Below are 72089 nucleotides of genomic sequence, written 5' to 3'. Positions count from 1 at the left end.
ACTTCACCAATAGCTGTAAGTTAGTTAAAAAGCGCATCAGATTGTATCTCTCTCTCTCTCTCTCTCTCTCTCTCTCTCTCTCTCTCTCTCTCTCTCTCTCTCTCTCTCTCTCTCTCTCTCTCTCTCTCTCTGTGTGTGTGTGTGTGTGTGTGTGTATATTTATATTCTTTTAGTGAAAATATCTGATTTGAATCAAGGGGAATTATCACATGCATTATGGTAATTACCATACGTTAGAACTGTGTGTGGCCCACCCTGTGATATGTGGAATCCAAACTGACCTGGTGCGCCCCCTCATGTTCACTATTCAGATCAGGAATCATCTCAATCCAAAACTCGGGTGGGACACGCCACAGCTAGCATTGTAAAATCAAACTAAAAACCTATATATTAATTCACTTGCTGTGGCCGAATGGATTGATTTTCAGAGATCCCCTTCATCCCTAGTGGGTCCCACTTGATGAACGGGGCGGATGGCGGATACATCACCATGTGAACATTTCTGTGGTCCCCGTCCTCCTCTTCAATGTTCCCCATTGTTCTTAAGTGTGGCCCTCCTGAATTGTGGGTCAGGCCGAATTTTGGAGTCTAAGGCTGGCATTGCATGATGCATGTAATGGACGGGTTGGATGGTACTCATATATCAGGTTTGGCCCAACATAGCTCCAACATGTGGTGATTACCACAGGCCTTTGACCATTTCCCTTGACTAAGCTGTTTAAGATGATGATGAATCGTATAGCTTAATCTCTAAAAGTACACGGTATTGCAGTAAAAAGATGTGCTACTCGCTCTTTCAAAAATGGTAAATGATCCTAACCGTTTGAATTGGTGGGCATTAAGTAGATGATCTGAAGGGGTGTTCTGTTGCTCGGGTGGTAGACTCTTAGGAGTTTCAACTCCCGGTCAAGGGTTCGAGTACCCATAGGTGGTGAAATTCCACTAGCGTGAGTGTGTGGGTTGTGTGAAAAAAAAAAAACGTAGATGATCTGAAGGAAAATAGACACTGATAAGATGTAATGGGCGAAATCAGATGGTTATGGTCATTTGCTCAGTAGGGTTTATGGGCTATGCACCATCCAGAATGGATCTCATAATTTAGATGGTCTGGATTGTTTTACATGTTTACCATATTATTAAATGGTGGCAAATGTGCCCGGTTGCCCTGCAAATTGCTTATTTCTTGTTGATAAAAAAATCAAATATCTGTGAATGCCATCGAAGGCGCTTTTGAGAGAAGAAACTATGTTTAATTATAAAATCAAGAGCTTTAGTTGACCACTTTATGGAAACATAATCCATTAAATTACTCATTCAAACGTTGCACCATTTGTTGTAGCCCCACTGTCGTGTGTCGATGAAATCCATCAGATATGCCTCGCTCATTCGAGTAGCCACAAAAAAACATAAATTTTTTTAAAAAAAAAATCCATCCATGAATCCAAAAAGACAAACAAAAGATCTTTTCTGTTGCTTTGGCGGCAAAATTTAATTGGAGTCCAAAATTTCACGAATAACTTAAGAAGAAGAAGTCCAATTAGCTACTGTCATGTGAGGTATGTCGCATATCTCATTTATGTGATAGAGTCAGCTACTCATTTTGATGATCCCATATAGAAAGGAGTTATAAATTAGCGTAAGAGAGTTTTCACCCACATAGTGGATTGAAAACATGTGGGCAACCAATGATCAACCCACAAAAATGATCTATACACATGATGATGCACGATAGGTGGGCCTAAACAATTATTTAGATGTCAACAAATGTGGAAAGTGGCCGCATAAATCTCTCTTTAACAACCGCTCAAAAATTCTGTAAATAATAGAAAAACCAAAGAGTTTCGTGCTCTTGCCAACCTAACATAACACAATTCTATAGTGGAATACTATTTATCTTAGTTATTCAATCCGTCTACGCTGGTCAGGTCAAACCATGATATTCGTGAGAAATCCATTCTGCGTATCAGCTTCATAAGTTGATACAATAGAACAGTGGGGATTTGAAAGCTTATAGAGGGAGATACAAGGCTCAGGTAGGCCACATGATTGGAAACAATGGGGATTGGAAACTTCGTGAGGACCACAAAATTTCTGATTGGGATGATATGTGTGTTTTTAGTTCATATTATTTTAGTGGGAATAACCTTATGTGGGTAGAGGGACACTCACAACTCACACTATAAATGGCTCCCTATGGAGGAATATATTAGGGAGGCATATCTACTGCTCCTAAGATTTGAACACAATACTTTTCACTTTGTTATCATGTTAAACAGCCACTTTCTTTAAAAGCTCAAACCCTCGTATCAATGTATATAAAAGGATTTAACACTCTTCAACAAGGGTTCTTGGGTGGATATAGGTTAGGTTGAGTGAAGTTCCAGAATTAGGACTCTATTAATTTTTACTCTACACCCATCCTATTAACTTCAAGATCAGGCTTGGGTCAGGCTCTTGTTAAAATAAATGGACCTATTAAATAAAGGTTAGGTATACCTGCAGGCCGTCTAGCATAAGTGGATTCAAATATACAAGCAGGTCAGATTTAAACTGAGTACAAAATGTATTACAGTACAAACCAATAAAGCCATGTACACGGAATTTTAATGGTTGGCTTTCAGCTAGTCTCAAGTTGGGTGTATGTCAAGTTCATTTTAGGTCAGTCCAAATCTAGTTTGATTGAGATTATAATGGGTCGCTGTTATAAGAGGATCCAAATGTAATATTGAGATGGAATTGAGTTTAAAATATATTAAGACCTGTTTGGATTGTGAATTACATCAATAATATATTATAAAAATATAATTATTACAAATTCATTTATTTATTTTGGGCAAACATTGCATTTGATCAACAATTTTTGTGTTCAGTTTATTATGGTAAACTCCTAATGATGATAATTTTCTATTACTTCAATGTCAAATCATATAAAAATACACTAATACATGTGTTTGGATTGAAGATTTTTCACTTCAATGCATTACAAAATTATGATGATTAGAAATTCCTTTATGTTTCTCATAATACATATGTATTTGACTGATGATTCACGTATTTAGTTGATCTTGATGAAATTATAATGATGACACTTTTATATATAGTGCATTATTAATATAATTGGCAATCCAAAACAAGTCGTAATATAGTCTAAAATGAACTAATCAACTAATAGAGTCATGTATGCACAATTGACGCAGGGAGCACCAGCCAATTATGCACCAAAAGTTCGAGAGCTGTTGGAAAAGCACCAAAATATCCCTTTATATCTAGACCCTCCCGAGCAAATAGACCAAGATCTCCTTGTGGGCTACCCCGCATCTCACGGATCCTATAGTGAGACTGACCCGTAGTCATCCTGCATCTCACAAACCTTACTTTGTGGGCCACCCCACCCTCATGTAGAGATGCACCTGCATCAACAACCCTCCTTTAAAAACAAAATTCGATAATATCTAAATGTTTTTGGAACTTGTTTGAGTCAACTTGGGTAAGTTTGTGCTTGGCTCAGCCAAGTCATCATTCCATAACCGAGCCCCAATTCACCTTAGTGGGTGTTACACTTACCGTGGAGCCCACCTTGATGCATGATTTGTCGTATATATATCCATGTTGTGCATTCGTTTTTCCAGCCAATATGAGGACATGGTCCAAGAAATTAAGCAAATCCATATCTCAGGTGGACCACACCACAGGAAATAGTGGTGATTGAATGCCCACCATTGAAAACTTCATAGGGCCCAATGTCTCCCGTTGGCATTTTATTGAACATCTGGTACTCATCACAATTCAAAAGCCTCAAATCCCATTTCGTCGAACATCCAGTACACAATTGCTCCAAATTGATAAGAGATCAAGCCAGATTAGTGCTTTGAATGTCTGCTTCTCAAACTAATTCGATCAAAAACCTTTAAAAAGGAGGAATCTGCCACGATCTGATGAAGATGAAGCCTCCGATGAGAAAATCAGTCTGCCATTTTAGCCTCGGTTGCTTACCAACCGAGTTTAAAGGGCAGACTTTTGGTCTCAGTTACTCACAAACCGAGGTAAAAAAGGTAGACTTTTGGCCTTAGTTGCTCACCAACCGAGGCAAGATGGCAGACTTTTTGCCTCAGCTACTCACCAATCGAGGCAAAAGGGCAAACTTTTAGCCTCAGTTGCTCACCAACCAAGGCAAAAGGGCAGACTTTTAGCCTCAGTTTTCAACAACCGAAGCAAAAGGGCAGACTTTTGGCCTCAGTTGCTCACCAACCGAGGCAAAAGGGCAGACTTTTGGCCTCAGTTTTCAACAACTGAGGCAAAAGGGCAAACTTTTAGCCTCAATTGCTCACCAACCGAGGCAAAAGGACAAACTTTTGGCCTCAGTTTTCAACAACTGAGGCAAAAGGGCAGGCTTTTGGCCTCAATTGCTGACCAACCGAGGCAAAGGGGCAAATTTTTTGCTTCAGTTTTCAACAACCGAGGCAAAATGACAGACTTTTGGCCTCAATTGCTCACCAACTGAGGCAAAAGGGCAAATTTTTTGCCTTAGTTGCTCACCAACCGAGGCAAAAGGGCAGACTTTTAGACTCAGTTGCTCACCAACCGAGGCAAAAGGGTAGACTTTTGGCCTCAATTCTCAACAACCGAGGCAAAATGGTAGACTTTTGGCCTCAATTTCTTACCAACTAAGGCAAAAAGGGTAAACTTTTAGCCTTAGTTGCTCACCAACCGAGGCAAAAGGGCCGACTTTTGGCCTCAGTTTCTCACCAACCGAGGCAAAAGGGCAAACTTTTTGCCTCAATTTCTCACAGAGGCAAAAGGGCAGACTTTTGGCCTCAGTTCTCAATAACCAAGGTAAAAAGGCAGACTTTTAGCCTCAGTTCTCAATAATTGAGGCAAAAGGGCAGACTTTTAGCCTCAGTTCTCAACAACTGAGGCAAAAGGGCAGACTTTTGGCCTCAGTTTCTCACCAACCGAGGCAAAAGTGTAGACTTTTGGCCTCAGTTCTCAACAACCGAGGCAAAAGGGCAAACTTTTAGCCTCAGTTGCTCACCAACCGAGGCAAAAGGGGAAACTTTTAAACTCAGTTTCTCACCAACCGAGGTAAAAAAATGAATTTTTAATCTCAGTTCCTTTACAACCGAGGCTAAAAACCACATTTAGCCTCCTTTTTTTGAACCGAAGCTAAAAAAATTAAGGCTAAAGGTCTACTTTCTTGTAATGTTACCATCCAACTTGTTGATAAGATCACAAGGACTTGGATGAAGAGACCACATAAATATTAGCTTAATCTAAACTTTTCTACTCACGGTAAGTTTTTAATGATTTATTACCATTGTTTCCTATATTATAGTCCGCCTGAAATTTGTATCTCTTCATTTTTAAGATCATGTCCTAAAATGAGTTTTCAAAACAGATGGACAACATGAATGTAAATCACATAAATCACTGTACTCAATGTTTCGGTGTGCATGCACCTACACTACTGTTACAAGTCATAGGTAAAAGACCACTCGAGATATTGGCCCACAATTCAAAAGACTGCCTTTAACTAGGAAGGGAGACTAGTGTCGACTTGCTCAGAAAGATATAGGCCATTTACTCTTCCTACGGCAGCAGACTCTCAGGAGTTTTAACACCTGGTCAAGGGTTCGAGTATCCATAGGTGTTGAAATCCCACTACGCGTGAGTGTGTGGGGGTGTGTGTGAGTGTGTTAAAAAAAGAAGAAAAAAAAGAAAAAAAGAAAAAAGAAAAGAGAGATATGGGCCATTGACCTTGTAATCTCACAATACAAGCTTTATAAACATATTATAAAACCTATATGCCTAAATAAAATAAAAAGTAGATATCCATTTCATAAAAGTTGTTGTACACGCATACATACATTTTGCAAAGGGAAATTGACCATACTCGCCTCAAAGTTTGGGTCAATTACCTCAAACGCTACGACACTCCATATATTCTCTAAAGGGCCTTCTGACAATTTTTGGACTTTATTTTAGACAAAAATGCCCCTGGCCTTAGTTCAGTAGTTGCACGGTTTTCTAGGGACTAAGAAGTTACGTAGTATTTAATGCCAGTAAAGTGATGTGTACGAAACCCTTTTTACGCGTGGCAAGGACTAAACTCGTGGGGCCCATATTGATGTATGCCTATAATCCATGCCGTCCATCCTTTTTACCGTGTCATTTTAGGGCTAGGGCCTAAATATCAGCCTGATCCAGAGCTCGTGTGGGTCACATAATAGAAAATAATGGTGACAATGGAACCTGTTGTTGAAACTTTTCAGGCTCACCGTGATGTTTGTTAGAAGTGGACACTGCCCAAGTTAGGACTTTTTGGGCCCACACCAAGCTGGCCGACAAGATGGACAGAACGGATCTCCCCATTGTTGGCCTCAGACTATTGTACCAATGGCTATCCTTTCATTTGGTAGTAAAGGAAGTAAACATGTAACAACTGCGACTAGAGAAAACTACGACCCATATAATATGAGAACTACGACCCTTACTACATTACAATCACGACCCTTACCACATTACAATCACGACCCAGGTATGGGTCATGGTTTTCATGAGGAAAGGGTCGTGGTTGTCATGAGGTAGGAGTGTGGTTAGCCCGTTTCTCTTTCTTTCCCAGTGTAAGTTGCGTGCGAGAGAGGAAATCGAATCGAGTACTCGGTTGGGCCCACCTTAAATGTATGTGGTCTATCCACGCCATCCATCCATTTTTTCATCTAATTTAAGGGGTTGATCCCAAAATTGAAGCATATCCAAAGATCAATTGGAGTATACCACGACCTTAATCTGTAGCCTTCGATCCATTTACACTATTAAAAATAGATCATAGTTGTCATGGGTCGTAGTTGTCATGTTATATGGGTTGTGATTGTTATGTTATATAGGTCGTAGTTATCATGGGTCGCGGTTGTCATGTTATATGGGTCATGGTTGTCATGGTTGTGGTTGTCATGTTATATGGGTCGTGGTTGTTATGTGGTAAGGGTCATAGTTGTCATGGGTTGTGGTTGTCATGTTATATGGGTCGTGATTGTCATGTTAAATGGGTCGTAGTTATCATATTATATGGGTCGTGGTTTCATGTGATATGGGTCGTGGTTGTCATGTTATATGTTAGATCTATCTTATTTTTCATATCAAGCCTTAAGACGAACTCACCAAATGGATGAACGGTTTGGATATAACATATTCCTTATGATCAGACACACATAACTTGCTGACTTCAATACAGCAGTTATATAGCTGGTGTGAGGTACACCAGCCAATCCGCTTCCTCTGATCTACGTTCGTATCCGGGATGGAAATGGATTGGCTACTCCACGCTGCTAACAACCCCGTGGCTGGTGGTCGGTGCTATGTGGGCCCACTATGATGTATGTGTTACATCCATTCCGTTCATCCATTTTTACAGATTATTTTAGAGTTTTATACCAAAAATGAGAGGGATATAAATCTCAAGTGGACCACATCACAGGAAAACAATGGTAATTAGATAACCACTACCCATGACAACCACGACCCATATAACAGGATAACTGCAACCCATATAATATGACAACTGCGATACATATAACCACGACCCATATAACAGGATAACTGCGACCCAAATAACAGGACAACTACGACCGCGACCCATATAACAGGATAACTGCGACCCATATAACAGGACAACTGCGATCCATACAACTGCAAACCATATAACAGGACAACTGCGACCTAAATAACAGGACAACCGCGACCGTGACCCATATAACAGGGTAATTGCGACCCATATAACAGGACAACTGCGATCCATATAACTGAGACCCATATAACATGAAAACTACGATCCATACAACTGCGGCCCATTTAGGTCGTAGTTTGCATGGGTCGTGGTTGTTATGTTATATAGGTCGTGGTTGTTATGTTGTATGGATCGTGGTTTTCAACGTGCTCAATTTCTTTTATATCAAACCATTGTTATCATAGCTTAAGGCCCACAATGGGGTGATCCGATCCATCCACCTTGACGGCCAGCTCGGCGTGGGCCCAAAAAGTCCTAACTTGGGCAATGTCCACTTCTAACAAACATCACAATGAGCCTAGACACTTTCAACGGTCACCATTATTTTTTGTCGTGAGGCCCACATTGATATATGTGTTTAATCCATGCCGCCCATCCTTCTTGTCGTGTCATTTTAGAACTAGAGCCCAATATCAGCCTGATCCAGAGCTAGTTTGGGTCACATAATAGAAAATAATGGTGACAATGGAACCCGTTGTTGAAACTTTTCAGGCTCATTGTGATGTTGGTTAGAAGTGGATACTACCAAAGTCAGGACTTTTTGGGCCCGCGACGAGCAGGCCGACAAGGTGGACGGAACAGATCACCCCATTGTGGGCCTTAGGCTATGATACCAATAGTTATCATTTTGTTTAGTAGTAAAGAAAGTGAACATATAACAACCGAGACCTATATCATATGAAAACCATAACTCATATAACATGATAACCACGACTCACAACAACCAGGACCCATATAACATGATAACCACGACCCTTACCATATTACAACCACGACCCATATAACATGACAACCATAACCCATATTACATGACAACCACGACCCATATAACATAACAACCACGACCCATGTAACTTGACAAACACGACTCATATAACATGACAACCTCGACCCTTACTACATGACACCCACGATCCATTCTTAAGGCCCACTGTAATGTTTACTTGACATCCAATCAGTTGATTAGGTCATAAAAACACAAATGAAGGTAAAAAAATAGAAATCAGCTTGATCCAAAACTTTTATGGCCCCCGTAAAGTTTTTAATGGTCTACGACGCTCATTCAACACTGTTTCCTATAGTGTGGTCCACTTGAGATTGAGATATACCTCATTTTTGGTCTCATATAATAAAATGATCTGAAAAAATATATGGACGACATGGATGAAACACAAACATGATGGTGGGGCCCACAAACCGCCAAGCGTTGTCGTCCATTTGCCCATTCGGGCTAGAGACGGGCGGGGGTCTAGGACGCAATCTGCGTCCATCCCGGAGACGGACGCGGGTTGGATGGAAGCGGATTGGCTGGTGTACCTCACACCGGCTATATAGCTACTGTAATGGCGTTGGCATATTCTGTGGGTCCCATCATAAGGTATGTGTTATATCCCAACCGTCCATTCATTTGACAAGCTCATTTTAAGAATTGGACTAAAATAAGAAATATTTAACTATCAAGTGGACCACACTGCAAAAAGCAGTAGGGGATTGAACTTCTACCATTGGAACTTTTTTGGGGTCACTGGAGTCTCGGATCAATATGAAATTTGTTTTTCCTCTTTATTCAGGTCTTTGTGACCTTATGAGTAAATTGCATTGAAAATAAACGTTATGGTGGGCATTACGAATTGTTTAACGGTGAAAATCATTATCTCTATTGTTATTTGTGGTGTGGTACGTATGATCTTTGGATATGATTTATTTTTTAGATAATGATCTAAAATGATCTCTAAAAATAGATGAACGGTGTAGATATAATAAATACATCACTGTGGGCCATGTACCTTTGATATACTTTGAACCGTTCGTACAACTCGGAGCTCGAGGAGCGTCACTGCGTCAGCGCTCGTCCTCGCACGGCACGTCTCTACTGCAGTAGCAGTAGAGACGGATTGGCTACTCCCCATACACGTTACTGTGGTTCGTCGCTGTGGGCCCCACTATGATGTATTTGTTTCATCCATGTCGTTCATCCATTTTTAAATATCATTTTATTGCTTGATACTAAAAATAAGATGGATATAAGTCTCAGGTGGACCACGTCACAGGAAAACAATAATGATTGGATATTCACCATTAAAATCCTCCTAAGGCCCACTGTACTGTTTATTTGACATCCAATCTGTTGATTGGATCATAAAGACCCAGATGAAGGGAAAAAATAAATATCATCTTGATCCAAAACTTTTATGGTCCGAAAACGCTTTTAATGGTCAAAATTCATTCAACACTGTTTCCTATAATGTGGTCCATTTGAGATAGAGATATAATTCATTTTTTTTATCATATCATAAAATAATATATAAAAATATATGGACGGAATGTATGACACATATACATCATGGTGGGCCCCACAGAGCACCGACCACCGGCCAATGGGTGGTGTCAAGGGGAGTAGCCAATCCGTTCCCGAGTTGGACGCGGATTAAATGGACGTGGATTTCCTGCGAAAGCCTTTCGCAGGTGGTTCCTGCGCTGGAAACCTAGGTTGGGACCTCTGTAATATTTGTGAGAAATCCACCCCGTCCATCAGTTTTGTGACATTATTTTAGGCCATGGGACTAAAAACTAACCGGATCCAATACTCAAGTGGGCCGAAAACGTGAGGATTAAACTTCCACAGTTGAAATATTCATGGAGCCACGGAAGTTTTGAATCAGTCTAATATTTATGTTTTCAGTACATTTCAGTATGAATGACGTTACGAACGGTATGGATGGCACGTAAACATCACTGTCGACCCAGGGAGTTTTCAACAGTAGGAATTTCCCTACCCACCTTTTCCTTCAGTGAGGCCCACTTGAGTCTTGAATCCCTCGAATTTTTTTATTTCAAGTCCTAAAATGAGTTCAAAAAACGGATGGACGTAGATTTCTCGCGACCATTACGGTGGGTCCCCACCTAGATTTCCAGCGGAGGAACCCTTTCGCAGGAAATCCGCGTCCGGATTGAATACTGACAGGTTGAGTGGCGAGACGGGCTACTGAAGTGACGTCACCACTTCTGTGGGGCCTACCATGATTCATGTTTTGTATCAACACTGTCCATACATTTGGAGAGATCATTTTAGAGCATGGTTCAAAGAACGAGTTAGATCCAAGGCTGGGTAGACCCACCACAGAAAACAGTGATGAGAGTGACGCCCGCCGTTGAAACCTTCCAAAGGTCCAGCATGATGTTTATTCGAGATCCCACCTGTTCATACGTTAAAGCAGACATGAAAGAAGGGAAAAAAACAAATATTAGCTTGATCGAAAACTTTGGTGGCCCTTAGAGCTTTTTAACGGTGGGCATCAATCTTCCCACTGTTTTTTGTGGTGTGGATCTCTCGAACTTTGGATCTTTTCATTTTTTGGATCATACCCTAATATGATATTTCCAAATGGATGGACAATGTAGATACAAAACATAAATCATAGTCTAGCCCACCTATCTTGGTGACGTCACTTCAGTGGCGAGTCTCACAACTTAACCTGTTAGTAGCTAATCCACGTCCGAAGGAGTCCTAGCAGGACACGTACCTGTAATGAGTTCTGGCATAACAGGTACCTGCAACAGCAATATAGCTGGTGTGTACACCAGCCAATCCATTTCGGCGTACATAAACTGGACCACACTACAGAAGTGTTGGATCAAGCATATATTTATTTTTTCCTTTCATCCATGTCCTTGTGATTGTATAAAAATGTTTCAACGGTTGAAATCATTATTTCAACTGTTTCCTATGGTAAGATCCACTTGATCTTTGGGTATGATTAAATTTTGGATTCAACTCCTAAAATAAGATGGAAAAACGGAAGGAAACATTCACAGTGTTACTCGACTTACGTGTAGCTGTAGGAGTCTTTGATCAGTCCATATTCCCAGGACATCAGAAAGATTATTTTAATAAGTCATGTTACTCGACTTACGCATCCCAATATATGTAGAGATGAATGGTCTTATTGGGCCCATTGTGATGTATATATTTTATCCATGCCGTCCATTCATTTTGAAAGATCATTTTAAAGAATGAGCCAAAACATGAGGCATATCAAAGGCTCATGTGGACCACACCATAAAAAGCTGTGAAATTGAAAACCTAATATTAAAATCCTTTTGAGGCATGACAACCACGACCTATATCAACTACGACTCATATAACATGACAACCACGACCCATATAATATGATAACTACGACTCGTGACAACCACGACACATAAAATATGACAACCACGACCCATAAAACATGACAACCACGACCCACAACCATGACCCATATAACTTGACAACTACGGCCCATATAAAATGACAACCACGACCCATATAACTTCACAACTACGACCCATATAATATGACAACTTCGAACCTTGCTACATTATAACCACGATCTATTCGAATGGTCGTGGTTCACATGTATAATGGATCGTGGTTGATATTTGACCCTACCACTAAAATGACACAACAAAAAAGGATGGGCGGCATGGATTATTCACATACATCAATGTGGGCTCATTTAGGTCGTGGTTTGCATGAGTTGTAGTTGTCATGTTATATGGGTCTTGGTTGTCATGTTTCATGGTTCGTGGTTTGCAACGTGTTCACTTTCTTTTCTACCAAACCATTGGTACCATAGCTTAAGGCTCACGATGAGGTGATCCGATCCATCTACCTTGTCGGCTAGCTCGTCGTGGGTCCAAAAAGTCCTAATTTGGGCAGCATCCACTTCTAACAAGCATCACTGTAAGCCTAGAAAGTTTCTATAGTCACTATTATTTTCTATTTTGTGGCCCACACGAGCATCGGATCAGGTTGATATTTGGGCCCTACCCCTAAAATGACACGACAAAAAAGATGGGCGGCATAAATTATATACATACATCAATGTGGGCCCATATGGGTCGTAATTTGCATGGGTCATAGTTGTCATATAACATGACAACCACGACCCATATAACATGACAACCGCGACCCAATAATATGATAACTACGATCCATTTAACATGACAATCACAACCCATATAACATGACAACCACAACCCATGACAATTACGACCCTTACCACATAACAACCACGACCCATATAACATAACAACCGAGACCATGACAACCATGACCCATATAACATAACAACCACGACCCATGATAACTACAACCTATATAATATAACAACCACGACCTATATAACATGACAACTACGACCCATAACAACCACGATTCATTTTTAGTAGTGTAAATGGATCGAAGGCTACAGATTAAGGTCGTGGTATACTCCAATTGATCTTTGGATATGCTTCAATTTTGGGCTCGACCCCTTAAATTAGATAAAAAAATGGATGGATAGCGTGGATAGACCACATACATTTAAGGTGGGCCCAACCGAGTACTCGATTCGATTTCCTCTCTCGCACACAACTTACACTAGGAAAGAAAGAAAAATGGGCCAACCACACTCCTACCTCATGAAAACCACGACCCTTTCCTCATGAAAACCACGACCCATACCTGGGTCGTGGTTGTAATGTGGTAAGGGTCATGATTGTAATGTAGTAAGGGTCGTAGTTTTCTCAAGTCGCGGTTGTTACATGTTCACTTCCTTTACTACCAACTGAAAGGATAGCCATTGGAACAATAGTCTGAGGCCAACAATGGGGAGATCCGTTCCGTCCATCTTGTCGGCCAGCTCGACATGGGCCCAAAAAGTCCAGACTTGGGCAGTGTCCACTTCTAACAAACATCACGGTGAGCCTGGAAAGTTTCAATAACAGGTTCCATTGTCACCATTATTTTTTATTATGTGACCCACACGAGCTCTGGATCAAGCTGATATTTAGGCTCTAGCCCTAAAATGACACGATAAAAAGGATGGACAACATGGATTATACACATACATCAATATGGGCCCCACAAGTTTAGTCCTTATCCACGCGCAAAAAGGGTTCTGTACATGTCACTTTACTGGCATTAAATACTACATAACTTCTTAGACCCTAGAAAACCATGCAACTACCGAACTAAGGTTAGGGGCATTTTCTTCCGAAACAAACTCCAAAAGCTGTCCGAAGGCCCTTTAGAGAATATATGGAGTGACGTAGTGTTACAGGTAATTTGCCTAAACTTCGAGACGAGTACCGTTAATTTCCCTTTTGCAAACCACATGCACATGCATTTTGCGAAAGTCATATGCAACCATGACATAGCATGGATGGCACCACATACAATACGAGCTGCAAGGAATAATACGTAAACTTCCAACTTATTGTAGGCATGCTTGCTAGCTCTGTTTATCTTGATTTTCTAATTGGGTGGTTTTTGAATCATGGCTCGAATTGCGTCAGGGCTAATTTGGTAATGGCGATCACCAGATGATCCTGCTGTAGAATCAGTAGCATTTTCTTTGGTGGGATCAACATAGGCCCCGTTGTCCCCACCACTTCTTGCAGCTATTGCACGGTTCACATCATCCCTGCTTACATGATTGTAGGTTTTGATCTTCTTTCCACCGTTGATCCCTCCATCCATTTTCCGACCGAGGTTCACAACGTTGTTTGGAAGCTGATGGCCCACCTTATCTCTCCAAGTGCGTGGTACATGGGCTTCTTCATCTGCATAAGTTTCTGGAATTCCAATGCTCAATCCCAGTATAACAAGTATAAACAGGGCCTTCATGGTCACAGTACTGTTTTAAGACAATGAAATTAGTACAAAAATAAATAAAAAGTTACTAGAAATTGCTATCAAGATATCTAATCATGGGTGCATTTGTAAGTAAGGATTGATGAATCATTTGAATCGACTCGGACTCTGATTCAGATCCTCACTATAAGCTGGCTCCGCTCGACTCAAACACACCTTGACTCAACTCAGGATCAAACAAGTTGGTTTGAGTGGAATCTAAAACCATGTTTGGCAGTCACTGCACTAACAGATTTAATGAATGATTGAATTGGGAGTACTTCCAAACACAACCAAAAGCTAATTCTAAGAGTAACCCAATTGAAGTAGAAGGGGGTTAGGAGATATACCGATGCTTTCACTGCGAAAAATTCAGTGGAGTTGAGTTTTGTGAAACTAAGCTTTGAAGACAGATATTTATAGAGAGGCTTTATCATTTTATCAAGCTTAGTGGAAGATAAACCATATGTAAATGGGCCCCACGACGGCGTGCACTTACTGGAAGCGCTCGATTGTTTGAGGGAATATTACCACCGGTGAGTGATCATGGGGCCCAAAGGTTTTGAAATCGTTGATAATGTGTAGCTGCCTGATTAAAGTATGATTATTTTATAGTAAGGTTTTGCTACAATACACCAGCATATTACAATAGGATACGTCGAGACTTAAGCCGTTGGATTTGGGTTCTCTTTAGTGACCCAATTCATTTATGTGATAGGACCCTTTTGGGTATGCAGTGACCAAAAACTTTCAAATTGAATATTTCAATCTTTTGATTATATAAAAGTTTCGACAATATATTGTTGATAGATGTCTTAAATCTGTAAAATCACCGGTACGTCGATGACATGTTCGATGCCATCGAGCAGGCTTCAATGTCATTGAGTATTTTTCGTATTTCTCCTATTAGTTACTGGACATAGAGTTGGGCAATCTTGACCCGATCCAGTGGATCCGACCCAATGCGACCAGATCTAACCTGATCCGATGGTCTGGATCGGTGCGGATCGAGTATGGCAATCCAGATCCAAAATCTTTTCAGGTCGAGTTCGGATCAATACCAATCCGGACCGATCCGATCCGATCCGGTTTTCCTACTTTCTGTCATCACAGTGAGATTGCTACAAACTCCCTTTTGAAGGTCGACTGATTGTTTTCTTCTTCCAATCTGTTAGATGGTGAAAGAGACAGTTTCTCCAATCATGTCGTCCTCCAACTTTGCTCATCTGATTAGTTAAAACCATGGCGATTGCACTTAAGATGCTTCCCATTCCTTCCACACTCCCTGGGAATGCGGGTCCACGCTTCCAAAACGTCTTTCGAACCTGACTAATGAACAAATCATCGATGCCATCGCCAACCAATCCTTCCATGACACCCAACAACAAAAAACTGTGAAATTAGCTAGAAGATCCTCATCCCCAATTTCATCTTCACCTTAACTTTCAACCTTCTCTTCTCTATCAAAGATGTGGTAAGGCAACACAATACAGACAGGAAGAACCCAGCTCCGATCCTTACCTTTGGTGGGATTCCATGATCCAGTCGTGTGAGCTTATTTAATAGTGGAAGACATGCTTTGGTGATGAGTAGCTTCGAGAAGCCACCAACAGCTAAGAGGAATGTAACAGGGATGCGAAAGTGAGAACCGAGGTTAGCCTTTAGAGTAGTACTAGCTTGCTCAATGAAGAAGGTTTTCCCCATAGACAAGACAATTTCGTACATGATGAAGGTAGCCCAAACGGGGAACATCCAGAAGAGATTTTTCCATCGGCTATTCTATCTGGAAGGAGATCTCACCAGAGAAGCTTCAACAGTAATAGAATCCTATGCGGACCGATCTGAATCGTGCCCAATCCAATCCGACTCGGTTTTCCTGATCGAGTCGGACTCGGATTGGATCAGGCAATGTACATTTTAGATCGGTCCGAGTCAAATGACCCGGACTAGGTCCCAGATTGGATCGAGTTCAGGTCAGGCCATTAAGATTTTGGATCGGATCGAGTTGGACCCAATCCGATCCGACTCGGTCCAATGCCCAGCTCTAACTGGACATATTGGTGTTTTTCAAAGACATCAAGGAGTGTTCGATGACATCAAAGATGTGTTCAATGCCATCGAAGTTGGGTCGAGCAATTGAAGACTTTCGGAAAATCCATGTTTTACCATTAGACAGTTTTGACAGTTGTTCGATATCATCAAAGGGTGTTCGATGTCATCAAACAGTTTCGCGCGGAATTTTGCGGATTAGCTGAATTTACAAAATTTGTTTCCGATTTCGTTTGTGATTATTTCCAAAGCTCTGTGTGTGTGTGTGTGTGTAGGCATAAACGGGATTGAAAGGGGTGTAGCAAGGATGAGATTCGAGGTTGTTCGAATCGGGTAAGCTTTCTCTCATTGTAAATTCTGCTTTCATATGTTCATCCATCGCTTTGTGCTGTGGTTTTGTCCCAAAGAGTTTTTCCGCATTAAATCACTGTGTTCTCTTTGTGTTTGCTTGGTGCTATTGGATTGCTATCATAGATTTATCTCTGTGTGCTTCCGCAGATCCCCCAACACAATCTTCCAAAAATCAAATTATAAAAGAGTTAGGAAAAAAAAACAATTTTACTGCCCTTATTTGTTGTCCGCAATCTATGTTAAGTGAGACTCATTATATAAATGGTTTAAATCATTAAAAAGATTAATACAGTCTACTTGCAATTGCATCTAGGTTAGCCATTAAATACAAGCAGATGTGACACATATTTATGGGGATCCAGACCGTTCATCTGACATGCCATTCTAAAAATAATCGTGCTGGGATGATCTTAGATCAGCATGTTGGGCCTATCTGTAGATCGGCATGCGATGTGTGTTCAGGTGGAGATGGGAGTTAGTTGATAATGTATGGCAAGAGTCTAATGATTGATAGTTTGTTACTTTGAAATTGTGCACAACTGAATTAATCAATCCTAACCTTTGATTAATAAGTATGATATTATTGCTTAGATAACTCTTATAAGATAAGATAACCAAGGATCGAATTTGGATTACTCACACACATGACACTATTTCTATCAGCTTAACCTCTTATTAATAAACATTTATTTGTTAATTTTGGACCATTGAATATTTACATTTTGATTGGGTTAAATATTCAATAATTAGCCAATTGAGGAGATAATGAACGTAGTTGTCTATTTAAGAGACTATAAGGGCAAATGGTTTCTACAATTTCAGGGCCCACCAACCAGTCCACTAAAACAATTTCTTTATACTATTTGCATCAACCATCATCCTCCACCAAGGTATCAAAGTGTGCATGCATTTGGCTTTCTTACATCTCATGTGCCACATGTTCAAGTGAAGGATGTGTAGAGGTCGAGCAGCATCTTCCTCTAAGATAACTACAAATCCACAGAGTTTGTCTGGACTCCTCACAGAGATTTCTTAAATTCACAAGAAAAGAAGCAATAAAATAGAAATAAATTCTAGAAAATTCATAATTTGATTGATGATTGAAATAAACGAGTTTACAATGCTTTAAATAGGGATATTAATCCATGTGAGAAGTTTCAGAATCAAACTACAACTAAAACTCCTAGAATCCGTGACTTACTATTTATAGATGGTCCTGATATCTATATCTACTAGTGCGCATGGTTTTCAGCCAAAAAAAGTGTCCTATTTGGTCAAATCATGATGTTCCCCTAATTATTCCAAGCACTTTTCATGTTGGACGCAACTCTTAAATCCCAATGGATGAAGAGTTATAACTAAACTAAATTTTACTATAATCAGTAAGAATGGAAATAAAATGGGAATTCGACTGTCGATCTGGCAGAATCTTGCAAATTCGGATTGCACAACCCCACTATGCCGGGTTTGGTGGCTAAAGTAGCTCGTCCTATCCCAAAATCATATATGTTACATTGAATAACTCATTCTGATTTGTGAAATATGCACAATTCAAGGTCCTGGCAGTTCGGATCACCTTCACTTACAATCGAGCCTCTTCTGGTCCATCTTGGTCATGAAATTATCCACAACCTACTCTACATCATCAAGATGATTGGTTCCATTTATCCAGTGGGCCACCATGCAAATGAGCAAGGATGCGAATTTCCAACAACCCCATTACATGGAGAATGTGTAACCAGAAGCTGTGGAGCCCGCCGCAATGTCTAACACACACTCCAGATAATGCATCTGGCTCCATGGCTCAGTGGCAGTGGCAGGCAGGCTTTTGTTTCAAGACTGAGAACATGGGATTGAGTGTCATATGGTGTGTGGGGTAGGTATGTCAGTTAAAAAAGATTTTTAAAAAAATTGAAAAAAAAAAAAAGAAAAAGTTCTGTCCACTCATACTAATACAGGCGTTAAAAAATAGATAGACTCAAAACTCAAATAGGCAGGAGACAAGAAAAGGTGAGGGTGAAAGTGCCCACCTTTGGAACTTTCGCAGTGATCGTCCCACCACGATGAAGAGGGATGCATGCGCAAATACCAGCCTTACTACTGCCCCGAGAAGGTCTCAATGCGGGCGTTCAATTCCCAAATTTTTATTTATCTTATGGTGTGGCTCACTTCACTTTTAGATCTGTCTGAATTTTGGGCTTACCTCCTGATATGAACTGGCACAATAGACTGATGGAATGGATGTCACACACGCATCACGGTGGGCCCCACAGAGCTTTTGGATATTGGGCTCTCATGAGTAAGGGTTGTAGGAATTTTGAGACCACTGAGCAATAACCCTAAATCATGACGATCTGATCTATCTTAATCAGCAAGAAAAAGGAGATAGTTCTATTTGGCAAATTCGCGTAGTGGAGAGCATGCTCTTCCAATCATACGTGGAGGTGATATAAATGGTGACCTGAGTTTGTGGGGTCCACTATGATGATGTGTTTTATCCACACCATCCTTCTATTTTGCCCCCTCAATTTAGGGCATGAGCCCAAAAATGTGGCGGATCCAAAGCTCAAGTGAACCACACCACAGGAAACAATGGAGATATTGACACCCACTCCATCGGTTCTTTTCATAAGATGACACAAGCCTAGACAACGAAAGCACAAATATGAGCTTGATCCCAAACTTCTGTGTCGCTAGGAAGCTTTCAACAATAGGCATGTAATCCCATTTATTTCTTGTGGTGCAGTTCACTTGAGCTCTGTATCTACTTCATTTTTGAGCTCACCTAAAACGAGCTATCAAAATGGACAGAAAACGTGGATAAAATACATGCATCATGGTGGATGGACGGCATGGGTAAAATACATGCATCATGGTGGCTACATGGAGTCTTAGGGATCATTTGGCACCATGGATTTGGGAGGATTTGAGGGGATTTAAAACCCCCTAGTATGTTTGGTATCATAAAATAATTGGGGATTTAAGAGATTTCAAATCCCCTCAAAAGGGACTTTGAAATCCAAGGTGGAAGCTTGGATTACATTTAAAAGCATTTTAAGAGTTGCATGTGTAACATGTCTGTCAATAGGCTAGTAATTTATTGGGTAATAGTCCATTGATGGTATCCCAAAACAATTAAATTATCAACTGCATCACTATAATTATTTTAATATAATAATTTGCATAGTCCAAACATTATCTATGTAAATAAATGGTTAAAATTTGTTGGTTAGTCACTCAGATGTAATCTCATGCTTGAGGCTCATTCCAGACTTGAAATTTCATCATTTTTGAGCTAATTAAGTATATATTTCAACGAGCTTATTACAACCACTGTGTCAAACATTACATACGTACACTAATTAGAGATATTAAAGTTGATTTAATGATTAAATTCAAACTCATGTAAATATACTATACATAGCTACTTTTGAATTACGGGAGATTCTAAATCCACAATACCTAACACAATGAGAATTCCAAATTCAGGGGTTCCAAATCCCACCTCGTTTTCAAGTTAAAATGGAAATAGTCCCCTACTTTGTTTGAGGATTGTATGATTCTCAGGCTTGACCCTTGATGCACAGGCACTCAGAAATTATACACGTGCCATACGTTAATTGAAACTAAACCGGCTAAATTGTCTGAATGATCTTGATCTCTGATTCTTTGACAGTTAGAGCTGGGCATCGAGTCAAGTCAGACTGAGTTAGGGCTGACTAGACGCGATCCGACTCGATACCAAGTCCAACATGCCTAACTCGATTTGAGTTCAGTCTATTTGGACTAAGTCCGATCCGTTTAGAAGTACCGAGTCGGGTCAAGTCTAACCGGATCGAGTTTCGGGTCGAGTCTGGTCGAGTTACTGGGTAACTCGATCGAACACAACTCGGTTTGAGTTTGGATTGGGTGAAGCTTATTCAGTTCGGACCAACGCACCCATTTGGTTCAGCTCGAGTCAGGTCGAACCGAGTCGGACGAGTCGGGTTAGCCCCCATTCCCACCTCTATCGACAGTTGCTGAAATAGGATCTATGTATATTTTTCATTTTTAACTGTCCAATAAACGTCCCCAATCATATAATCAATTAATTGTAATTTTTGGTTCATGGCACATCTGATTACATCGGAACCGGACAGTTCAACTTGTTTTCTTAGCCACACGTGCAATTCTAAGTAATTTGTAAGTGCCTACGTATCATCCATCAGTCTACCAGAGTATCAAAGTTTTGGCCAGTATGTTTTCTAAAATCTGCTCCAGTGTCAGGATGCCACCAATCAGACTGGGTAAATGCATCGATGGTGGCCATCTGGATCTCCTGAACAATTTAGCCACTGATAGGGAGCAGATTAGGTCTGGCCCCGGCCCCGGCCTCACCCAAGGCTGTGCGAGCCTTTTCTGTCGGGCCCACTTTGATGAAACATCCCCACTGGTCATCCATTTTTCCAAATCATTTTAGGTCATGGGCCCAAAAATGAAGTAGATCCAAATCTTAAGTGGACCATGTCATAGGAAACAGTGGTGTTTGATCATTAAAAAAATATTTGTAGCCCACAAAAGTCTTAGATGATATTTTGTTCCCCTCATTTAGGTTCCTGTGACCTTAAATATTACCAAATATGATGGTGAGCCCTAGGAAGTTTTTAATGGTGGTGCATTCAGTCACCACCGTTTCCTCTAGTACGGTGAACCTGAGATTTGGATCCACTTCATTTTTGGGCTCATGCCCTAAAATTATCTTCCAAAATAGATGAACAGTATGAGTGTAGAATGCATATATCAAGGTGGTGTAAGAACTCTATAAGGTGGGCCTTATTAATCAAAGTTTCTAAAGGTTGGATAATGTAATCGGGTAAACTAGCGGACCCCACTGCACTGTGATACATTCAGAAACTTGCATGAGGGGTGGAATGCTACAACCGTGTTATGCACGCACTATGATTTCTATACATGTGGAGCGTTGAGGAGAAGAGTTTTGATGGGTTTCAAACCATTCACTCCTCTAACCTATATTAACAGGTTGGGTCCCGAATCCAACACCATCTACAGAAGTTTAAGCCCCATCACAGCTTCTCTAAGGGTGTAAGGAGATGAAGACTTCGACATCCTATCTATAGCAATGACGTCTCAATCAGGTACACCATGTATTTAGATTTCTAGATCTCCATATCTAATGCACGGAAGATCCTTTGGCTATCCCGCATCAAAATCTTACAAGTAGGGCTCATGGTAAGGACTGCACCCTCTTGGGTGAGGCTGGGGCCAACCTAAGCCACTTCATTTTTAGGCTCATGCCCTAAAATTATCTGCCAAAATAAATGGATAGTATGAGTGTAGAATACATATATCAAGGTGGTGTAAGAACTCTATAAGGTGGGCGTTATTAATCAACGGTCTGGATTGTCCTAAAGGTTGGATATTGTAATCGGGTAAACCATCAGACCCCACTGCATTGTGATACATTCAAAAACTTGCGTGAGGGGTGTAATGCTCTAACTTGTTACACACAGTATTTCAGATAGACTATGATTTCTATACATGTGGAGTGCCGGGGAGAAGAGTTTTGATGGGTTTCAAACTATTCATCCCTCTGACCTATATTAACAGGTTGGGTCTCCAATCCAACACCGTCCACTAAAGTTTAAGCCCCATCACAGCTTCGCTAAGGGTGCAAGGAGAGGAAGACTTCGGCATCCTATCTACAACAATGGCATCTCAATCAAGTATACCATGTATTTAGATTTCTAGATCTCCATATCCAATGCACAGAAAATCCTTTGGCTATTCCGCATCAAAATCTTACAAGTGGGGCCCATGGTAAGGACCGCACCCTCTTGGGTGAGGCTGGGGCCACACCTAATCCACTCCTGGCCTGATAAGGATTGCTTATGTTGAAAAATCAAACCAATTAGACAATCTCATCCATTGCTTAAGATAGTCATTAACTGCATCCATTATCTGCCATTGTTTTAATGGCCACTCTATCGGAATGGAGGAAAGTCTAATAAGTATAATATTTTATACATATGCCGTCCATGCTAGGATCCAGAATATGAATGGACCGATCAGTAGTGCTATGATGGATTCCAACCAAAGGGCGTGCACTATGCGGCAAACATGAAATGTGGGATGTTCATCAGGAGGGTTCCTTCTCAATGTCTACTTGACCTGGGTGATCCCACTACTCATAAGGTGGGTCACATATATTGTGAAGATATGATTAGTCATGAAATGATCGCCTCTCACGAAAGCAGCTCACTACCCACCTTGCCGTCAAATGACATGGCAAGACTTAATTGATGGGTTCTACCTTTTTAAAGTTTTTTATTTTTTTCCTGTTGAGTATGTTCTCCATGTATCATTTCACCACCAGGGTGGGTGGTGAGCTTCTCATCACCCAACCTGGCTCCAACACCCACATGATGTTACGGAATTTGATTAGATGGTTGGCTAATGTCAGTCAATAGCCCATGCAATATGTATATTTGAAAGTTGTTCAGTCACACATAAAGGTGAGCACAGGACAACCCGATCTAGCTAACTCGACTCGTCCGACTCGACCCGAACCGAGTAAGCTTCGCCCAATCCGAACTCAAACCGAGTCGAGTTTGAGTTACCCAATAACTTCACCCGAAACTCGATCTGCTTAGACTCGACTAGATCCAAAACCCGACTCGACCCAACTCTCTAACGCTACCTTAACCGATCCCAACCTCTCTCTCTCCCTACCTCATCCTCCTCCTCTTTCGAGCTCGGCAACCACCCACCACCATCGCCCTCCTCCTCCTCCTCCTCCTCCTCCTCCTCTCTCTCCTCTCCACTCCCTCCCTCCCTCATTTCTCAATCCGACTTGGTGGCAACTCGACCCGACTCAGTACTTCTAACCGGATCGAACTTGGTCTAGATCAATCCAGGCTAGACTGGATTGAGTCAGGCATGCTAGACTCAGTATCGAGTTCGGGTCGGGCCTATTTCAAAACCGGATCGAGTCGAGTCAGCCCTAACTCGGTCCAACTCAACTCGATGCCTAGCTCTAGTCACACACACACACACACACACACACACATGGAAGTGGTTTTATGTGGGCGACCTCGTGGGAACTTCTCATGAGGTCGAGTTGTGTGGGCCCCACCATGATGTGTGTCGAACATCAACACCGTGCATTTGATGGGTCTCTCTTTTTTTTTTCTTTTCTTTTTAAAATGAATTTTGAATTTATTGGATTTCAATAGGAACCAAAAGCACATGTATTTACCAACTTCAGTGCCTATTTCTTTCAGCTTCTCGAGTAAAAACAAAAACACCGATAAATGGCCATCGCCAAGACTACAATAAAGAAAAAAGAAAAAGAAAAAGGCTTCCTCCTTCCCAGTCTCCTTTGAGCCTAAAACTGCTATTCATCTCTGAACAGTTCCCCATTACAATGATGCCTTTCAAGAGCATAAGATACTTCTTAAAGAGGAAGAAAATGGAAACATTGGTTTACCAATGCCAGATTCTCAAACCAAATCTTCAGCTCCAACCCTTGCTTATTAGCTGGAATCCGAATTCTTGGGTCCCCAGCAAGAAATCTTTTCATGAAGGTCAGTGTCTCAATCTGTCAGGTCATAGTTTGAGGAATCTGAAGAAGAAACAATGAAATACAATACAAGCTCAGGGAAATAGCAGCTCCAGCAATGAAATTGTGTAAAAGGGGGTTGTTGTCTTTACTGGGCACAAAGATCGTCTTTAGGTAATTTGTTAGATCAAAGAACCGGTAGGATACTAGGACATAAATAGCTGTTGTAAGCATGAAATTGAGCAAAGGATAATCTGGGATGAGAGAAAGGAGCTAATTATGTGATATCCCAAAAATCAGCCGTATAAGGAACTCAGGTGGGCCATACTATCTAAATCATGTGAAGACATGCCTAAAACATATAAAAGCACTTGGTGGAGCCCACTTGAAATTTGGATGCGTCTGAAACTTGGTATGAATCCTCATCCAAGTGGGACACACATAATGGATGGGCTGGATTTGTGAAGCACATCTCGATGGGCCCAACAAATGATTATGAATGTTTTAATGGGAAGGTAACCCCTCTCAACTTTTGTATGTGGTGTGGCCCACACAAGTCATGTATTGACTTGATTTTTAAGCCTGAGGCCCATCATGAAATGGTGCATCTGACCGATGGGGTAGATGTTCAACAGGCATCACGGTGGGGCTGCAATGTGGGCAAATAGAGCTCAGTCTAGGCGGACCAGTTTCTGCAGTTGAAAAGCTGTGGAGACACTGAGATGGCGGTGAGAAATCTACCCTCACCGTTAGTTTCTCGGGCTCATGTCAGGACATGATCCACCATGATATTTAGATTCAATCCAAACCGCTCATAAGGTTATTCTCTACTTATGATGAACTGAAAACACAAATATTGGCTTGATCCAATACATGTAAAGAAGCTGCATGAAATGAACTTTTCCCTCACCGTAGATCACATCTCGCACCGTTTGGTGACTTAAGCTCGAACCAGTAGAGCCGAGTCACCCTCTATTCTCATTACTGACTCTGGTATTGAACCATATCAGACTCGAACACGTTCGAGTCAACTCAATCCGTAACCCAGGCCCACTTCAACAAGCCAAAAGTTCATGGTTACTTCTTTCTGTGCTCCTGCAAGGGTGTTTTGGGCATGCAAACTCCAAAGTGGGACTTGTCATGACATGCTATTGTCCACCAGCATACGGTTGATGGATTGACGATCGAGGAGCCGTCCATCGATGGGACACTGACGTGTATGAGCCATGTTTTCAAAATCACATTGAAGAAGTGATCTTGGCCATTGATCAGCAGCATTCAAACTGAGGGTTGAAAATAAAAAGGCCAACGAACTCCTTTCAACAGGAAAACTTGACGGTTGTGATTGTTTTGAAGTTTTCATCATAAAACATCCAAGGTACTCCCAGTAGATAGAGAGTTCAAATCATCCGTCCGTTGGCTGCACATGGGTCCCACACAACAACGCATTTGCTGGATAGACATGAGCAAAAAATAAATAAAATGCAAAGATGCTCATATTCCTCTTCAAAACTAGCCATATATAAGTTATAGTTTATCCCTTGTGCGGATCAGAAACACGATGCTTTACACATTCACCACACCAGTCAAATGTGCCACGTCTGCACCCATTCATATTTAAGCTGTCAATCTGGACATTTGTCCTCACATGCACAAATGGCCCAATTTACACCCTGATCCATAGCTCAAGTGATAGACTAAGTGAAAGATACCTCGTTTCAACACTGAGGTCTTGGTATCAATCCCTAGTGGGGATGGCTAACAGTGAAGTGTGAACTGACAGTGTGGGGGTGTACTAACAAGCTAACAAAAAAAAAAACAAATGGCCCAATTTCTATGCAAATAGATTAGGTGTTTGGTGCACCTAAGAGTATGGCAGTTTGTGCTGGCAAAAACAGATATGGTCTTGGCTGTGCTCTTGACTTTGATGGTCATGGAAAATATCAGCCAGCCGGATGACATATGTAGAAAAATATCAGAATGATGTGAGAAGAGAACTACCAAGTAAGAACTCAATAATTTGAGGATTCAACAACGGGGTCATTAAATATATTTATACTAATTTACTAGAGTACTGCATCGGTGTGCTGGATACTAGTGAAACTAAGTTAAGAAACTTAAAGTTCTAAACTACTCGTTGTAGAATGTGCTGCATAAAAGTGAAAAAAATTAAATTAAATTAGTAAATGACTATGGAGGACAAAAGATATAAGCAATGTAGAACTAAAAGTTTGTGTGTAATTGAATTGGTGTAAGGCCTCGAGCTCATCACCAAGTGTTGCTTTTATAATAATTTATAGAAAGGCAGTGACCATTCATAAGATCCCATGACTTGCACAAGAAATTTCTTATTACATAGCAAATGTATCTTACTTGATTCTAAAATTCTTAATTATTTGTATTATGCCACGGTGAGCGATATATAAGTTTTTATATTTGGATGACTCCTTGTGGCTTTTAGAAAGATCTTGGATATTCGGCAAAGGTATTTCCTAATTTTGAACTAAAGTCCTTGGTCGGCCATGTTGTGCAATTATTGACTATGCCAGAGTCCGACAACAACAAGTTAGCAAAACTTCTTCTACACGCTAAAGGTTAAGCATGACTTGTGCCTGTTGATCACGTGTAATACAAGAGACGACTGCCTTTTGGGATCTTGCTGTGTGTATGAACATGGATGATTACCTTTTGACATGATATACGTTTTTAGTAGATAGGCATTTGCGGTCTTTTCCTATTGTGTGTATATTCCTTTATAAGTATGCCGATGTGTGGTGATCCTTTTTTTCTTTAATTTAGCCCATATTGAACAAAATAACTAGTCCAAGACATCATAACTTCTGACAGCCCGAACTCCACATGACATGTTTGTATCCAAACAGCCTCTTGCCCTTTTTCGGTTGCCTTTCAATCTCACCACAAAAGCTTCACAATCGTATCATCATAAGGTGTATGCATCTAAATTATTATTATTATTTTATTTTTATTTTTTTTTTAAAAGGTGGATACCAATTTCATGATAGTTACAATACAGACATACATACATTTTGAGAACAGCAAACTCACATACATACATTTTGCGAAAGCATACGTACCCATGACATAGCATGGATGGCACTACATACAATACCAGACCTGGATGGACTAATACGTAAAGTTCCACCTTATTGTAAGCATTCTTGTTACGTCTATCTTGATTTTCTACTCGGTGGTTTTGAAATAATGGCTTGATATGTATCAGGACCATATTGGCGATGGACATCAGAAGATGATGATGTGGGAGAATCAGTAGGATTTTGATTGGTGGGATCCGCATCTTTTCTTGCAGCCATCGCACGGTTTATATCATCCCTGCTAATGGTTCCTTCATGATTGTAGGTTTTGATCTTCTTTCCACTGTTGATTCCTCCATCCATTTTCCGGCCGAGGTTCACGACGTTGTTTGCAAGCGGATGGCCCACCTGATCTCTCCAAGTGTATGGTACATAGGCTTCTTCATCTGCATAAGTTTCTGGAATTCCAATGCTCAATCCCAGTATAACAAGTATAAACAAGGCCTTCATGGTCACAGTACTGTTTTAAGACAGTGAAATTAGTATAAAAATAAAATAAAAAGTTACTAGAAATTGCTATCAAGATATCTAATCAAGGGTGCATTTGGAGTAGAAGGGGGTTAGGAGATACTACCGACCTTTCGCTACTGAAAATCCGGTGGAGTACAGTTTTTGATAAACTAAGGTTTGAAGAAAGGTATTTATAGAGAGGTTTTATCAGTTTATGAAGCTTTAGTGGAAGATAAAACACGTGTAAATGGGCCCCACGACGGCGCCGCACTAACCAGAAGAGCTCGATTGTTTGAGGGAATATCACCACTGGTGAGTGATAGTGGGGCCCAAAGGTTACAAATCGTTGATGATGTGTTGGCTGCCATATTAAAAGGATGGTTAATTTTCTGGTAAGGTTTTGCTATAATAGGATAAGTCCAGAGACTTTAGCCAATGGATTTGGGTTCTTTTCAGGAACCCGATCCGTTTATGTGATAGGACCCATTTGGCTGGGAAATGGATCCACACTTACAAGTTATTTGTACATCCAAACCCACGACTTAGTAGGGTTCAAATGTTGGATCTTAAGTTACTTAAGATAAGCTACTTATGTCTTAATTATCTAATCTTGATTTTTATTTATTGGACTGGAGTGATTAACTTTAAGTAAAAAAGTTACTTATAATTGATTTTAAACCAAATTTACTATCTCAAATAATTAAGTTACTTATCTACTGCTATAAGTAGAAAAAGTGATGTAAAGCAGGTTGCAGACACATCAAGATGGACCAAAGAAGCCCGATTGGAGGCGGAAGTCATTAAGATCATTAGAACCTTAAAACAGGCATATCTTGCAAATCAGGATGAATTACTCGACGTACCATATTTGATTTTGGTGTAGGACAAGTTCCTTTAGCCAATTTGTGAGATTCCATCGTATTGATGGACGAATTTAATATTTATTTTCGTTTTTACTATTTGTAATAACTTCTATTTTGATTATAACTCTTCATCTATTGACTTTGGAAGTTGTGTCCAACATGAAAAGTGGTTAGAATAATTAGGGGAATAACATGGTTATGCCACATAGCACACTTACTATAAAAAGTAAATTTATTATTTATAGTAAGTTACGAATTTTAAGAAATTTTAGTTGTAGTTTAATTTTATAACTTCTTCCGAAGCTTGGTATCTAGGGTTGAAGACTCGTTTATATCACGAATCAATTCCCTCGTGAATTTGGGAAGTCTCTATGAGGAGTCCAAAGAAGCTCCATAGATTCAGAGTAGTTATCCTTGAGGTAGACGGTGATCGAACTTGTCACGTTCATCCCTAGGTCAAAAAGTAACTTATTTCGTGGATCCAAATGGGCCATCTTTTTACCACTTACACAACAACCTTAAAAAGAAAAAGATAAAAAAGACATACCACAATGCAAAGATTAACATAATTCCCTTTTAGAATGTTCATATATTTAAGGTAATTCATTATACTCAAAGACCCAAACAAGAAGAAGAAACTCATAATCCAATGCCAGCTCTTTCTCTCACGAGAGAATACATATTACTCAAACAAATTAAGGTTTACATAAAACAACGCGTGAAATTATAAAATTGGCCTTTGAGTTGGGGGCTATGCGCTCGGACCCTAGGGATCGAACATGGATCACTAACACACACCACACTTTCAATAAGGTTTACTAGGTAAGACAACTAGGGATCGAATTATGGATCACCAACACACACCAAGTATTTTTGGTAACCTAATTTCTTATTAATAAGCATTTGTTTGTTAGATTTGGACCATTGAATGTTTATATTTTTACTGTATTAAAATATCCAAAATTTAACAAAATGAGGAGACAATCGACCTAATTGTCTAATTAAGAAACACTATGTGAGGGCCCACCAACTACTCTACTTGAGCAATTTCTTTATTGATTATGCGTCAACCATCATACTCCACCAAGGCATTAAAGTGCGCACTTGCACTCTTGTTCTTGATCTTTTTCCATCTCCACAACACACGTGACACATGTTCAGAATGCTTGGGACCATTTATCCAGTGGGCCAGCATTTAAAATGAGCAAGGATGTGAATTTCTTATCATCCCTCTTAGAGGGAGATCGTGTAATCAAAAGCTGTGGAGCCTGGCGCCGTGTCCGTGTGACATTCATTTTCATCCATTAGTTTCGCCAGCTCATGTTAGGATGAAAGTTAAAAAATGAGGCAGTTCCTAGATTCAAGTGGGCCACGCTACAGTAGACGGTGGGGATGGAAATGCCCAGCAACGAAACACAATACCAGCCTTATCCAAAACTTTTATTGCCCCAAAAAGGTCCCAATGGCAGGCGATCAATCGCCAATTTTTATCTTATGGTGTAGCAGACTTGAGTCTCGGATCTGCCTGAATTTTGGGCTCACCTCCTATCATGAGCTGGCGGAACAGACGGACGGAGTGGATGTAAGACAGACATCTCGGTGGGCCCCACAGAGATTTTATAGGGAGTCCACGGAGCAAAAACCCAAAATCACAACGATCTGGTCTATCTTATTCATTGCATGTGGGATCCGTGAGTGGACGGTCAAGATGACCAGCAAGAAAAAGAAAGAGACGGTTTCATTTGGCAAATTCGTTGTGAGGAAAGCATTCTCTTCCAATCATACATGGCGGTGCGCCAGATCAACGGCCCTGATCCACTACATGTGTGCCACGAGACACCGAACTTGTTGCTGGACCCTGGGGCTTGGTTCATTCTGACACGGATTGAGTGGTGAGTTACTCAGCACGCTTACGCACTCACCATACATCACGCTTACGCTATTGCGTACATCACAGTATACATCTGGCCCCACAGCTTACTCATTACGCAATACGAACGGGGAATGACTAGTGACCCTGCCACTACCCAATGGTTACCAGTCCGCTTTGTGTGCGCTATCACGATGCATGTGCTTTATCCATGCCGTTCATTTATTTTTTATCATTTATAATATGAGCCCAAAAATGCTAAGTATGAGTGGACCACTTCGCATGGAATATTGTTAATTGAACGCCCATCATTAAAAACTTCTTAAGGCTAGATAGTTTTGAATAAAACTAATATTTGTTTTTTTCTTTCATCTAGGTCTGTATGACCTAATCAACAGGCTAGATGTATGGCTTTATCCACACCGATCTATCAATTTTTCCTCATTGTGGCAGGACATAAGCCCAAAGCTGAGGCAATCCAAGGCAAATGTAGACTCCACAATGGGGATGGGAAGGTTTAATCCCGGGAGGGGGAACGGATTGGCTACTCCCCCTGACACTAACCCCGTGGGTGATGGTCGGTGCTCTGTGGGCTCCACAATGACGTATGTGTTTCATCCTTTCCGTTTATCCATTTTTACATATCATTTTATGGCTTGATCCCAAAAATGAGAGGTATATAAATCTAAGGTGGGCCACACCACATAAAAACAATAGTGATTGGACATCCATCATTAAAAACCTCCTAAGGCTCACTGTACTTTTTATTTGACATCCAATAGGTTGATTAGGTCATACAGCCCCAGATGAAGGGAAAAAACAAAAATCAGCTTGATTCCAAACTTTTATGGCCCCAAAATGTTTTTTAATGGTTGACGCTCATTCAACACTGTTTCCTGTAATGTGGTCCCCTTAGGATTGTGATATAGCTCATTTTTGTTCTTATATTGTAAAATGATCTGTTTAAATAGATGAATGGCATGGATGAAACACATACATCATGGTGGAGCCCACGGGGCACCGACCACCCGCCATTGGCGGGTGTCGGGGGAGTAGCCAATCCGTTTCCCCCGGGATGAGCCAGGCGTGCCAAACAGACTAGATATAGCAATCCAAGGAAAGAGTAATCCCATGGATCTCAAGACAACCCACTGACAACACCCATTACCTATAAATCCATGTCATCCACTCTAATACCATTCAATCCCTTCCAATCCACCCGGCCAAACGGGCCCTACTTAACCAGGACATGATTTTTTTTTTTTAAAGGTCCCTGAGGGATTCGACTACGAGCTCTATAACCATGATGACATCAATCGGATCTTAGGTCCCAAAGCGTCTTGCATCTTCTTCAAGGACTCTCCACCAATAGAAGAATCTCCCAATCTTCAAGATCTGTCGATGTAAGTTCTGAAAATCCCAATCCCGTTTTCGATTTTGTAGATTCGACTTTCGTTTGGATTCATCTATTTGATAATTCAGATTTTTGTCTTGTTCATAGTTGAGTTATAGGGTTTCTTTAGTTTTTATATTGGATTAGGGCATATGATTGTCCTTCCCCCTTTTTTGGGCTGTAGATATTCTGATTCTTTGGTAGCTTTTAGGCATCTATTGTTTGGATGAGTTGAACGTGTTGTAATGTGATGAAAAAGAGGATTATTTTTTTTTCCATAGATGGACAGGGGGATGACAAGAGAAGCTGGGGATAAGGGAGGGATGGGAAGGGCCAAAGAGCCATGGGAGGAGGTGAGAATCTCCTCCAACTCTTTGAATAGGCGCTCAAGCTCGATAACAGTCATTTCAAGGCCAAAACTGGGAGGGATGATTTGGTCAGGTGAGAAGGTGATTAGGAGGGAAATGACAGACCCTTTTTGTTGCTACTTGGAGCTAGCTTTTACTGTAAAGACAGTAACAGAAGGGGGTCAGATGTGAGATGTGTTGATGCCACTTTGATGAGTGGAGCTCAACCTGATGGTGGAATCTGAAGGCAGAGTGCCATCAAAGCAGCATCGAGGAATAACAGAAAAGGATATTTAGCAGATCTTGCCAAGTGCCAACTGCAATGGAGTCATAGAATTGTCATTGGTTCTTTTATGTTTGTCAAAAAGGACTAGCAGATCTTAGCTATATTTATTCTCAAAGGTTTAATTTTCTTATGGTTCTACTTCTTGTGGGAATGTAAGAGGAAATATAAAATGTTCAATTGACATTTGCTTGGCCCTATAAATGTGGGATCCACCTTAGGTGGTCTAAATAGTTCACATTTTGGCTTCATTGTGCATAGAACATCCCCACAATGTTCCTCTGTCTTCTACTACAAGTTTTATGTGTTTATATCGGAGAGCCATTGTTTTATGTTATGTTTGCAGCTTTTCATGCTGCATTTACACTTCCTCTGTTTTCTACTACAAGTGTCATTCATGTTGAGTTTGTATTACCATTTTTCATATCTTTCTGATTTATTATTATATTTTTTGATGAGTCACATGATTGATGATGTTTCTTGGCCCTGAAAATTTAGAGGAGATTTTCTCCAGGTTTTTTTTTTTTTTTTGGAATGTTATCTGGAAAATCTCAAAGAAAAAATATTTTAAGAGTTTCTTATACATCTAAAGTTTAAATATATATTTATATATTTGTATAATAAGCCTGTAATTTTTTTACTATTTCTCATGTTAATGTTGGCATAGGAATGTGATATTTAGAATCTGGTGAGTTTTTGAAAATCTTGTGATGGTATCTCAAGATTTTAAAAATCGTATTTCTTGCACTGACTGGAACCATATAATCCTCCATGGCATTTGTTCCTTCTCACAGTTTAATTATCATCTGAGGTCATATAAAATATATGTTTAGTCATGTGATATTAAATCCTTGTCAGATCTCGACCCTTTGAAAGCTTTGAGCTGTTGGCCAGTGATGATATCCATTTACCAAAATACCATCTTTCGGGACTGAATGGCATTGAAGCCTTGTTGTTATTCTGCAATTTTGAGGCCTTTCAATTTCTTGATTGTAAAGCTTGTACTATAGTTTCTGTTTCATTAATTTCCAATATGTTTGATTAGTCTGTTTGCAACATCCAGCCCTTTGTGGATGTTAGTGTGTTAGCAAAAACATTGTTTCATTATAATTGCCAGCAGTTACACCATCCAGGCATTGCAATACCTGGTAATTGAAATATCCAGTGCATCTAGATGCCCCCAATTCAAATGATCCTGAAGTAATCTCACATAGTTTTGTTTCTGAAAATTCTGGAACCAGGTGTCCGTGATATGAAAGAAGTGGAGATCAAGTTACCATAACATAATTCAAAATGTTCAACTGTTCCTTCTCCACAGCATAGTGTAAGTTGAAAATCCTCAACCCGACCGAACCTGAACTTTACCTTATATGCAGAACATTTCTTCAGAGTGAAGAATCCATGCCCCAACTTACATGCACAATGAGATTTTGTTCCCCTAATGAGTTTATTCATTGCAGTACTCTTGCTGGTGTGATCAGTAAGAGCAATGGGGATGAGGATAAATGCCTTGAAGATCAACTACGTGATGCCAAGAATAAATTTTGATCTTATCACCTTCACTAGGATGGTCTTCAGACTCTTCACTTTAAGAATCTGAGTTTTAATCAGGACAGTGAAACGGTCCCAAAATAGGTAAAGAAAAAAATGAGGTTCACATCCTCAGTTTCGTAGCACTTAAAAATGAAATCAAAATGAGTTGGTTGTTGTTTCTATACTATTCTGCCCTAGTGAAATTAGGATAGTTTGATGCATGATGCACAGGCACTTAGAGATAGAGATTTGTAAATGCGACATGCATTATCTCATTATGCCATTCAAATTGTGGGGTCCACTGTAGATAGAGGTTATGATCTGAAAATCAGATTGGTTCAACAATCTTAACCTTGATTTGTGGAAACTTATTTGTTGAACAGTTGGATTTTTATTTTTATTTTTATTTTTTTTCAATTCTAACCATCTGATAATTGTCCACCAATTGGCTAGTATGGTAATCAAATCAAGGTAATTTCTGGATTATGATGCATCTAAGTTGGTGCTGACAGATTAATTTGAGTTACTTGTATGCCACATATATCAACCATTGCATCTTGCCAAAGTTGTTATGCCTGAAAGCTACCTCTGCAGAAATACTTTACAGGTAAATATATCCCTTGAATTTGTGGATGATGTGATTATGACAATATATCTCATGATTTACAAGATAAGCCTATATTTTCAAAATGAGCTTATGGTCCAATTTGACAAGTTGTCTTTTACTAATTTCTGTATACTTTTGTGTTCATGCTACTTGTATCAACTACATGAATACAGAACTGATCCTTATCCATTTGTCTTAACAATAGTGAGATTGAGGAAAGTGAACTCTCTGATGCAAGCTCAACAAATTTGAAAGAAGATGGATATTCACCATCCCTAACTCTAATCAGAAAGCAGGTAGATATGCTATACCAACTCATAAATTCACCAGTTAAATGGTTAGTCTTGTAAAATGTGGAATGTTGATTATAAAGTTTACTATTTTCAGGCCAGTAATGGATTGATGTATGTGTTATATCCTACAAAAATCCCGATCTGTCGGACTTTGTTGCGGATCCCAGCAGCGCCTGTTTATATGCTATGTAGATTCGAAATTATCACTACCAAAAAATGAGCAAAAGCTTTGAAAGTTTTTGGCTATGGATTAAATTTGTAGTAATTATACTACGGATTTAATCCATAGCTAAAACCTAATTTATCTGTAGCTAAAACCTACCTCTTCACCAGAACCTTGTTAGATATTGATGGTGCTTAAGGGGCTCCATGGGGCCCATTGTAATATATGTGTTTGATCTAAGCTGTCCATAAATTCTTTTATATAATTTCAATGGATGAGCCTAAAAATTATGTAGATTAAAGGTCTAATTGGACCACACCATAAGAAATAATAAAAATTAAATTTCTATTGTTAATAGCTTCGATCTGACTCATTTTTTGCATCAACACTTATATTTTAAAATTAAAGGATGGAGTGGATAAATAAAATACATCACGATGGGCCCTACAGTCCTAAAACCCAAAGTGTTAAAGGCCGTCTGTCACACACCCCTTCCAAAACAAAACGCGCCCCTCCCAAAATCGTCCGCCCTTTTCTCCCGCGTGCAGTAGACCTCCCAAAACTCATCTCTCAATCTCTCTCTCCATCTCTCTCTCACACTCGGCCTCTCTCTCTTTCCCTCGCCCTCTCTCAATCTCCCGCTCTCCCTCACCCTCTCCCTGTCTCTTGGCCGCATTCCCCTCTCTCTGTTTCCCAACCTCTCTCTCTCTCGCTAGCGTTTTCAAAACCTCCTTTTGCCGCAAGAAGGAGAAGAAGAAGGAGAAGGAGGAGAACGGTTAGTCTCTCTCTCTCTCTCTCTCTCTCTCTCTCTCTCTCTCGCAACAGATTGCGCATCCAGCTTAGATTTCTAGAATTGAATGTATTTCTGTGAGATATTGGGTAATGCAGAAACCGTAGAGTAGAATCCGATGAAACCAGCATCTGGGTATTTGGTAATTTTCAGCTGACTGATATAAAATGGGTTGTATGTGTGCTTTGCTGCATGCAAGCGACTTCTATAGAGAACCTCCCTCTCTATTGTTGTCTCTTTTTTGTAATTTGATCCGGCTTTCATTGAGTTAGTGTTTTTCTGCGAGGAATTGTGTAATGTGGCATCAATGCTGATGAAATAGATGAAATGGGCATCTGGATCTGTTTAATTCTCAGCAGACTGATGTCAAATGAGGTGTATGTGTGGTCAGTAGCGTGAAGATGACTTAAACAGAGAAGCCTCTTTCCTACTGTTTTTCTTTTCTTGTATTTAGACCTGGGCTAGATTTCTTGACGGTTTTATCCATTTTTGAAAATATTCTATAATGTGAAACCCATCTGTTGGAATTTGATGAAATGGGCATCTGGGTCTTTTCAATTTTCAGCGAACTAATGTAAAATGAGGTGCACTTGCTCAGTTGAATGAGAAAGACTTAGCTAGAGAACTTCCATTTCTATGTTTTTGTTCTTTGCATTTATATTAGGTCTAGATAGCTTGAAGTTACTGTGTTTCTGATGTGGTAACTGTGTGGTTGAAGCCGATGAAATAGGTATCTGGAACTGTTTAAATTTTCCTCAGAGAAGTGTAAAATCAGGAATGTGTGTGTTTGGTTGTATGAATATGAATATTCTAGCTCTTTGTTTCTATGTTGACATATTCTATTGAACTCGGAATGGACTTGGTGGAAATCATTGAAATGGGCATCGGTATCTGTTTAATTTTCTGCAGATTTATGGGAAATTTGTGTGCTGATTGCATATAATGACTAAAATGGTGAAATTCGTATGGAGTGAATAGGCATGACTCACCCCAAAGAGGGGTAACTCATGGTGTGGAACTGGATGGGTCGGACCGAATCCAAATCAACTCAAACGAGACGCATTTATCTTATCTGATTCATTTAAAAGTTGTGGTGATGGTGATGGTGATGCCAAATGGAGAGGGTGGAAGCAGAGGTTTTGATGGGGTCGGCAGTTGTGTGCCACAGAGTTGTGGCAGCTGGTTGAAGATGTGGTGATGGTGATTTGCTGTTAAATCTCAGCAGGCTCGTAGATGAGTAGGGTATGGGTAGATTGGGTTGTGGTGGATTGTTCCTCTTTCCTTTTCTTTTTCTTCTTTTAAGGAAAAAAAATAAAAAAATTCCTCGTATATTTCATGCATGCTAACTGTTTGATGAAATGGCTCAACAAGGAATGTTTCATGTTGTTATTTTATTAACGGGATAAGAAGTGCCATAGTTGCAAACGGTGTGAGGTTTCACTGGTACTATCCAAGTTGTTTTGTGTTTATATATTGCGTGGTTTCCTCAAACAACACTTATTTTGGCAAATTTCGGAAGCTTTGCATAAGCAGGTCATCTCCTGATTACAGGATGTGACTCAACTGGTGTGCAATTCACGATCAACTTGTAAGTAGTGTGTTGTTGGAATCTTCTTTGTGGTTGGTGGGATTTTTTTCTATTTCTGTCGGAATCAATTTCTACTCTTCTTTTTTTCTTTTAAAAAAAAAAAAAAAGTGTTCCTCTGTTTTTTTTTCTTTCCCCTTGTTTCAGAAGTGGGTCTCTCCCAAACTTCTCAGAAACAGTTGGGAAACTTGATAATTCAGAAAATGAGGCTGTTTTCGTGGATAAATCTAAGAGCTATTGTTCCTTCAAGTCAGAGGTTAGTCTTAAAGATCACTTTGGAGCTTGATTTATCAATCAACTTGGAGAGAAGTTTGGAATTTTGATTGGAGCTAAATATGAAATCAGTTTTGAAAAATCTCACTGATTAGCTCAGAACTGAGCCAGGATGACTTAGTTTCTAGTTTCTGAGTAATGAAACTAACTGCGAATCCATAAAAAAAAAAAAAAAAAGGCTTTTTCAATTGTTGTCAGAGTAAAGCTTTAGAATATGAGTGACTTGTTTATTAATTCATCGAGTAAACTCAAAAACTTTCAAAAACAATAAGAAAAAAGAACTCGAAAACTGAGTGACCAACTTTGGAATACTCCTCAATCGGACCACTTACAAAAAACTGATGTGGAATATGTGGTTAATTGGGGCAATGGTGTTTAATTGGTGCAGGTGCGTTTGGTTGCTCATTCATGTTTCTTGTTTCTACTTAGTTGTTTCCATATCAGCTACTGATTAAATAGTCTCACATTATTTGTTACTGTTTCTTACATGACATGAGATAATTTTCATTAATGCTTGATACACCTTAAGAGTGGGCCCACATCACATTTGTCAAATCAGTGGTGGGCTCCACCATCCACATAATCAGTTAAGCGAACCCCACAAACTGTCCTACCAGAAATTTGGACCCTGTGATTTCTTTGATCAGTGATCTTTCTCTTTATATGTGTTGCATCTCTCCATTGCAAGAAGCGCTTGTGCTTCCCTGACCTTTATTACCTTTCTAGATCACCCCAGAAGACTATGAATGGATCATCCTCTATCACTTGACCTTGGGTTTCCTTTATGCTTCCCACTCTCGAGGTTGATGCTGCAAAAAGGTCAAAAAGTTTTTTAAAATGAAAAAAACTTGAGACAATCCTAGTTTTGTCTTCTGATGCTTTTATTTTAGAGACACGAAATCCACATTAGTTATCCAAATAATGCCCTTGTGTTTCTTTAAATATGTTGTCTGACAAAAGAAATGAGGAATTTCCTATCTTATAGCCATTTGTGGATATTGCTTCGTATTATGCATCTTGATTAGCACTTATTGGTAGATGAGGGTTCGTTTAAATTCTGTTGTTACGTTCCATTTTTCCGCTGGTTTCTCTCTCAACAAATGTCGCATCTCTCTCTCTCTCTCTCTCTCTCTCTCTCTCTCTCTCTCTCTCTCTCTCTCTCTCTCTCTCTCTCTCTCTCTCTCTCTCTCGTTGAGAATGGTGTATTACTTTTTGTTCAGTGCTTAAGTTGGAAAAAATCTCTCATGTTTCAGATGATCATGGAACGTAAGTTGCAATGACACACCCTCCTCATATATATAACATAGTTCTTAAATATAATTTTCCTGAAAAGAGATGGGATGGCATGTACCTGTTGCCAAAGAAACCAAATGCAGGCCGCAGAAATATTTAAGCAAGCAGGGTGTGTCATTGCACTTATTTTGATGACATGCAATGCAACCTTAAAGTTATTGATCCTCCACAAAATGTAAACTTGTTGATAGCCAACCCGAAATAGTTATTGATCCTCTCCAAAATGTGGCCATCTTGTTTTCAGCTGTTCTCTGATCATATGGATAGAATAATTTGATCCATGTAGATCTTTAATTATCTTTATCATTCTTATGTTATTTGTGGGCATATTATTAGTTTTACACGTGTCAATGAAAAAAAAGGAGTTCATTAAAGTTATTCTTTGAAATCATGTGTTTATCTATCTGATGGCCTCTACAGCTTGGTATTAATGTGTGGATCTTGTTTTTTTTTAATTCTAATGCACCAACTAAACTCATCTGTGCCTGTTTTTCATGTTGTGGATTGGATTTGTGTTTCTTTAGGATTTATTTATTTATTTATATTTTTTGAGAAGGCTGGATTCTGCTTCACATGAGAAGAGTTGTCATCTTTTTTTATGGTTTGATTTTTTTTTAGTAAGTGATTTTTCTGTAATACTTCTTTTCTCTCTCATTCTTTCTTTCTTTGGGGTGGTGGTGTGTGTGCCTTTTGTATTTTGGGAAAAGGTGGGGCACTTCTTTCCGGCAATGGATGTGTGATGGACAGAAATCTCCTCCACTGAACATTCCCAGCCATCACACTCGTGTACTTCCCATTGCATGTAAACCACTGTCTAAATTTTATTTTCAAGAGTTATTTGCCAGCCAATTAATGAATGCCAAGTAGCATCACCCATCCACAGTGGGGCCTACCAGATGAATGATCTAGATTACTGAAAGATGGGCCCCACCTGTACGGTATGCTGTCCCAAATGAAGACACCGATAACTCGGGCCAAGAATTGTATATTTGTTCTTCTTCCTTTCTGTGGTTGCCCGTTTCTGTCATGCGAATCAGAGAGTTGAGATACTGAAAATTTGATATTTGATATTGGATTTGGGCAGGGGATTCTCCCTGATGGGAGGATTGTAGCTGTCAAGAGATTGTCGATTTTTATTCTTCTTTAATGACTATGACTCTTTCTCTTCTTCAGGGTACCTTATACCAAAAGGATGGAAAGTTTTACCACTATTCAGGAACATTCACCACAACCCTGACATCTTTACTGATCCTGACAAGTTTGATCCTGCCAGATTTGAGGTACTGTTTCAAAATTGGAATAGGTTACCACCTCCTTTTTTGTATTTTTATTTTTTAAGTTTATCCCACTAGTTCTCCCTTCCCCCATAAAGACCACTAAATTCCAACCATCCTCTTGAGTTTTTAAAATTTCCTTTGGTGTTTATGGCTAATAATTATTATTATAATAGGATAGTGGGTTTTAATCAATTAAACTACATACATACAGGTAGCTCCAAAGGCCAACACATTCATGCAATTTGGCAATGGAATCCACTCCTGGCCAAGGAATGAGCTAGTAAACTGGAGATGTTGGTCCTTCTCCATCACCTAACCACCAAGTACAGGTAACCAACTCATTCAAATAGCACCAACTTTTCATTGCCTTCCCATGATAACAAAAGCTATTGTGGAGGGTGATTTTTGTATTATAATAGGATTGTGGAGATGAAACTTCATGGAAAATATATGCAAAAGAACATTTATTACTAGTCATCAACAACATAAAAGGGTGATTTCTTTACAAGCCTTTCGTACCAAAACAGAAAAAATCAGTTAGGATTGGATAATGTGCCCAAAAATCATCAGAAGAGAACATGGGCGCAGCTCTACTTTTTATACAGCTCAGAATGGTTAGGATTTTAGTTGGATGTTAGGCTGGGTCTACCTTAGCCCCATACTTAATGTAAATCAATAAAAATAATCTGCATTTTCAGTTCAATTTCGTGGTTGCTTGGTTTTTTTTTTTTTTTTTGTTTTTTTGTTACAGTACATTTGATTGCAAAGAATATCATGAAATTTTACACCAAATTAGACTGCTTAATCATGAAAATGGCTGAGATTTATGGTGTAGAGCGCTATAGAAACAGCTCTTGCGGATGGGGAGCACTGTGCTGAACAGGATTCTAGCATTCAGATGTCCTGTTTCTTTGATAAGGTATGCCTTCTCCGCATTGCATTGTGCTTAATCTGTATAGGATTTGCTTGGTTGGGTTACTTATGAATACTTGGGAGTTTGCACTTTACAGGCTTTAGCAAATGTTGGAGCCGACCTGGCACAGTTAGTCCCTGGTCGGGTGTCGACTGCAGTGAATGCTCGTTTGGCTTATGATACAAATGGCATCCTTCGGAAGGTACCGCAAGTAGATTTTCTAGATGTGTAGCCATCTTGACTTTTGTGAACAGGTCGCTTAGTAGGTGAAGTTCCATACTGTTGAGTTGCATATGATGGCAGTCATTGATATGATTTTGGAGGTTTGATCATGCGATTTTTGATGATATGATTTTGGAGGTTTGATTATGCAAAGAATGAGAAAATCTCAGCTAAATCACGCAGTTGTGATCTTCTCGAAGGATCCTTTGGTGATTTTCTTATATCTTCTATTCCTCTCTGCATAATGAGGCTTGTTTGGGGATTGAGCTACCTATAATCCATACTATCCTGCTGCTGAGCAGCTAGAAAGTGACTATCTGATGCATTCCCTGTTTGGCGTAGAATATGTGGCACATTAGTAGTATGTAGTAGATATTAGCACTGATTTCATATGGTGTGGTCCACTTGAGCTTTTGATATGGTCCACCCTGTTTGATGGCTTTTTTTCTTTTTTTCTTTTTTAAATTCTTCTTAGCGTGTTCTATTTTTGAAATTCTATATCTTAACGGTTCTGCTATTCATCGATGGACCAGATTTTGATTAGAAATCTGAAAATGTGTTCTAATCAACATGCATTGGTTTCATTTCCTTTTTTTGGATTTGCAGTTTTTTATGATGGGCGTTTGATTCTCAGGTTGAATCTCTGATATCAGGTTTTTTCGTTGATAAACCATACTAATTTTAAGGAAAATATGGTGGTCTTTTTATCCTTTGGACTCTTGGGAATAATGAGTTTTATTTCTAAATTCCTATTCTTTACTTAGTATTGCTGATTGATGAATGAGACTTGACATTGGAAATCCTAGATGATCATATTCCTTTCTATCTCATCACTGACGAGGAGAGAGAGCATTGTCCTACTAGCTAGATGCTTTTAGCCATGGTCCATGCAAAGCAGGACCAGATTCGGTGGATGGTCCCAATCCAGGGTCTCCCTTCTACATTTACAGAGGTGGAATCAACTGCCATTCATAGGCAATTTTACAGAGGTGCACTTGTCTCTACCAGCTCATCTAACAAGCAGTAGACATCCACTATTACTTTCAATATTCTCAACCAGGTGGTTATTTTTGTGGCTGAGCATATTCATAGGTTGAGCACCCTGTAATTGAGATGATTGTTGGCCAACACCTTGTATAGTGGCAGATCCGTGTAGCAAATGGAGAACCTCTTCCCTTGACTCAGTTACAAGTGCCTTTATAATTAAGGTAATTGCTATCAAAGAAGCAGTACTTGACATCCGACATGAGCTAGAAAAGTATGCTGCATGATATGTTAATTTGAATCAATTAACCATTCCTCACTAGAATTGTTCGGAATTCCACATCAACTTTTATTTCACTTTTGTCAGATATTACTTGGCTTCTAGCATTGTCAGACCTGATTTTACTTGCTTTTCCCTTTTCTAGTGCCTACTTTTCTTGCACATGGTTGCAAGTTTCATCATTCTTGAATATGAAGCAATTACAAGTAAACAACATATCAGAATCATCAAAGAATGCATGAAATGATCCCAGTTTTCAGAAATTTACTAAAAACCAATCTTGTTTCATTTTCAGCCATAACTCCATTCGGAATTATCGAAACACAACAGGTTGGGCCTTTGTCAGTGTCATTTTATACAGGTGTTGAGAGTTCCAACGCCATAGAAGCAGAAACTTGTACTTGAGACACCTACCCATTTCATGAAGATGTGTTTTTTTTTTTTTTTTTCTTTTAGCTCACATCATCCAGATAATTAGTCTACTTGACTGTCGTGGGCATAACATCATTGAGGTGTTTTCAATTCAGCAATCAACAAAGCAGTTGCCTGGTGTTGTTGGGTTCAAGTTGTCTGGAAAATTGAACAATGGTGTTACAGCTACCGACTTAGTTTTGACTGTGATGCAAATGTTGAGGAAGCATGGGGTTGTTGGCAAGTTTGTTGAGTTTTATGGTAATCTCATTTTCATGGAGTTGAATAGATTGGGCCACAGGCTTTCCATTCCATTTATTCTGACATAAATCTGTTGTTCTGAATCTTTACTTTTCTCATATAGGTGGGGGCATGGGTGAATTATCATTGGCTGATAGGGCTACTATTGCTAATATGTCTCCTGAATATGGAGCAACCATGGGTTTCTTTCCTGTAGATCATGTCACTCTACAATATCTCAAGCTAACAAGACGAAGTGACAAAACTGTAAGTATTGTACTTGTGAATGTTTTGACTAGGGAATGGGGGGATTAGAAATTTGGTTGATGAGGAAACCACCCTCTTATATACCAGGTGGCAATGATAGAAGCCTATCTAAGAGCAAACAACATGTTCGTTGACTACAACGAGGTATACATCTTTCTTAACCATTCAGTTTTAATTGAGCATTTGACTCTGAAATGTAATTGATTTCTTTTTGTTGGTCCCTTTTTATGCTTATACTTATGAAGGTGCTTAATTCAATGGATTTGATATTGAATTTGGTATGCTTATAGGAGTTGAGGCTAGGGGCTTTATATTTGGTCCTCCAATTGCGTTAGCGATTGGTGCAAAGTTTGTTCCGTTGAGAAAACCAAGAAAATTGCCAGGTATTATTCACCAATCTCTTCTACAAATTTGTTTAGTGATTGGAATATTTGTTGCAAGTGTACTCATCAAATATTGATGTACTTTGAAAGTGGTCTTGTAACAAACTTGCTTTTGATTTGAATTTTGTTACTTGTTTATGTTGGAAAGATGAATTTTATATCTTTTTTTCACAAGCAGCCAGGATCTTTTTTTCAATAATGATGCAATTTTTCTTGCTCTCATTCTCTAGTTAACATGTGAATCTCTTTTAGCTTATCTATTTTGGTATTTCCTTTGTTGAATGGTTTTAATATGTGTGTGTGTGTGTGTGTGTGTTTGTCTTGCTTTCCCAGGTACAAGTTCAAATTTCAAATACCCTCATATTTTTCCCTTGTCATTCGGAGGTAATCATGCTATACCCAAAAAAAAAAGTCCATGTAATGGGTGCTGTTGCTTTTCTAATGCACATTGTCAGAACTCGTGAGACTTTAAGACTATGATTGAGGTTTCTTTGAATGTTCAAGACCAAGGACTGCCTGTTTTTTCTTTCTTTTGCGGAATATTGTGGAGTCCACCCGCTTTCATGAATTACTAGGAAACTAATTTTGTTTCCTGCTCTTGAGGTTTTGGTGCATCACAATAACTATGTTTGTAGTTTACTCATTTAAGCATTGTAAATTATCTTGTTTACTCATTTTGGGCCTCATCCATTCTATTTAATAGAGAACTAACGTAAAGCCTCTGATCATTTCGACCACAACTTCATACTCAAATGTCGATTTATGACAATCTAGAGCTCATTGGAAACTTTATGTGATGGGATTCAAAATAGTTGCAAAGATCATGGTAACTAGCCATGGGAGAGTAGAGCAAAGCGAGCTTCAAAACAACATTTTGCAGTAAAGGCTCCTAATGGTGAAAAAAGGATTTCCTCCAAGCGGCAAATTTTTTATTTATTTATTTTTTTAATTGCAGTTTGGCAGGAAAAAAAAAAGATTTCCAGTGCCTAAAGAACATTGTTTTTGGTGCATGGAACTATTCACTTCTACCACATAACATCTTGCATTCATGTCTTCTTTATTTTGATATTTTAAAATGAAGTTCTAGGACTAGTTTCATATGGGCACTTTGTTTTTGTAGCTGGATTGTGGAAATCAATCAACGGCAAGCAGAAGTACTAGATGCCCAACTGACGGTTGAGCAGCTTCAACAAGGAGATCAGTTGCTCACGGCCCAAAATGAGATGTTGAAGGTGTGGTTTCAAGGAGGAAGTGAAGTTCCACAGATGATGTATTTTTTCGACTCCAATATTATTTTCTCTTGCACTGTCTGGACATTCCAAATTAGTTTTTGCTGGCAACTGGTAATTAGTCTGATGCTGCTTTTTTATTTTGCATTTAAATTTTCCTGCTGTAGATTGTGTTGGACTGTCAACCATTCCTCATGGTGATTAGTATTGTTCATATTGCAATTCATAGTGTTTGGGTAACATAGGCTGTGGCAATTCATGTGCGGTTTTTGTATTCTTCACTTACACTGTGTGAGGTTTGAAAATCATGAATGAAAATAGTAACATTTGTTTCCTCATAGGGTTCAAGCTGAAATGTGTATTTCTTTTTTATTTTTTCCTTCAGGTCACAACTTCCATTTACAACCTTATTCTGGGAAAGCTCTACTGCGATCACTATGGTACCATGCAAATAGAAGGAAAGTCTAAATATTCGTGTAAGCTAAAATTCAAGCAGCAGTCGATCATAGACCGAAATCCTCACCAGGTGAGTAATTCACTATGGTACCATATGCGAGTGCACACAGACTCACCAAGATTTGTATTTTCAGCATTATTGTAATTGTAATTGATTGAATGAAGAATTGGTAATTGAATGAATGAATGATTATGCAGGTGGTAATTGACTGAATGAATGGTTATAATTTTAGTAAATAGCTACGGATATTAACCGTAGCTATTAATCCGACCAGTTATTCTACAGATTGCACTACTTTTACCACAAATACTATCCGTATTTTTGGCTACAGAAATAGTTGCTGCGGATTATATCTGTAGCTATTGTTAGCTATAGCTACGGGTTAAATTCGTAGCCATAGGTTTCAGACCAATTTTCTCGGCATCAATGACAACGGTGATGCTACGGATTAAAACCTTAGCCATATTTCTATGGCACAGATCTAATTCATAGCCTTTTCCCAGTTTTCTGGTAGTGTATTATCTGTAGTTTATCTTGGGTGTGGAATTTTGTTTCTGTACTTGATTATTTCATTGCTTCATGTATGTTTAACAAGTTAATAATTTCAACAATTAAATAACTGATTAGAGTTTTTTGTCCATTCAAAACATTGGAACTAATGGTTCTTTCATTTTCAGCTGACTGAGAGGATCACTATTCTATCTACCTACTGTTATGGTGAGGATCAAACCACACAAGATCCCATAAGTTTATGATGTGCTCCATATTTCTTTTTCTTTTCATTTATTTCTAAGAATAACGTGATGGAATTCACCATATCTTCCTGCCAATGGTGTTTTGGGATTTGAGTGTATTCTAAATCCCCATTTTGCAGAGTTTTTGAAATGCAATTTTGAGGTGAAGACTCTTTTTTGCAATGTGCTCTGTTCCAATCCCTCTGTCCAGTCCTGGATTGTCATTGCTGCCTGCTGCAACTTGTTTCTGCAAGTGCCAAATGTGTCTTTGATTTTGGCAGCATTAGCCCAATGATGTCATTAGAGCATTTAAGTGTGATTTTCTATTTATGTGGTAGAACTGATTGTGCCAAAAGCTTGCTGGATTGTGATTGTCATTACCTTTAATTTGGTTGTCTTTAATGGTGTGATACTGGTAGTTGATTTATCTAGGTTGTTCATTAGAAAGATGCAGAAGTGCTGAAAGATGCAAAGGCCTTGATTGACGGAAATTTGGTAAACATCTTCAACCAATTGCAGGCTGGTACGTTAATGCTTGTTGAATGATTCAATACATTTTTCCTTCTCAAATTATTTCCTGAATATAATTTTGAATACAACATATATCTTTTACACTAGAGGGATTCTCATCTCGTTGGATATTCGGGTCCATTTTCATAAACATGGATGGCACATTTACTTCACATGGGTTCATTTGTAAGACATTTACATAAAAAATATTCATTTCAAGCTTGGATGCTCTACTTTTGATAATAAAGGGTTTGTTCTATGCATTGATTTTTTTATTTCTTCTACTACAGTTATTCTATGATTTCTTCTTTTACACCTTATTTCATGATTAAATTTTCAGGTTTCAAAGTTTAAAGACCCTCGTGATGCATGTGCTGCAATTGTTGCTGAATCATATTGTCTTTTCTTCCATGATCCGGCTTACGAGTCTCATTGTTCCTATTTGGCTAGTCATGTATTTTATTTTAAGTAACCATTTTCAATTCCATGCCAGACAAGTGGGTCTCACATTTCAACAATCTATTTATTGGGCTGTTGAGTCTCACCGTGGATGGAGAATGCCCACAAAATCTCTCACATTGGATCTTTTTCAGTTGAATATGGACCATTGTTCAATTTCTCTTCTTAACTGCTTCTATAGGCTACAAATTGGCAGATTAAGATTGCCCTATCAGTGGAATTTTTAAGGCATAGTCCAATTGCTGATGGGTAAAATTGATCAAAGGTATGGATTCTGATCCACACAACCCACTTGTCTGAGTTGAAAGCCCGTGTATACCATGCAAAGATGCAGGCCACATATCCTGTAATTCCTCAATTATGGCAGTTAGCTTAATTGATATTAAATTTGGATATGCAGGCTACATATACTGTAATTCCTCAATAACTGATTAGAGTTTCTTGTCTCTTTCTTTTTTGTTCTTTTCTCACGATAGGCGGGCCTATCATCTTTTGTTGGGTAGGCCCGTCCAAAATATCTCTTTGTACATTCCTTGCCATTAATGGAAAAGAGAGTTCTTTTTAAATAAATAAAAAAAAGGTTGGCTTTGTGGGGGCCTTTTCTGTTGCTAGTCAAGGAGTAGCTCTTGGTGTTTGTCCCATGCTTGCTACAGGTTCTTAATATGCCCATTTGATGAAATAAGATGCCTTTCTTACATGTTTTCTTCTACTTGCGGATGTAGTAACGTCTTCTGAATTCCACCCTACTCAGTGTAAGTATGAAATTCCACAGAATTTAATGGTATCCATGTTTGTTTACTTTTTAATTATCCTTTCTATAAAATATTGCACTTTCTTAGCAACTCACTGCAGTTCTGCTCTACTCCTTTATTCACAGGGCACTTAAACTTATATTAGGAGTAAATAAATATTCAACAACTATTGAAGGTGGTCATTGGGCTGTAGAATGGCTGAACTGCAAAGGAACAATTATTCAATGGGAAAACTGAATTCGACCAGCTTGACAAGGTAATCTCCAGTCCATCAATTTTTTTTGTTGAAGTACATTGAGACGTGGGTACCTCAAGTGGATTATATGCCCAATTTCATCTGGGAGACTAGGGAGTTCTACATTTTGGAGATCCATCACCCTAAGCAATTTGAAACCTACAATTAGGATTTGCAACTGCAGTTTCTCCAGCATTTCTCGGATTCTACTGAAGTACAACAAAGAGCGAAGGTGTAAAGTGGAGCGGTTAAGAGAGAGAGAGACTTACCAATGCCACCATAAGTAATTGCAAGTCGGCGTGCCTTGGTCCGTGATGTAGGCGCTATGTTCCCATGCACATCCAGAAATCTCTCCTCCTTGCCTTCTGATATTGAGAGGTCACGTAGAAGATCATGAATACGGCATGTTTCAACCGTTCCATTGCTCTTCCTTATTGACACCTGAATCATGCTTCTACTGATGAGCTCATCAAGGTAATCCTCTACTGTTTGATCCCTTTGGTTCTATTTTTGAATGTGTCTATCTGCAAGTCTTGATTTGTCTTCATATTCTGTATGATGGAAATTGGACTTCACTGTTTTATGTAAAAGATTTATGACTCTTCCTTTTTCCTTGCAGGTATTTGATATCAATGTTCAGTTACATTGTTGCTTTGTGGAATAAAACTGCAAATCTCATATAAAAGAGAGGATATGTGGCTATTAAAGTCTTTTTTCTTCACTTTGAAACTGGACTTTATGGAGGATGCCTTTTCTTAGGTTTGAGACATGTCCTACCATTTCTTTACTTAGTTCTTATTGAGATTAATGCCCCTAAAATTGATTTATCAGATTTTATTATGCCTTTCTTTTAATAAAAGATGTTTGAGATCCTATCTTGATCTCTATAAGTTTATTTGCTGATATGTTGTTTTTGGATCTTGAACTGTGGTTAATTTTGTAGCCGGTAGATATGCTATACCAGCTCTGATCAGAAAGTAGGTAGATATGCTATACCAGCTCATAAATTCACCAGTAAAATGGTTAGTCTTGTAAAATATATGGAATGTTTTTTTGAAGATCTGTTTTCTTGTAGTGTGTACCATATGATGTGTGGCTCCGATGTTCGGATACCAATTAGACTCAGTCGAGGAGTCAAGAGTCATAGCAGTCATTGCGTAATAGGCCTGTGGAAAATGATCATAACTGGTAAGAGCAGTGTCTCCTTGCTGGCCACACACTAGACAGGTCACCTGACAGCGGCCAGAAGAATGAAGCAAGCAAAAGCTATGCCCAACAGAATGTGTTATGGCTGATATGGGGCCTGAAGACCAGTGTTAGGAGGACACTTCATGCAGGACAACAATCTTGAAGCATCTGCCTCATTGCATACCTGAAGCAGTTATTTCCAGGTCATGGTTATACAAATTAAAGGAGTGAAGGATTTAAAGATACTTGAAATTGATCTGTCTGATCATCAGTGAAAGTCAGTAGGCCATGCCAAATACTATTTTAGGTCCCACTATTATAATGCTATAAATTTTTGGCCTGCAGGGAATAGATTTGTTAGCAGGAGTGGAAGCAGTCATAAGCCATTAGTGGTGAAGGATTTCCAGATCCCTTGTGCTCATGCACCTGAATTGGCACCTCTTCCTCTAAGCTCATCCTTATTCCCAAGATCTGCTGCAGAAGAGGTTTGTAGATCTCTCATTTCAATATATCAGAAATGAGTGAGGACCACGTCTCCTTTTCTTCTTCTTGGTTTTTTTTTTTTTTTTTTTTTTGTTAATAAGAAAGATTTGCTCTATGGCTACGAATTTTTGGAGCTTAAGTTCTAAATCCGTAGCCTTTGACCAATTTCTGAAAAGCTTAGATTTAGGGGCGTCCAGTACAACCGCAGGTTAAGATCCCTAACCGCCAGAAAAGCCTTTACCGACGAAACTGTTACCGGCGGTTAATGACCGCCGGTAAATCCTTTACCAGCAGTTTGGCCTTTGCCGGCAGTTAAAACCGCTGGTAAAGGCAGTTTTCTTGTAATGGGACTAAATGATTGGGATTAAACTCTCACCATTAAAAACTTCTTGAGGGCCACAAAAGTTTTGGATCGCACTAATATTTGTGTTTTCTCTTCATCCAATCTATGTAACTTTATGAATAGGTTGGATGGCAAATAAACATTATGGTGGGCCCTGAAAAAGTTTTAACATTGAGAATCATTATCACCACTGATTCCTGTGGTGTGGTCCACTTGAGCCTTGGATATTCCTTAAATTTTGGTCCTATCTGATGAAATGATACATAAAAATGGATAAATGGTGTGGATAAAACCCATACATCACGGTGGCCACTCAAAGCTCTTACCCGTTCCCAGCCGGAGATGGGCGAGGTAGGACACAATCCGCGTCCCACCTTGGACCACATCTCCTACCGTTCCTTTTTCAGGTCAACTACAGGACGAATAAGACCATTAAATTCTTTCAAGTTTGATATATGGCCTATCCATGTGCTGTCCACATGAATAAACGTCGGGATCGCGATTCACGTTTGGCATGGATACTAAAAAATAAAAATAAAAAGGAAATTTCATGCAACTTTTATGGAGCGGATGTATTAGCATTCGCTTTTTATATTCTAGTAGAGTACGCCGATTGCGTCCTACCCCGCATGTCTCCGGCTGGGAACATGCATCAGCTTTGAGTAGGGGTGTACACAAACCGAGCTAGCTCGGTTAGCTCACTCGACTCGACTCGACTCGAAAAAGCTCGATTTGACTCAGTTCGAAGCTAAGTTCGAGCCGAGTCGAGCTGATTTTTTTAGCTCAAAAATGAGTTCGATCCAAGTTTGAGCAACCCCAACTCGACTCAATGCGGATTGAATCTAGCTCGGATCAAACCAGTTCAGTGACTCGGTTACTTTGCCATTAATGTTGCTCACCAACTGTTTGATAAAATGACTCAACAAAATGTAGCTGGTAGCAAGGAAGGTATGTACATGAAACAAATGCTCATTTTCTCTTTGTTTTTCTTGGTTTTTATATTGCTTAAGAGGTGTTTAATTAAATACCTATAAAACCATTGCCTCTGTTTGTAAAACAGTAGGATTTTGAAGTTGCAATCCAAATGTTTGTGGAAATGCCTCAATGATGAACTCGGCTCGATCTTGGCTCGAACTCGGCTCAAGCTGGCTTGACCTGCTGACCGAATTGAGCCGAGCTGGCCAATCAGGCTCGAGGACCGAGCTGAGCCAAGTTCAAGTTGAGGTTAGCCAGTGGCTGAGCCGAGTCGAGTTGAGGTCAGCCAGTGGCCGAGCCGAGTCGAGCTGAAGCCAGCTCGACTCGATGTACACCCCCAGCTTTGAGTGTCCACAGTGATGTATGGGTGTATGGGTCTTATCTACACTCCATCCAATTTTTTCATATTATTTTAGGGTGTAAACCTAAAAATGAGGCAGATGCAAGGCTCCAGTGGACTTCACAGTGAGAATTAAACTCTTACCATTGAAAACTTCCTGGGGGCTATAGAAGTTTTGGATGGAACTGATATCTTTATTTTCTCTTCATCCATGTCCATGTAACTTTATGAATAGGTTGGATGACAAAGAAACAACACGGTTGGCCCTACGAAAGTTTCAAGGGTGAGGATCATTATCACCGGTGCTTCCTGTGGTGTGGTCCAGTTGAAACTTTTATATGACTCATTTTTATCTTATAACCTAAAATGATACGAAAAAAATAGGTGGATGGTGCGATAAGACCCACACATCACCGCGGTGGCCACTCAAAGCTGCCGCCCATTCTCAGCTGGACGGGCCGGGGTGGGACGCAATCTGCGTTATTTACACACACACACACCCCCGCACGCTCACGCTAGTGGAATTTCACCACCTATGGTACTCAACCCTGACCGGGAGTTGAAACTCATGAGAGTCTACCACCCGAGCAAGAGTAAGGACTATTAAGGAGAATAATAATGCTACACAACAGAAGATAAAATCCAGATCTTAGCATTACGAATCAGCCCAGTCAATGCTGAGATGTCTGCCTTCTGTTACTGCCAAAGGGGATTTAAATTCATACGGTTTTTTATTGTAATTATCTTTTTGTAACAGCTGTATATTTGATTTTGTATTCCTTCCTAATATAGGACTCTTAAGTTCTGTATATATATCACTCTGATTCAATCAATATGATAGTAGGATTATTTCCATTAATTGGCAGTGTGCATTTATCTTACATGGTATCAGAGCACCTACCTCTAACGAGATCAAGATCCGAAATTCAAACCATGTCTTCCGCAACAGACGCTCCTTCCTCCACCACTGAAAATCCCTTGGTTGTGTTCAACATTACTGCCCAGATTAATGAGAAGCTTACTCCCTCCACTTTTCCTCAATGGCGTGCTCAATTTGAAGCACTGTTAATTGGGTATGACCTAATGGCCTACGTTACTGGGGATTTACAGTGCCCTCCCCCTGACGATACACCCACTGCTGCCTCCCAAAAACACCATTGGGTTAGGCAAGACAAGCTTATCTTGAGTGCTATTCTTGCATCCACCTCCCCCACTATCACTCCACTCATCGCAACCGCCAAAACATCTCAGGCAGCCTGGAAAAAATTAAGCACCATGTATGCTAGTCGCTCACGGACCAGGGCCATGCAATTGAAGGAAGAGCTCACCTTAATTCAACGAGGCACTCGCTCTGTCCCAGACTATCTCCATGCTATCAAAGCATTAGCTGATGAAATAGCACTCATTGATCATCCCATCTCTGATGATGATCTCACTCTCTATGTCCTCAATGGACTTGGACCCGATTTCAGAGAGATTGCCGCTCCTATTCGGGCTAGGGAGAAATCCCTGATGTTTGAGGAACTTCATGATCTCCTTGTCGGTCATGACAATTATCTTCGTCGCATGGAGGCCACTCAACAGCAGCTTATTGCAGCTACTAATTTCACGGCGAATAAACCAGGAAATGGAGGCCAGCAACAGAGGTATTTTTCCAAGAACAATGGTTTTCGAAACGCTAATTCAAACCGATCGGGCAACAATTAGTCCAAGGAGCATAAATCGAGCAACCAGACCTCGGGCCGAAACAACTCAGCCCAAAAACGATTTCAGCCCAAATGTCAATACTGTGATCAATTGGGTCACACGGCAAAAGGATGTCCCCAGCTGCAGCCCACCGACTTTAGTGCAAACTGTGCTGCGACTTCAAATCCTCAGAACTCCAAGTGGCTTCTTGATTCTGCCACTTCACACAATATCACTGGTGATCTTGGAAATCTGTCCATTCATTTTGAATACGATGGCACAGATGAAGTAATACTTGGTGATGGTACAGGTTTGTCTGTCTCACATGTTGGTTCATTAACCCTAAATTCGCCTCAAAAAACGTTCTACCTTCGTGATACACTTTGTGTTCCTAATATTCACAAGAATTTAATTTCTGTGCATCACTTCACAAAACAAAATAACGTCCTTGTTGAATTTCACCCATTTTATTTTCTTGTGAAGGAACAGAAAACGGGGGCGATACTACTAAGAGGAGCATGTGAAAATGGAAATAGGAATGCCAAATTAAATTATTTTTTCTTCCAAAATTCCTTTAAAAAACTTGTAAAATTTCTAATTGTTGGGCCTGTCGTTTTTCTCAAGTTTCCTTAAGGTTTTTCATAAATTTTAAGTTAAAAAATTGAGGTTTTAAAAATCTGAATCCCCAAAAGATGAACGCTACTCTGCTTAACAACCCTTTGAAAAACTTAATTTGAAGCAATAATAAATTGGTTTCAGCAAAACCACCTTTTTTGTAAAAATAGCTAAGGCTTAGCCTAAACCGCCTACCTACATCCCCAGTTCCCTCAACACACCTAACCGACGTTGCCAATCTCTCCGTTTGTTAACAATTCATTAATCTCTCTATTCCCCCTTACAAAACCTGCTCCGAAATTAACCATTAACCCTCCTACATAGCCCAGGCTAGTGACGGTTTCCCTACCGAAGGTTTTGGAAAAAAGGGTAACTTAGGGAACGCTAAAATCGTTAGATTTCTTAGGAAGAACTTTTGGTAATTGACCGGTAACTAAATTTTAAAAAAAGGTAAACCCGCTAAAAGGTTTGTTATCTTTTTTTTTTTTATGGGAAATTGGGCTTAATGGATTTTAGGGACTTTTTCGGATAGTTTAATGTTAACAATTGAAGCCCCACGCCCTGGGGAATTAAGCTATTTAGTTAAACCGTTAACTGCAGCGTTAGAATTGGTAAAACAACTACTCGGAAAATATTTTTGCACATTTAAAAAAAATTTCAGAACCTAACAACGTTCTGTTTCAGAACTTTATGCTTACAATAGAATTTTTTGTAAAAGTAACTCGCGTTAAACTTCAAAGATGTCGCAATGGGTAGAAAAAAAACTACCACTTTCAAGGGTTAATGTTTTTTTATTTTTATTTTTTCTCAGCCTATTAAAATTGTTTCTATGTTTAGCCATAGAAATAAATAACCAACTTAATTGACAAAATATTTTATTGGTTTGGTAAAAAACAGGCCTTAAAACAAGGGTATATATTTTTGTTTTTATTCACGAAAAAACCAATCTTTTCCAATTCCAAAGTCAACCCAACCAGAACCAGTTAAATTCCTTCCTTCCTTAAACCAATTTCACCTCAAGAAGAACAATTCCACAATTATCTTATATGGTATCGAGCACCTACCTCTAACGAGATCAAGATCCGAAATTCAAACCATGTCTTCCGCAACAGACGCTCCTTCCTCCACCACTGAAAATCCCTTGGTTGTGTTCAACATTACTGCCCAGATTAATGAGAAGCTTACTCCCTCCACTTTTCCTCAATGGCGTGCTCAATTTGAAGCACTGTTAATTGGGTATGACCTAATGGCCTACGTTACTGGGGATTTACAGTGCCCTCCCCCTGACGATACACCCACTGCTGCCTCCCAAAAACACCATTGGGTTAGGCAAGACAAGCTTATCTTGAGTGCTATTCTTGCATCCACCTCCCCCACTATCACTCCACTCATCGCAACCGCCAAAACATCTCAGGCAGCCTGGAAAAAATTAAGCACCATGTATGCTAGTCGCTCACGGACCAGGGCCATGCAATTGAAGGAAGAGCTCACCTTAATTCAACGAGGCACTCGCTCTGTCCCAGACTATCTCCATGCTATCAAAGCATTAGCTGATGAAATAGCACTCATTGATCATCCCATCTCTGATGATGATCTCACTCTCTATGTCCTCAATGGACTTGGACCCGATTTCAGAGAGATTGCCGCTCCTATTCGGGCTAGGGAGAAATCCCTGATGTTTGAGGAACTTCATGATCTCCTTGTCGGTCATGACAATTATCTTCGTCGCATGGAGGCCACTCAACAGCAGCTTATTGCAGCTACTAATTTCACGGCGAATAAACCAGGAAATGGAGGCCAGCAACAGAGGTATTTTTCCAAGAACAATGGTTTTCGAAACGCTAATTCAAACCGATCGGGCAACAATTAGTCCAAGGAGCATAAATCGAGCAACCAGACCTCGGGCCGAAACAACTCAGCCCAAAAACGATTTCAGCCCAAATGTCAATACTGTGATCAATTGGGTCACACGGCAAAAGGATGTCCCCAGCTGCAGCCCACCGACTTTAGTGCAAACTGTGCTGCGACTTCAAATCCTCAGAACTCCAAGTGGCTTCTTGATTCTGCCACTTCACACAATATCACTGGTGATCTTGGAAATCTGTCCATTCATTTTGAATACGATGGCACAGATGAAGTAATACTTGGTGATGGTACAGGTTTGTCTGTCTCACATGTTGGTTCATTAACCCTAAATTCGCCTCAAAAAACGTTCTACCTTCGTGATACACTTTGTGTTCCTAATATTCACAAGAATTTAATTTCTGTGCATCACTTCACAAAACAAAATAATGTCCTTGTTGAATTTCACCCATTTTATTTTCTTGTGAAGGAACAGAAAACGGGGGCGATACTACTAAGAGGAGCATGTGAAAATGGCGTCTACATGTTTCCAACTTCACTGGCGACATCAAATTCCACCACGGTTGCTAATGTGCATGAACGAACTTCAATAGATGGATGGCACAAATGTCTTGGTCATCCATCCATGAAAATTGTTCAAAGAATTGTTAATTTATTTTCTCTTCCGCTTTCCACCAAAAATTTCCCATCTTCATGTACTTCTTGCAATATCAATAAAGCACATCAACAACCATTTGGCTTAACTAGTCTCAAAAGTTTTACTCCTCTTGAAATCATTTATACGGATGTTTGGGGTCCGGCTCATGCTACCGATCTTGATGGTTCCCGGTACTATCTCATTTTTGTTGACCACTTCACCAAATATATGTGGTTTTATCCCATTTCATCAAAGTCGGGTGTCTTGTCTATTTTTCCACAATTCAAAATTTTAGTTGAAACTCGGTTTCAATCAAAAATACGAAGTTTCTACTCGGATAATGGTGGTGAGTTTTTAAGTCTAAAAAAATACTTGTCCATTCATGGAATAAGTCATTATACCACCGCTCCATATACTCCTCAACAAAATGGAGTCTCTGAACGTCGTCATAGACATATTGTGGAAACCGGACTCACCTTACTACAAGATGCCTCTCTTCCTCTCACATATTGGCCTCATGCGTTTCAAACCGTCACATATCTCATAAATCGTCATCCCACTCCTCTTTTGGAAAATAAATCACCATTTAAAGTGTTGTTTGGTCAAAGGCCAAACTATCTTAAATTAAGAAAGTTTGGGTGTCTTTGTTATCCTCTCACAAGGCCATATAATACTCACAAAATGCAGCCCAAGTCCGTACCTTGCATTTTTCTTGGATATTCTCAAACACAAAATGCTTACAAGTGCATGGATCCTCTTACAAACAGGCTCTACACGTCACGGCATGTCCTGTTTGATGAACATCTAGGCCCATTCAAAACTCCCGGCCCATTGACTGATGCTAATCCATCCATTGAATCTCCAATAGTCTATCTTCCCCCATCGAACTCGGTTTCCCCATGTTCCAGAAATGCCACTTCTGTTCAACCGAATCCATGCACCTCATCTCTTGAAATCCAGCCGCCAGTGACGTCGGAACCGGTTGACGCTGTTGGAGCATCACCTCCAAGTAATATCTCTTCCATTCCTGTTCTAGATCCCACACGCACATCTGATGCTCTAGGTTTTGGAGATTTAAATCCAATGACTCAATCTATTGATTCCAATTTAAATTCCATTCCTTCGCATACATCTCCGTTAATTGCATCTTCCATACCCTCGACCTCCGTTTCAATGCCGACTATAATATCTGAAAAACGCCCATCTTGGCCTCATTCCATGACCACACGGTCAATGAACAATATCTTTAAACCCAAGCAGATTCATGCTATTACTAAACATCCCCTTCCATCATCCATTGAACCAACATGTGTTAGTCAAGCTGTCGCTCACCCACAATGGCGTGAGGCTATGTCCAGTGAGTTAACAGCTCTTATGCGACATGGAACCTGGGATTTAGTTCCTGCTCCTGCGCATTGCAACCCAGTCGGATGTAAATGGGTTTTTAGGGTCAAAAGAAAAGCTGATGGCTCAGTGGAGCGATTCAAAGCCAGACTTGTTGCTAAGGGGTACAATCAACGTCCTGGCCTTGACTATAAAGAAACATTCAGTCCGGTTGTTAAGCCGGCAACTATTCGAGTTGTTCTATCCATTGCTATTATGAATGGCTGGATGCTGCGACAAATGGACGTCAACAATGCCTTTTTACATGGGTCATTGACAGAAACAGTTTACATGGTGCAACCTCCGGGGTTCAAAGATCCTTCAAAAGCTGATTATGTTTGTAGATTAAAAAAAGCAATCTATGGGCTTAAACAAGCTCCCCGTGCATGGTACTCAGCCTTAAAAAGGGCTCTTGTTGAGCTTGGATTTCAGAATTCTAGAGCCGATTCTTCTTTATTCATCTATAGACATGACTCTGTTACTTGTTACTTTCTTGTCTATGTTGATGATCTTGTAATTACGGGCAGTGACAAAAAATTTGTGGGGTCCATTATTGACAAATTGGGTGCTAAGTTTTCATTGAAGGATATGGGTAACCTTCATTTTTTCCTAGGGGTCGAATGCATTACAACTCGTGCAGGCTTGTTTCTATCACAACACAAGTACATTCGGGATTTACTACAAACCACAAACATGTTTGGAGCAAAGGATGTATCCACCCCTCTCTCAACCAGCACTCCCCTCCATCTTCTAGATGGTACTGTAGCTGTGGACAGCACTGAATTTCGAAGAGTAATAGGCAGCCTTCAATACTTGTCTTTAACTCGTCCGGATATCTCTTATGCAGTTAATAAACTCTCCCAGTTTATGCATAAACCGACTATCACTCATTGGACAGCTACCAAGAGGCTCCTCAGATATTTGAAGCAGACAATATTTCATGGGATTCAACTAAAACCAGCAACTGCTCCATGCTTAACCACTTATAGTGATGCTGACTGGGCAGGCAACAAAGATGATCGAACTTCAACTTCAGCATATATCACTTTTCTTGGATCCAATCCAATTTCATAGAGTTCTAAAAAATAAAAAGTTGTTGCACGTTCCTCAACGGAAGCAGAATATCGTGCCCTTGCAAATGCCGCTTCCGAAACCATGTGGCTGTTAGCTCTCTTCCATGACATTGGTTTTCCACTCAAGGAAACGCCTATGCTTCTTTGTGATAATCTTGGTGCCACACACTTGAGTTACAATCCAGTACAACATTCAAGGATGAAACACATTCAGATAGACTTACACTTTGTGCGTGATTTGGTTCAAAAAGGCACACTTAAAGCCTGTCATGTTCACACTGAGGACCAGCTTGCAGATCTCTTGACAAAACCACTTTCCAGGCAGCGCACAGAATATCTAAGGATCAAGATTGGTCTTGCCGATGGCAGCCAAATCTTGCGGGGGCGTATTAAGGAGAATAATAATGCTACACAACAGAAGATAAAATCCAGATCTTAGCATCACGAATCAGCCCAGTCAATGCCGAGATTTCTGCCTTCTGTTACTGCCAAAGGGGATTTAAATTCATATGGTTTTTTATTGTAATTATCTTTTTGTAACAGCTGTATATTTGATTTTGTATTCCTTCCTAATATAGGACCCTTAAGTTCTGTATATATATCACTCTGATTCAATCAATAAATTTGTAGGATTATTTCCATTAATTGGCAGTGTGCATTTATCTTATAAGGACCCATGCAAGCACTTATAATACATGGAATATAAGTAATTAAAATTAAACCGTCCAAACCATTTATGAAATTTCAGGTGTATCATCAACCAAAAATTAAGCCTATTCTATTATTCAACTATTATATTGGTGGACATTTGTTGGACGGTTAAGAATGAAAAATATCCAAAGGCCCTGTTTCAAGAAATAAGTGTCCAAGAATCTGAGGTCAGGATGGTTCAAGCTCAACTGTGACCTACCGTTACTGATTTCTACGATTTAGATGGTTTGATTTGAGTTAATGTATGCTCAGTGTACAGTTTCTGAGTGCCTGCGTATCAAGCGTCGTCTGCGACCGGAGCATAAAATAAAACTCCCCTGTATAAATTCCTCTATTCATTTTCTCACCCTCTCAAACTTTCGCGCCCAAAAGATGAGGTCTTCTACTGTCCAAACCCCTCAGAAATCTGCCATCCGTCGATCGAAGGAGAAATCCCACAAGGTGCGTTTGAAAACTCTCTCTCTCTCTCTCTCTCTCTCTCTCTCTCTCTCTCTCTCTCTCTCTCTCATTTCCCTTTCCCTTTCCCTTTCGCAGATCATCGCAAAATCCCTAAATACAGATTTCTTAGCTGCATCCGAAGCCGATCCGATCGATACTTCGTCCATCTCAGCAATCACAGAAGGAAATCAGGAAACTGATCTCTCCAAAGTATGTTTCAGATCCCAACTCTCCGAAATCTGTGTTGAAATACATGCAATCTCTCACGTTCGTATGTCCCGTCTGCAGAGCGGGCCGAAACCCTCGTTTTCATCTCTGTCGGACGCTTCTGACCCGACCGATGCGTTAGAATCCTTCCCTACACCGTCGATTACTGACGGGAATCAAGTATCTGGCGGATCAGAGGTTTTCAAGACGGAGAATGTGGACGTTCAGGTGGCCGTCGATTTACTGCTCGCCGCTCGTTTCCAGGTCCTGAACTCTCCCAATGTTGATCTCCGATCGAAGAAGCTTCTGGATTGCCTGATCAAGAGCGCAATCGAGCCGTTGGGTTGGCTGCCAGAAGAGCAGGACAGGTTTTACGGGCTTCTCCAAGCGAAGGTATGGATCGGATTACTCTGTGTTTTCATATGGATCGTTTCGGTGTCAGTCGTCATGGATCGAGATGCCCGAACTGGGACGGGATTTCCTGGCATGCCGCCTCCTACATGACGGTTTCAAGGGACGACACGTGCGTTGCACGTGAGACTGAGGCTGAAATGAGATGACGCAGCGGTCAGAAAACAGATGATCGATACACATTAGCTCTCCGTTTTTTTTTTAAGCTCGAAATTCAAGATACTGAAATTGGACCGATCTAGTTTCGGAAGGTTGAAACCAGCGAGAATGCGGTGAGTTGGGTAGAATTCCCGATAAAAAATGATGGAAACTTTGATACTCTTGCAGTGTGTGATGGGTGATACACAGGGACTTTTACTTCAGAAATTGCATAGGTTAAGTACATGTAATTCAAATAAAACTGTCATAATTGTGGGTCCCTGTTTGGATATATAAACAGCCCTCTACAGGGGACGCGGATCGCCTGGAGAACTAGTCAGTGGCAGTCACCACAGACATCCCTGGTGACCCGACTCTGTGGGATCCACTTTGATGTATGTTTTTTCATCCATGCCGTCCATCCGTTTTGCCAGCTCATTTAAGGGCATGATCCTAGACACGAAGAAGATCAAAAGCTCAAGTGGACAACACGATGGGAAATAGTGGGGATAATGACATACACTCTTGAAAACTTCCTGGAACCGACTATGATGTTTGCCATCCAACCTGTTCATAAGGGGTCCAGGGCAGGATGAAGGGAAAACACACATATGAGCTTGGCCAAAATGTCTTTGGCTCCGAAGAAGTTTTGGACGGTAACTATTCAATCCACAGTGTCTCCCATAGTATGGTCCACTTAAGCTTTGGATCAGCTCATTTTTGGCTCATGCCCTAAAATAACGGGAAAAACAGATAGGCATTGTGGATAAAACAAATAAATTAGAGTAGGCCCCACGGTGTCGGGCCACCAGGGTCTGCATGCAATCCGTATTCCGACAGCCTTTAAGCGTAAGCTGTATGGGGCCAACTTGATGTCCTTGAAAATCACTCTTAACTTTCTTCAGCTTATGTACATGATCCCCAAAAAAATAATGTGGGTTCAAAACTCAAATGGGCCACGTTAGAAAACTTCTCAGGGCCCATCGTGACTGAACAGGTATGTTTTTCCCACTGACACCAAAAAACCGACAAATATTAGAGTGATCCAAAACTTTTGAAGTCCCACCAAATTTCAATGGGTGGGTATTCAGTCCTTGCTATTTCGTGTGTGATGGGGCTCGCTTTAGTTTTTGGATTTGCTTTATTTTTAGTTATATCTGACGTAGGAAGCAGATCAAACATATTCCTAATTAACACACATGGCCAGTGAGAAAGCTAAAGAAAAATTGACGAAATTCAGCATAATTTGACAAATTAACCTATCTAGTCGACATGTTGAAATTTCGCTAGAAATTTCAAATTGGTTGATAGACAATTTCTGTCAATTTCGACCAGTCGACAGATTTGGTCAACAAGTCGAAATTTACAGAATTTTTGTTTGTCTCTAGACATTTTTTTAGCCTCGACAGACACTGAAAATTTATGCATTTTTCAAAATTTATTTTCTTATTTAATTATGATTCTTTTTTATTACGTTTTAGGGTTTGTTTAAGGTTATATAATGATGCTAAACTCATTTTTCCTTTTAGTATCAGCAAATTTATCTATCAATAAAAAATTTTAGAAACTTTTATATCTCTCGTAGATTTGAAAATTTTCTCTTGTGGATTCAAGAGTGCCCTGTAGACTCAAGGCATTTATCAATCAAGGAAGACGGTAATCGACCTCATCACGTCCTTCCCTATGTCAATTTAGTATTAGAACGAGGTTTTTCCTCGGTGGTCTCTAACGATGGGACAGGCACAATCTCATTAATAGTGCTTTAGGGAATTATCCTTTAATAACGGTAACTTTGGAAGCACCACAACGGGAGAATCAGTAGGTCATGCAAGGGCTACAGACTACCATCAATCGCATGATGGAGGCGTTATAACAACTCCGTGTTCATGGCGATGATCCGCCTTTGGCAGGTGCTGGAATTCACAATCGTGCTGATCGTAGGACAATGCCGACAATGAATTGCATAATCACACCTGAGGATGTGGGATCCAGCGATGAAGAGATCAATGACATAATCCTCTAACATCCTGGACAAGGTGGTGATTGGGTAGATCGGGCAGATCGAGATTTCAAAATGAAAATCGATCTTCCTAGCTTCAACGGCCAAATTCGCATTGAGGACTTCTTTGATTGATTGTTTGAAGTTGAATGTCTTCGACTATATGGATATCGTTGAAGAGAAGAAAGTTAAACTTATAGCCTACAAGTTGAAGGGAGGTGCTTCAGTTTGGTGGGAACAACTTCAGCTCGTGCGGATGAGATAGATGAATACGTCAATACGCATGTGGCCGCGGATAAAACTATTATTACGCGCGCGATTCCTCACTAGCGATTATGATCATGTATTATTCCAACAAAATCAAAATTGTTGGCAGAATAGGCAACCGACGATAGGTTATATAGAGAAATTATATTGTTTGTCGGCGAGATGCAAAGATAGCTAATCGGTGAAGGGGTTATGCAGAGAAATCTCATTGTTTGTCAACGAGATGCGACCTGATCAAGATGAATTCGCGACAGGCAGCTGGATTCAACAGTGGCGTACGTGTAGCCCCTATGGAAACAGATGACCAACCCAATACTTCTAAAGTGGACGAATAACTTCTCATAAATGAATGAGATTTCATCAAACAATCTAAGGAGACGAGAGAAAAGAAAGCAGATGTGAAATCTATGAACATTCTAGAAAATGTAAAGCCAGTGTTGCAGAAGTTCAAGATGATTGTACTCACCAAACTTTCCGACGAATTGTCCCCTATATAGGAGATTTGTCTTTCTCAGAAAATAAATAATCAATCTACCGACCAGGCCCAATTTGAGATTATGTATGCCCAAGTTCCTAAACATGTGCTTGACTTTTTTTCATTGCCTAAACTACCTGAAATGAATGTTGCGGCGAAAAATATAACAATTCGAGTAGCAACTATTCATGCTTATATCTAGGTGAAATTAGAGAAGCCTACTGCATAGTACAAGGAAGAGGTTAATAAATGTCAACACCCGAAGTTGAATACGTATTGTGAACCAAGTTCATTGAAGAATTTGAGAAAGTTGAACACATATTGTGAACCAAACTCGAGAAAGTTGAACACATATCGTGAACCAAACTCGAGGATGAGTTTTTTTTCAAGTGGAGGGGTCTGATTACGACATGGATCAAGCACATTCCTAACACATGACCGCATGAAGCCCTAAGAAAAATTGATAAAATTCAATATAGTTCGATTGATCGACCAATTGAGTCAACATGTCAAAATTCCTCTAAAAATTTCAGATTGGTTACTAGACAATTTCTGCAAGTTTCGACAAGTCGACAGGTCGAAATTCATAGAATTTTTGGTATTAGTCTATGGACTTTTTTAGCATGTTTGACCAATCGACTCGCCCGGTCAACGGCAGGTCGACAGAAGGTGAAAATTTACATGTTTTTCAGAATTTGTTTCCTTATTTGATTATTATTCTTTTTATTAAGTTTTAGGGTTTGTTTAGGAATATTTAAAGATGTTAAAATCGTTATTTTCAGTACCAATTTATCAATCTATCAATAAAATTTCTTAAAAACTTTTATATTTATCATAGATTTAAGAATTTTCTCTTGTGGATTCAAAGGTGCCTTTCGGATTCAAGATGTTTATCGATTGAGGAAGACGGCGATCAACCTCATCGCATCATTCCCTCCCTGCCTTAATATCCTAACATGAGCTATTAAAACTGACTACTAGAGTGACTGTCACAAGGTCAAGATGGTGGGCCCGACATAGCTCCTCCTGAGGCAGAGCACAGGCAACTCGCGTCAATCGAAAAAATTAGGCTTATTTGATTAGCTAACTATTCCATTTGGTGGGCCTTTATCGGATGGTTAAAAAATGAAAATGGTCTTATTTCAACAAACAGTCCAATAAGAGGTTAGAATTTTTAGGGGGCTGTGACCTAGTGACAATAAGTTCCAGAGTTTAGTCGGTTTAATGTGAGTTAATGTATGCCTCGTGTATAGTGTCTGAATGCTTGTGTATCAAGTGTCATACTCAGCCAGAGTATCAAATAACTCCGCAATAAAAATCACGTAGGAAGAGATAAATCAAAAGAGGTTACCTAGTGAGGAGTAAAGGGGATTTGATAGGCTCCACATGAGATAGCCCATGGGAGGCCTGGTTTCAAAGTTGCAGTTACGTTTTGATAGTATCATGATTGGAATTCGGAGCTCAGGCACTCATGGATGCAGGGGATCTCATTTAAGAGGGAAGCCAATGGGACAAGATGACCGGTGTTTTATGCAGATATGTTGCCTTGGCCCACCGAGGAAGGGTTCTTATTTGTCAAATCCTAGTGGGACCCACGGTTTGCTCCTCAGGTAGCAAGCTGCTCGTATCCTTGGGGCCCAGATCTCCTACAGATTAAATGAGTTAAAATTTTGTTTCCTAAAGTGTTCGTAAGCTACCCAGCTAAAACGCTGATTCCGACTAAAATATTCGTAATCGATTCATTGATGAAGTGGGCCGCACACGCATAGAGAGGTAGATATTTCGAAGAATGAAACCAACGCTCTACATGCAAGATGGGAACATATATCTGTAGGATTGTACAGATGTACATATGAACTTGGCCCGGGTCGGGTTAGGCTAAAATGACTTAAGCTGAAGCCTGGCCTGAAATGCCAGCCCAAGCCCGGCTGACCGGCCAACCTAATAGGTCAGAGCCTGGTCCAAACCTGGTTGGGCGAGCGACCTTACTAATTGCCACTCATAGCTCCTACCAATTGAATAGGCCCAATCTGGGTTCAAAATCTAGGCCCAAACCAACTCAAGCTGGGCCCAGTTAGACAGTTACTGGCAATTGAGAGGAATTTTCTGCCTTCGGATCCTCAGTCCTTTGATTGCGTAGAGGGTCCCATGATTCAGGTGATCCAGATGGATGATCTTATGGGCCCCAGAGAGGTGGGACTACACCCGAAAAAATCTCCTCGATGGGACAAACGTTAGTTTCGAGGGGTGGTCTTCAAATTTATAGATAAGAAATGAAAAACAACAAACAATCCACATTCAATCAAAAACAGCCCACAGATTGAATGGCTGTGGTCTTTTAATCTTGAAGATTTTTTTTTATGATATATCCATAGCAGGGCCCACCAGATGAACCGTCCAAGTCAGAAAATCTCCATCCCACTCATACAACTTAAGGGACGGGGACGCATTGCATAGCCTCGGTCATGGATCACATATTGTGAAATGATATGTACGAGTTTTGTCACCTCAGTTCCTTAATTTTTTTTATTTTTTTTTTGTTAGCTTGGTACACCCCACTGTCAGTTCACACTTCACTGTTAGCCACCCCTACTAGGGATCGATACCAAGACCTCAGTGTTGAATCGAGGTATCTTTCACTCAGCCTGCCGCTTGAGCTATGGATCAGGGTGTCTCAGTTCCTTAATTTGGATATGGACTTAACCAGGCAAAGGCTGGAAGTGAATTTCATCATACTGTAATGTGAGACTATTTTATTAGCGCGTTAGACACTGGTCGGAGAGTGGCACACCAACTTTCAAAAGATTGTTAGATCGAGTATGCACTCAATCATATTAGGCGGGCCAATGAAATAGCATCATGTCATGAATTAGCGAAACACGGTGTTACCCCAACCTGACCGAATTCGCTCCCACAGAGCCTCCGTTAAACACTCTGAATGATTGAGAGATATGGCCATTGGAGCTGTGATATGATACAGGTAGTAGATGACTTCATGGAGCATCAGGATCAAAAGAAGTCATGCCAGAGCCGATATGCCTAACTAAAAGACCTCATTCCTTATATCAGCCTCTCCAGCTTGACTTCTTTTAATCCTGACACTCCATGAAGTTGGTCCCTGATCGTTGCTACAGCTGGTCCACCAACTTAGCTGTCTATCTTCATCTCCAAGCTTCTACCAGGGCTATTGCAATTTACAACTGCAAACCCATCTTGTGGGGTCAGCCCACTCCAAGCTGTCTTGCCACATTGCCACCACCCCATGTGCCATGTGGTCACCACTCACATGCCAACCTCATAACACACATGTTCACCGTTCCACGCGAAAATATCAGCCATTGAGGGGAATTATTAATGTTTGTGGCCCACGTTGCTTAGAAAGTTATAGATAATGTCTTATAAAATTACAAAAGAAAACAATACAATTTATATCTTTTGATGCCACCAGAAATTATTAAAACGCTCACCAAAAATATAAGTATACTAACCCACTTATAATATTCATGAAACAAGAAAAGAATCGAATTATAAAACTTTAGTCTGTTGAGGGCCAAAATGTGAAATATTTGGCCTAGACGTGTCACTAAAACGGACGGTGTAGGGTGCGGCCCTGTTCCATAGTGGTTTGGGACACGTACATCACAACCGTTGAGGCCAAGGCTGCGTTCCAGCTTACTTACCGGAAAAGGGATACGAGACATGGCACGTGACATTAATGCTGCTTGATTTATGTTTAAAAGTCCTGCAAATCCATTTAGAACATGAGCATCTTGTCGGGGGATTGCGGAGGCAAACAGAGGTGATTCATGCAACAACCAAGTCTAATCACAAACACTCTAAATTTAACGTAGAAAAACTCTTTCGGAAAAAAAAATCACGACACCAAGCACAGAAAATATTATGAAAGCAGAAATTATAAAAGATACAGAGAATATGTGATTTGAAGTAGCCTCGCATCTCTCCTTACAAGCCCTTAAAACTCTAGGAACGAATTAGAGAGTCATTCAAATACCCCCTAATCTAGATTACACTCCTATTTATAACCTCTAGGAGAATCAAAATCGGAATCGGAAACAGATCCCGCAGATACGTAATTCTACATAACTTTTACGCGATCGTTCGATGACACCTTTGATGAGACTTCGATAGCATTGATTAGCCTTCAATGTCATTGAACAATCTTCAATGGAATCAAACTAATACCAAAATGTTCCAACGACTAAACATGAAAAATCCAAATTTTTACAATAGCATCGAGGAGAACTTCGATGTCATTGAACTTCCTTCGATTACATCGAATAGGACACCAAAAGTATCCAACAACCAACAGGAAAAATTCTAAATTTTTGTGATGGCATTGAGCAGGACTTAGAATCCGGCGTTTATTCATTCGAGCAATGTGAACGGCTCAATGGGCACAATGGTCACACTTATAGCTGCTGGGTCTGATTGTGGTCCATGGATAGATGATTTGGGGCCCACTGGCCCACCCTACTTGATTCAGCCCCAATAACATTGAGCACAAGGGTGATGGGTGGACTGTACCATTCAAGCCTTTTTGGGGGGACCCACATAGAGGGCTTCAGGCCAGAGCCAGCCCTTAATCACACTAAAAAAGTGAAGTGCCAGTTAGCATGTGATCACATGGTTTTAAACGAAGTCCCCATGATCCCACAAACCCTTCATCATCCATACAACAAGAGATGTCTTCAGTAAGCTAGGCCTCGGATGGGGTTTTGTTGACCCACTTTGGGCCACACACGTGGGGGTTTGGATTACATGATTTTGAGACACCTTCCCAGAAATGGTGTCATCCAGAGGTTCATGAATCCAAAGGTAATAATCTCTTCATTATCCCAACATCAAGATCCAGATCTCTCATATGCCATTGTTAGTTTGTTACAGACATCGACAAGTATCTATGTGAAACGTCCCTTGGGTCCCCTACGCGGGAAACATGGGCCTATCCACGAGAACAACATTGATACACTGGCCATCCACGTGTTTTCTGTTATTGTACATGTGGCGTAGGTGTAGCCCAATCCGAGCCGTCCAAATTGCCAGCTCCACCTTAGATGGGACATAGGCTCAAAAAATCAGATTGATTAGGCGATCACTTGGACAGATGACTGCTTTTAACTTTAAGCGTCCAATAGATAGCCACCGGTTTCCCCAGTTAGGATCACCTGCTAGGCTGCAATTTTGGAATGGGCTGCATCCATGGCCGCATCCAAGATCTCGGTGGTACAGATTGAGGTACATGTATGCCACGTGTACTGTATCTGTATGCATGAGTTGGATCATCTTACTCCGGCAGCGTAACAAATAACCTCTAGGGCTAACCACTAACCAACATAACACCAGAGTGCCCCAAAACGTAGGGTGTGTGCTCCCTCGTAACCCCTATCGGGTATGGATTGAGCTGGAACTAGGTAAGAGAATAACTTCATACTCTGGCAGAGTGTGATGGATGATATGCAGACACTTGGGAATTAGCTGAAATTGCATACATGGCTTACAAATAATTCAAAATCAACCGTCCAACTCACGTGTCCCAGTTTAGATTTATCAAGAACAAAAGGTACGCCTCTTCAAATATGTAACTAGATGATTGGTTGACATTACTGGACGGTCGATAATGCAATATATCAAACGGTTCTATTTTAAAGTGTCCCACAAATCAGAGGTTAGGATTGCTCAAACAATCTGATTCTGGGATGTACAGACATCGACCATGCGTTCCACAATTGAGTCTGTACAATTTGAGCTAATGGATGTCCCTTGTACAACCCAGAGTGCCTGAGTATGAAGCGTCATCCCCAGGCAGAGTATCAAATACCCCACGAGGGAATTAAGGGTCCCAAAAGTCACATAGAATATACATTGAATTTGGAAAGGGGAAGGGAATAATCCAGGGTGTTTGTATGGGAGAAAAAGGAATAGAAGCGTAAGAAAGAGAAGCGTAGTAGGTTGGTGTTAAGGAATCATGTGGGTGCATGTGCACTGAGCCAGGAAGAACATGCCCAAAGCAAACATGTGTGGGATAGGAGACTTGGGTCCTTCCTATTGGAGGAAGTGGGATGTGGGGCCCACTTTTGCCACCTTAAATGATATCATGTGCACTTGATGGTGTCCAATCCTCCATTTCAAAGCCATATAAATACCCCCTCTCAGCCCTTGGATCATATGGGGCATTGAGTCATCTGTTCTTATCCAGCCAAAGGGAGTCAGAGATTTTCAAGCTCTAAAAGGAAGTGGGTCTTGTCTAGAATCCTCTAATCATGGGAACTTCTCAACCATCTCTCATCCCAGCCCTTGATTTAAAGGGCACGTGTGGATCATCAATTGGGTCCATTTGGACCAAGGTTTTGATACTCCAAGCCATGAGAAGAAAGCTAAATAAGAGGCCCAGGATCTTCATGAGGAGAAAAAGGTCACTTCTAGAAGGTTCTAGAAGGCCCACCAATGGTGTGGAAAGAAGGGTCAAATCCCTACAGAAGCTTGTACCGAATGGGGAGTCTATGGCCTTGGATGGGCTTTTCAAAGAGGCAGCTGATTACATAGTCTGCTTAGAAATGCAAGTGAAAGCCATGCAGGTTATGGTCAACGTATTATCAGATTCAAATGAATAAGAATAACAGTCCTTGTAATATCCATTTCTCCAAATGCAGTTTGGGAGTCCTATATACTTGTTTGCCACTAACTACCGTTGGTGATGTGGGTTTTTCTTTTATTTTTCAAATTCATTTCCTTCTTGGAACGGATTTTTATTTAAGTTCTTGTATGTTCTTTCGAGTTCAATGGGTTTATGGAGTTTTTGTGAATCTTTCTTCTCGTGTGCATTGTGCACATTGAAGAGTAGTTGTCGGCACTCAAATTGGATTGCGTCAATGTTTTCATTCATAATGTATTTTGATTTTGATTTAATAGATTTGATCGTGTCTAGTGACATTTCCATATCATTAATTGGAGTCATAGTTTAAAAACTTGAAGGAAAAAAAAAAACTCAACTCATCATCTTAAAACTATTACGAGAATGCAGATTAGCATACTATTAATCTTATGTTTTAGTTGGAGGTTTAGCTTCATGAATATCTACTAGGACAACCAGCTTAGCATGTTTTATATAATGCTCGGGCCAAATATTCCATTGTTAGCTAAAACATTTGATGTAGAGCGGGTCGCGAACAGTTGCATGGCTAAGATGGATCAGAAAAGGTCCAGTCGACAACAGAAGTGATCTAGAACCTTAAAATAGTCATATCTCGCAAACTGGGATGAGTTTTTCAATATACCATATATGATTTTGGGGTAGGAGAAGCTACTTTAGCCAACCAATCTGCTATTTCGGGTTCCCTATGCCGGATTTGCGAGATTCCCTCAAATTGATAGTCAAAAGTCCAATTTATTTTCGTTTTACTATAAATAGTAAGTTTTAATTTGAGTATAACTCTTCATCCGTGGAAGCTTAGGAGTTGTGTCCAATATGAAAAGAGCTTAGAATAATTAGGAGAACGGTTTGGTTGGACACAGGAAACTTACTATTTTTTGCCGAAAACTTGCACTAGTAGACACCGTTTATAATTTGTAAATTTACTATTTATAGAATTCATCGATTTGTGATTTTAGTTGTATTTATTGAATCAAGTACATTGCTTGGTATATTTAAAGGGTTGTGAATTCTTTTTATTATCAATTAATCAATTTCAATTTATAAGCTCATTCTATTTTCTTTCTTTATGATTCGAATCATTCATAGTATAATATATGTTGGAAGTTATCCTCATCACGTACATCCTTGCGTCACCATTGATACGATAGGCCTCAATGTGGATAGCCTGTGAAACAAAAACAGCCTCACAATTATGTTGGAAACTACATAAACATTAAAAAAATTATGTTGGAAACTACATAAACATTAAAAAAAGAATTAAGCAAAGTACATGCAATCGCACAACCAAGTTCATATGAGAATAATTGGAATTTTATGTGGAAAATTTCTTTCGATTAAAAAACCATAGCACAAAGCGATGACTAATGCATTAAGAAAGCAGAAATTACAAGAAATAATAGCTTATTGGTCCAAACAAGCATTGAATTTACTCCACAAGCCTTGACTAAACTATTCACACAACCTTAATTATTTTCGGATTTGTTTTTAGTTAAATGTGAACCATATGTGTTTTTCCTTTCCTTTCCTTGATGGACATTTATTGTAGAGTCAGCATTTTTCCTACCATAATATGAAC

General features: G+C 39.9%; 3 protein-coding genes, 1 long non-coding RNA gene and 1 other non-coding gene across 10 annotated transcripts; all 5 read left to right on the top strand.

Annotated features, from left to right (window-relative positions):
• Nucleotides 1-31957: 31957 nt before the first annotated feature.
• On the top strand, nucleotides 31958-35355 carry LOC131225139 (uncharacterized). 2 transcript variants are annotated; one of them, XR_009161215.1, is made up of 4 exons: nucleotides 31958-32098; nucleotides 34764-34858; nucleotides 35064-35154; nucleotides 35246-35355. It is a non-coding gene; the product is annotated as an uncharacterized LOC131225139 (long non-coding RNA). The 2 variants fall into 2 exon arrangements; XR_009161214.1 differs by lacking the exons at nucleotides 34764-34858; nucleotides 35064-35154; nucleotides 35246-35355 and adding an exon at nucleotides 32370-32956.
• LOC131226388 (small nucleolar RNA SNORD96 family) lies at nucleotides 33606-33695 on the top strand. The gene has a single exon (XR_009161776.1). It is a non-coding gene; the product is annotated as a small nucleolar RNA SNORD96 family (small nucleolar RNA).
• Nucleotides 35356-37012: 1657 nt separating the features above from the next.
• On the top strand, nucleotides 37013-46086 carry LOC131225136 (putative aconitate hydratase, cytoplasmic). 5 transcript variants are annotated; one of them, XR_009161211.1, is made up of 12 exons: nucleotides 37013-37346; nucleotides 40429-40535; nucleotides 40744-40861; nucleotides 41368-41451; nucleotides 41543-41647; nucleotides 43227-43261; nucleotides 43388-43603; nucleotides 43707-43849; nucleotides 43937-43993; nucleotides 44140-44232; nucleotides 44566-44616; nucleotides 45353-45799. XR_009161211.1 is itself a non-coding variant. In XM_058220581.1 (10 exons), the coding sequence occupies exons 4-9, from the start codon at nucleotides 41607-41609 to the stop codon at nucleotides 44182-44184; spliced, it is 537 nt and encodes a 178-aa protein (XP_058076564.1). In that variant the 5' UTR covers nucleotides 39163-40535; nucleotides 40744-40861; nucleotides 41368-41451; nucleotides 41543-41606; the 3' UTR covers nucleotides 44185-44232; nucleotides 45847-46086. The 5 variants fall into 5 exon arrangements, 2 of the variants coding, with proteins under 2 accessions (XP_058076564.1, XP_058076563.1); XR_009161212.1 differs by lacking the exons at nucleotides 37013-37346; nucleotides 44566-44616 and adding an exon at nucleotides 45847-46086 and having other exon boundaries at nucleotides 39164-40535; nucleotides 45353-45464; XR_009161213.1 differs by lacking the exons at nucleotides 37013-37346; nucleotides 44566-44616 and having other exon boundaries at nucleotides 39159-40535; nucleotides 44095-44232.
• Nucleotides 46087-50073: 3987 nt separating this feature from the next.
• Nucleotides 50074-61381, top strand: LOC131225137 (uncharacterized). The gene is made up of 4 exons (XM_058220582.1): nucleotides 50074-50281; nucleotides 60158-60346; nucleotides 60440-60553; nucleotides 60632-61381. Exons 2-4 carry the CDS (start codon nucleotides 60278-60280, stop codon nucleotides 61052-61054), a joined length of 606 nt encoding a protein of 201 aa, XP_058076565.1. The 5' UTR covers nucleotides 50074-50281; nucleotides 60158-60277; the 3' UTR covers nucleotides 61055-61381.
• Nucleotides 61382-69077: 7696 nt separating this feature from the next.
• LOC131225814 (transcription factor UPBEAT1) lies at nucleotides 69078-70603 on the top strand. Its single transcript, XM_058221405.1, has one exon. The coding sequence runs from the start codon at nucleotides 70122-70124 to the stop codon at nucleotides 70470-70472; it is 351 nt and encodes a 116-aa protein (XP_058077388.1). The 5' UTR covers nucleotides 69078-70121; the 3' UTR covers nucleotides 70473-70603.
• The last annotated feature ends 1486 nt before the right edge of the window (nucleotides 70604-72089 follow it).

Source organism: Magnolia sinica, chromosome 14 (genome assembly GCF_029962835.1).
Source record: "Magnolia sinica isolate HGM2019 chromosome 14, MsV1, whole genome shotgun sequence".
In the NCBI taxonomy this organism is placed as follows: domain Eukaryota; kingdom Viridiplantae; phylum Streptophyta; class Magnoliopsida; order Magnoliales; family Magnoliaceae; genus Magnolia; species Magnolia sinica.
Note: the sequence above shows the minus strand (reverse complement) of the source record. Positions and strands in the feature narration are given on the sequence as shown.

Excerpts from the sequence above, each read along its gene's own strand:
- LOC131225136 (XM_058220581.1), top strand. The coding sequence starts at position 41,607 with ATGCTCGTTTGGCTTATGATACAAATGGCATCCTTCGGAAG. Across the intron at positions 43,262-43,387 it reads GAATTATCGAAACACAACAG|CTCACATCATCCAGATAATT; the intron begins GTTGGGCCTTTG and ends TTTTTCTTTTAG. Across the intron at positions 43,850-43,936 it reads CAAGACGAAGTGACAAAACT|GTGGCAATGATAGAAGCCTA; the intron begins GTAAGTATTGTA and ends CTTATATACCAG.
- LOC131225137 (XM_058220582.1), top strand. The coding sequence starts at position 60,278 with ATGAGGTCTTCTACTGTCCAAACCCCTCAGAAATCTGCCATCCGTCGA. Across the intron at positions 60,347-60,439 it reads CGAAGGAGAAATCCCACAAG|ATCATCGCAAAATCCCTAAA; the intron begins GTGCGTTTGAAA and ends TCCCTTTCGCAG. Across the intron at positions 60,554-60,631 it reads AGGAAACTGATCTCTCCAAA|AGCGGGCCGAAACCCTCGTT; the intron begins GTATGTTTCAGA and ends TCCCGTCTGCAG.
- LOC131225814 (XM_058221405.1), top strand. The coding sequence starts at position 70,122 with ATGGGAACTTCTCAACCATCTCTCATCCCAGCCCTTGATTTAAAGGGC.